This window comes from Musca domestica, unplaced genomic scaffold (assembly GCF_030504385.1).
Source record: "Musca domestica strain aabys unplaced genomic scaffold, Musca_domestica.polishedcontigs.V.1.1 37, whole genome shotgun sequence".
In the NCBI taxonomy this organism is placed as follows: domain Eukaryota; kingdom Metazoa; phylum Arthropoda; class Insecta; order Diptera; family Muscidae; genus Musca; species Musca domestica.
The window spans coordinates 7,970,540-8,042,628 of record NW_026712321.1 but is presented as its reverse complement, the minus strand read 5'-3'; the positions used below and the strand labels follow the sequence as shown (position 1 = coordinate 8,042,628).

At 35.1% G+C, this 72,089-nt stretch overlaps 4 protein-coding genes across 4 annotated transcripts; all 4 read left to right on the top strand.

Moving 5' to 3' along the window:
• Window positions 1-30,642: 30,642 nt before the first annotated feature.
• On the top strand, window positions 30,643-31,227 carry LOC109612915 (uncharacterized). Its single transcript, XM_020037394.2, has 2 exons — window positions 30,643-30,980; window positions 31,069-31,227. Exons 1-2 carry the CDS (start codon window positions 30,675-30,677, stop codon window positions 31,225-31,227), a joined length of 465 nt encoding a protein of 154 aa, XP_019892953.2. The 5' UTR covers window positions 30,643-30,674.
• Window positions 31,228-41,240: 10,013 nt separating this feature from the next.
• LOC109612919 (uncharacterized) lies at window positions 41,241-42,057 on the top strand. The gene is made up of 3 exons (XM_020037398.2): window positions 41,241-41,386; window positions 41,450-41,791; window positions 41,865-42,057. The coding sequence occupies exons 2-3, from the start codon at window positions 41,576-41,578 to the stop codon at window positions 42,015-42,017; spliced, it is 369 nt and encodes a 122-aa protein (XP_019892957.1). The 5' UTR covers window positions 41,241-41,386; window positions 41,450-41,575; the 3' UTR covers window positions 42,018-42,057.
• A 3,319-nt stretch (window positions 42,058-45,376) lies between these two features.
• On the top strand, window positions 45,377-46,103 carry LOC109612918 (uncharacterized). The gene is made up of 3 exons (XM_020037397.2): window positions 45,377-45,499; window positions 45,562-45,903; window positions 45,951-46,103. The coding sequence occupies exons 1-3, from the start codon at window positions 45,443-45,445 to the stop codon at window positions 46,101-46,103; spliced, it is 552 nt and encodes a 183-aa protein (XP_019892956.2). The 5' UTR covers window positions 45,377-45,442.
• A 3,121-nt stretch (window positions 46,104-49,224) lies between these two features.
• Window positions 49,225-54,862, top strand: LOC109612916 (uncharacterized). Its single transcript, XM_020037395.2, has 4 exons — window positions 49,225-49,452; window positions 49,519-49,860; window positions 54,291-54,632; window positions 54,698-54,862. The coding sequence occupies exons 1-4, from the start codon at window positions 49,396-49,398 to the stop codon at window positions 54,854-54,856; spliced, it is 900 nt and encodes a 299-aa protein (XP_019892954.2). The 5' UTR covers window positions 49,225-49,395; the 3' UTR covers window positions 54,857-54,862.
• Window positions 54,863-72,089: the final 17,227 nt, after the last annotated feature.

Genomic DNA, 72,089 nt, shown 5'->3' with positions numbered 1-72,089 from the left:
CTTCGTAAAGCCCCCATATAACGGTACCTTCCGATATTCGGTATTTTGATGATTTTAGGTACATTATTCACAGATTTTTTTAAGTTTCGCATTTGAATATTGTAATGGCTTATGACAAATGTTACCTATGCAGGTCCATGTTTTCGTATAGACCCTAATCTAACAGCTACATCCGATATTTTTAAGATTTTAACAGAATTTTTAACGGATTTTATTGTTTTTGAGAATTGCCAAATTCGTTCCAAATGGTGGAGGGTATTCAAGGTTCGGCCTGGCCAAACATATAGTTTTTTACTTGTTTTTTTTTGTTCTTTAAATAAATGTTGAAAAGATTTTGAAAATTTCCGCATCTTAAATAGGCCTTGTTATTGGAAGGTCAGAAAGTCCATAGGTTTTCTATATGGTAGCCCAATAGACAGACCTTCCTACTATAATGCCTAAAGGTGTACTTCAAAGACCAAAACCCGTTCTTATAAGATCACCAAGCCACCATTTGTACTTCTATGATCCCTTACATAAAATTTAATAGGTCACGTTATTACGATTCATTTTTCCTTTCAGAGCACCAACAGATCTTCTTCTCTGAATTAATTATACCTTTTAAATAGTCAATTTCTATTTTTTTGTATTTCGAATCGATTTCTTATTAAAAAATTTCAATTACTCATCAATTCTTAGAAACCATTAAATTCGCATCGTGGAAATCTGTTATCACCAAGAAAGGAATTTCCAAATGATTCATAAAAAGGTAAAAATATTTTCAATATTTTTATTAAAAATTACGTTGCCTTAGAAACTGACCACGCCAATACAACGTGCCGATATACAGGTAGACGTGGATATAATGAACAATATATAGATAATTTATAGAGAAGAATTTTATTTGATCTAAAATGAAGTTTCACTCCGGACTTTTGCCGCACGGAGGCAGATACCATCATAAGCCTAAAAGAACGGTTCGATTATCTCATCAAAGTCCTCAACTTAAAATTTACAGACCAAATTCTCTTTTGGTGCCCATAGACCATCTAAAAGGGGAGACAAAGATTCTTCCCAAGTGTCGGCAGAACCACACGCTTCTTTTGCAGTATTTTATTTTTAAGACCTATTTTAATACCCCAAGCCATATGCCTAGAGAGGGTATACAGTGTGAGATAAAAAAACTGCAACAAAGTCAAACGCCATAATTTTTTTTTTTTTAATATTTTATTGAATGAAGCAAAAAATGTCGGAAATACCATCAAATTTAAGAATAAGTTTAGATTTGTTCGAATTGGACACCTTTGGCACGAATTCTGGCCTTAAAAAGGCTTCCCGAATGTTGCTCTGCGGTATTTTGGCCCATTCTCGGCGAAGCGCTTGCTTGAGGTTAACGACACTTTGGTATTTTTTAGTGCCAACCTTTGCTTTCCAAAATACTCCAGAAACAAAAGTCCAACGGATTGGTATCCGGAGATTTTGGTGGCCATTGTGCGCTGGAAATGAAGTGCGGAACCTCATTTTGTAACCATTCTTGGGTGGCGCGTGCTGAATGCAATGGTGCTGAGTCCTGTTGGAATGTCCAAGGTCTGCTGCCAAAATGTTTGCGTGCCCAGGGCTTTAATACACCCTTCAGAATATTTTCGCTATAATATTTGGCATTTATTCTGATGCCACACTCGATTAATAAGAGCGGAGAACGATCATCGGCTGTTATGGCGGCCCACACCATGGTCGGCGCTTGAGTTCTGGTGGCCAACGGAAGGTGCACATTTTCAGCTGACCTCTTTGGCAAATAAACACGATCAAACTGCTGGTCAACGAATATTTTCTCATCGGAGAAAACCAAATTCGGCAGTTTACCACTTTCGGCTAAGCGAAGCAACTTTTTAGCTCTTTTGAGTCGTTGTTCTTTCTGTGGCCTCGTTGTAAGTTCTTGCACTTTTTGGAATTTCAATGGCTTTACCCCGAGCTAATTTTTCAATAATTGCCGAATGGGATATTGCGATATGTCCAGCTCACGAGCCATTTTTCAGCCACTGCGACGCGGGTTTCGATCAAGTCGCTTCTTCAGTTTTCGAACCATTTCTGCTGATGTTGCTGTTTTCTTCCGTCAACTTCCTTGACGTCGGGCTACGCTACCAGTATCACGATAACGAGCGTTGGTAAGAGACACAAAAGATTTATTCACATTTAAATGCTGGAGAGCTCTTACGACAGCCACTTGTGGTTTTCCAGCCAAATATAAAGAAATCACACACTATCACGCTTGAATTCCATCACGAATAACTTTTTTTTTTGGAAAATTCTCCCCAAAATGCTTTTGTACGCTTGTAAACAATATAATGAGCTGTGACTGGAATAATTTTAACAGCTGTCGAACTAGTGGCTTAGCAATGACAGCAGTCTGAAGTTGGTTGCAGTTTGTTCATCTCACCCGGTATATCGGTCCACTCCTTCTGGTACAAAAAAAAAAAAAAGGGTAAAGAAGTTGAATATTCGTGAAGCTCATAAAACGCGAAGTTAACATCCGGCACATCTCAATATTTCATCAACAAAAGATCAGTTATAGGGATGTTAAAGATCGGACAATTCCTTCTGGCACCGTCCCCACAAAGGGTCATAATTTTGAATTACCAAAACCATCATAAAATCCGAAATAAGCATCCGGTTCTCTTCAAATTACACACATAACAATATTTTTATTAACCCAAGATCTGTTGTGAAGATGGAATATATCCGTCCACTTTTTCTGGTACCTCCTCCACAACGGGTCAAAATTGTTGAATATTCATGATGCTCATAAAACGCAAAATTAACATCTGATTCTATTTAGACTTAGCTCACCTCAATATTTCCATCAACACAAGATCAGTTACAAAGGTTGTAGAGATCGGACCATTTCTTCTGGTACCACGGTCCACTTTTTGTAATAATCCCCTTGTAAATATAACGTCGAATTCAAGTTTTGCCAAATTTATGCATAAAATATCTATTTAGACCAAGACCTAAAATAGTAAAGACTAGACAAAATGCATTCTGAGTAAATGGTTTGTGTCTAAACTAATTAATTAATATTAATATAAAAAAAAAAACATTTACGGAAAAATGACAAATTAAAAGTTTAGAAAATCCAAAAATTGGGTTTCAAAATTATATTCCATAGACTTCCCCTATTAATTACATATTGGCTAAGTGGTTTAAATCGCTTAGCATTGCTAACTATGCTGTTACGATATCATAACAACAGAGGTACTTTCACAGGGTTACCATATCTTGACTCTGTCTTGTCCCATCCCAGCTAACAATTTTTTCCGAGGGCTCTGATGTCCGATTTTTTGTCGAGATTTTCTGCCGTTCCTTCAGAAAAGTTTCCGAGTAATTTGCACATACTCGTTTCTTTTGTTTCATTTGAAAAAAAAAAACAAGTAAAAAATCTGTAAGTTCGGCCGGGCCGAACTTTGAATACCCTCCACCATTTGGAACGAATTTGGAAATTTTCAAAAAAAAAAAATAAAATCCGTTAAAACTTCTGTTAAAATCGTAAAAATACTGAATGTAGCCGTTATGTTATGGTCTTATATTATGGCCTATAAACATAAGCAACTTTTGTTATGAGCCACTACAATATTCAAATACGAAACTTGAAAAAAATATCGGTGGATAATGTAGCTAAAATCATCAAAATACCGAACATCCACAAGTACTATTATATGGGGCTATACGAAAACATGGACCTGCACAGAGAATTTTCTGCCATAGGCTGTAGTATCAATTACGAACTTCAAATACCAAATTTGAAACATTTCCGGTGGATAATGTCGCTTAAATAACTAATATACCGAAAATAGGGAGGTACCATTTTATGGGGGCTATACCAAAACGTGGCCCTACATGGCCCATTTTCAATATCAAAAGTCCTGCAGCCATAATATACATTTGAGTAAAATTGTATCAATCTACTTCATTTCGTTCGGAAGCTAGAGTGATTTCCGCAGACGGATAGACGGACGGACATTGCTAAATCGACATAGAATTTTATGCTGATCAAGAATAAATATACTTTATGGGGTGTAAAATTTATATTTCGAGATGTTACAAACGGAATGACAGACTACGGTGGAGGGTATAAAAATGATGGCACACGTATAAAACGAATTCCATCTGATAGTACCTTTACGAGGACAGCAGTTTTATAACTATAAAATTAGAGGTATCAAGGTCCGCACTTCGATAACAATCGATTACCTAACAATTAAATGCTAATTTCTTGTCGTAAAAATTCATTTCCTCCACTTATAGTTGGAGATATATTTCACAATATTTGGCAATATTTAGAATAGATAGAGCTTTGAAATTTGATGGAGATATTTGTATTAAATTCACTTTTTGTAATAATCCCCTTGTAAATATAACTTCGAATTCAAATTTTGCCAAATTGATGCATAAAATAGCTATTTAGACTTTAATAGTCAAAGACCTAAAATGGTAAAGACTGGACAAAATGTATTCTGAGCAAATGGTTTGTGCCTATACTATCTAGAATAACAGCCCATAACAGGACCATGTTAATATTAAAAAAAAAACATTTACGGAAAAAATGACAAATTAAAAGTCTGAAAAATCCAAAAATTGGGTTTCAAAATTCTATTCCATAGAGTTTCCCTATTAATTGCATATTGCCTAAGCGGTTTAAATCGGTTAACATTGCTAGCTATTTTGTTACGTTATCATAACAACAGAGGTATTTCACAGGGTTGCCATATCTTGACTCTATCTTGTCCCATCTTTATACTTCCATGTCTTTGAATTAGACTTTAATAGTCAAAGACCTAAAATGGTAAAGACTAGATAAAATGCATTTCGAGCAAATGGTTTGTGTCTCATGACAGAGGCATGTTAATATAAAAACCGCAATTACAGGAACGAATGACGAAAAAAGTTGTTTCAAAATTCTATTCCAGAGACCTTTCCAAAAATTTACATGTTTGCCTAGCGGCTTAAATCAGTTAACATGGGCAACTATGTTGTTATGATATTATAACAACATAGATATTTTCACAGGGTTGCCATATTTTGACTTTGTCTTGTCCCATCTTTATACTTCTATGTCTTTGGTAATAGTTGAATTAGGGATTTATAGATCGGTTTTGAATAACTCTGGTTAATACTATAATACATGGTAGAAGAATAAAGGTAGACGCGTCGACACAGCTGCTGGGACAATGAACTGTCAAACCAATTTTGGAATTGAAAATGTTGAATGAAAAATTATTTAAATTTGTAAAAATTGTTGAAGAACGCGAATTATAGTAGCCTTCGAATGACGTAGTATAAGAAAACATATAAAAATCTACTTATATTTGAAAAAAAAAAACATTTAAATTTATTTGACATATCAATGTTTCCAAGCTTTGATGCGTCTACCTATATTCTTCTACCATGCTATAATAACGAAGTAATACCGTGTTTACTTTAGAGATTTTTCCAGGTTAACCTCCTTTATGAGGATTTATTTGACGTATATGGAATAAATCCGCTAGGTGACTCTAATGGTACAATACGACATGTATTTATTTTATGAAACCATAAGATCTTTTCAAAAAAATCCCATCCTCCCCTAGTCGTTATAACCGTGTCCGACTGTATGTTTTAGCTCATTTTACGAAATATAAAAGTTTGATCTTGAAATTTCCAACGCAGATTATTAACAGAACTAATGGTGACAACAAAGAAACTTTTATATACACATATAAATAAATTTCGTACATACATATATATGAAAACATGCTTTGCCGGACTATAATAAAAGCCCATTGATGCAAATGCCAACGGCAGTGTTGAAAACTAGCATAAATAGCTATATTGTGGCAGCATTTTCCCCCCATCGGCTTTCCCCATAAATATATATGTATGTGTACATACATACGTATTATATTTGTACAAATGAATGAATGCAGACAAAAAGAAGGAAAGAAAAGCAAGAGTGGGTAGCTGGTGAATTTAGTGCTAGAGACCAAAAATAGTTTTTTTTTTTCTTTTTTTTTTGGTTTTTTGATTTGAAATGCCAATTTTGGCACTTGTCGTCGAGGAATATAATAATAATTATTATTATATAGCATATAAATTAATACATACACATGTATATTGACAATAGAGCAAAATTTTGACCAATAGCCAAGAGAGACGTATGTGGACATTTAACAACAACAATAAATCAGTCAGTCATACATCAGTTGAATCATAAATTCATTAAATGTTGTTAAAAACAAGTAAATTATGTAGTATCAGTCGGTTTTGCCGACTGGTGTATATCCTCAGTCAATGTTCGATTATTTAAATATATTTTGACTTATGTTATGATTATTCAAATTGTTCACCTTCTATGAAGTAGATTCCGAAGAAATGGGCCAATATTGTCCAATTCGTATCGGACCTAAATATATATGATATAAACTATTCGAATGTGCCAGGTTTGGATTATACAGAGTGAGATGAAAACCAGTAAAGAAAGTCTTAAAGTCGGGCGGGGCCGACTTTATTTGGTAAATATATTTCTGAGCTGTATTTGATATATTTCCCTGAATATCGTTCTTACGGAGTGCATATTACGGCTGTGCGCAACAAATATAACAAATCGGATGAACAGTATATATGGGAGCTATAGCTATATCTGAACCGATCTTCACCAAATTTGACATACTAGCCTCTAGACTCGGTCATAAGTGCCAAATTTCATCCCATTTGGGCAAATATTAGACGTTTGGTGCACAATCAAATGTAAATCGGACGAAGTTATATATGGGAGCTATATTCAAATCTGAAGCGATCTCGATAAAATTTAGCAAATGTATTTCTGAGCTGTATTTGGTATATTTCCCCAAATATTGTTGTTACAGAGTGCATATTACGGCTGCGGAGGACAAAAATAACAAATCGGATGAACAATATGTATGGGAACTATATCTACATCTGAACCGATTTCGATCAAATGTGGCATACTTATTTTCAGGTCCAATCTGATTATACGTGCAAAATTCAATACTATTCGGACAAAGATATATATGGGAGCTATATCTAAATTTTGACCGATTATCTCCAATTTCAATAGGGTTCGTCCTTGGGCCAAACAAATGATTTGTGCAAAATTTCATCTGGATAGGGCAATAAATGGGAACTGTACTTTGTTTACAAAAAATACATGGACAGACGGACGGAAGGACGGACATGCATAAATTGACTCAGAATGTGATTCTATGCAGATCATCAAAAGGAACTATGGGTCTATCTCGTTTCCTTTTGCCTGTTACAAACAAATGCACAAATACATAATACTCTGACCACTTTGTGGTGTAGGGTATAGAAACTGCAACCAACCTCAGACTGCTGTCATTACTAAGTCATTCGTCCGACAGCTGTTAAAATTTATTTCAGTGACAGCTCATTATATTGTTTACAAGCCTACAAAAGCATTTTGCTGAGAATTTTCCAGAAAAAATGTTGTTCGTGATGGAATTCAAGCGAGATAGTGTGATTTCTTTATATTTGTCCGGACAGACACAAGTGGCTATCGTACAAGCACTCCAGCATTTACCGTGATACTGGTAGCGGTGCCCGACGTTAAAGAAGTGGACGGAAGAAAACATCAGCAGAAAAAAAACATCAGCAGAAATGGTTCGAAAAGTAAAGAAGCGACTTGATCGAAACCCTATGTCGCAGTGACCGAAAAATGGCTCGTGAGCTGAACATATCGCAATATTCCATTCGGCAAATTTTTAAAAAATGAGCTGGGGGTAAAGCCATTGAAATTCCAAAAAGTCCAAGAACTTACACCGAGGCAACAGAAAGAAAATAGACTCAAAAGAGCTAAAGAGTAGCTTCGCTTGACCGAAAGTGGTGAACTGCCGGATTTTGTTTTTCTCCGACGAGAAAACTTTCGTTGTCCAGCAGTTTGTAAAGCACCAAAATAATCACATTTATTTGCCAAAGAGGTCAGCTGAAAATGTGGACCTTCGCTTGGCCACCAGAACTCAAGCGCCGGTCATAGTGATGGTGTGGGCCGCCATAACAGCCGATGGTAGCTCTACGCTCATATTAATCAACCGTGGCATCAGAATAAATGCCGAATATTATCGCGTAAATATTCTGGAGGGTCTATTAAAGCCTTGGGCAGGCAAACATTTTGGCCGCAGTCCTTGGACATTCCAACAGGACTCAGCAACATCGCACTCAGAACGCGCCACCCAAGAATGGTTATAAAATGAGGTTCCTCGCTTCATTTTCAACGCCCAATGGCCACAAAAATCCCCGGATACCAATCCGTTGGACTATTGTGTCCGGAGTATTTTGGAAAGCAAGGTTGGCTCCAAAAAAAAATACCAAAGTGTAGATCACCTCAAGTAAGCGCTTCGCCGGGAATGGGCCAAAATACCACAGAGCAACATTCGGGCAGTGTCTGACGGTTTCATTGGCCATTTGAAGGCCATAATTCGTGTCAAAGGTGACCTATTCGAAAAAATCAAAACTTATTCTAAAATTTGATGCTATTTCCGACTTTTTTTGCTTTTATTCAAAATAATTAAAAAGAAAAAATTAAAAATTATGGCGTTTGATTTTGTTGCAGTTTTTTTTTATCTCACCCTGTATAACGACTACTTCCTATACTTTTTAATGAGATATGTGCTAATTTTTGGAAAAGGTGGAAATATGCCGACTTGCTTCGCAAGTTATGAAAGATATAAGTATTGAAAATTTAGACCCTTTATGGGTGTGGTACCAGAAGGGGTTGGCAGATATATATCAACTTCACAACAGATCTTGCGTTAGCACAAATATTTGAATGTGTGAAATTTGAAGATGGATGCTTATCTGGAATCATTTGAGCTTTTTTTTCAAAATTCTTGAACCCCATGTGGGGGACTTACCAGAACAAATGTTCCGATCTCTACCATATTTATGACAGATCTTGTGTTGATGGAAATATTGAGATGTCCTAAGGCTGAATGGAATCGGATGTTAATTTCGTGTTTTATGAGCTTGATGAATTTTCAAAATTGTTACCCTTTGTGGGAGAGGTACCATAAGGAGTGGACCGATTTATTCACACCAGTCGTTGGGTTAATAAAATTATTCTGATGTGTGTAATTTGAGGAGAACCGGATGCTTATTTCGAATTGTATGATCGTTTTGGTTATTCAAAACTTTGACCCTTTGGGGGAGAGGTACCAGAAGGAATGGTTCGATCTCTACCAAATTTATAACATATCTTGTGTTTGTGGAAATATTGAGATGTGCCAACTCTGAATGGAATCGGATGTTAATTTCGCGTCTTATAAGCATCATAGATATTCAAAATTTTTACCCTTTGTGGGGAAGGTACCAGAAGGAGTAGACCGATATATTCCATCTTCACACCAGATCTTGGGTTGATAAAAAATATTGTCATGAGTGTAATTTGTAGAGAACCGGATGCTTATTTCGGATTTTATGTTCATTTTGGTTATTCAAAACTTTGACTCTTTGTGGAGGAGGTACCAGAAGGAGTGGACCGATTTATTCCATCTTCACACCAGTCTTTGGGTTAATAAAATTATTCTTATGTGTGGAATTTGAAGAGAACCAGATGCTAATTTCGGATTTTATGATCGTTTTGGTTATTCAAAACTTTGACCCTTTGTGGGGGAGGTACCGGAAGGAATGGTCGGATCTAGATAATCTTTATAACAGATCTTGTGTTTATGGAAATATTGAGATGTGCCAGGTCTGAATGGAATCGAATGTAAATTTCGCGTTTTATGAGCTTCATGAATATTCAAAATATGGGTACCATAATTTGGTGGGAGGTACCAGAAGGATGAAACCGATATATTCCATCTTCACACTAGCTCTTGGGTTAATAAAAATATTGTGATGTGTGTAATTTGAAGACAATCGGACACTTATATCATATTTTATAAGAGTTAGAGTTATTCAAAATTTGGACCCTTTGTGGGAGAGGTACTTGATGGAGTGAACCGACATTCCCCATTTTGGCACCTGACCTAGCACTGATGTAAATATTAGGATTCGCAATGTTAGAGCAAAATCGGATTATCCTATATATTTCGGTGAAGTAAATTATTTTTTTTTGAAAATTTCGATGTTTTGTGGGGGAGGTACCAGAAGAAGTGGCCCGATATTGTCAATCTCCGAAATCGATTTAAGTTTGACAATAATATTACGATGTGCCAAGTTTGGATTAAATCAAAATTAAGAGTTATCGTGCACATCAGCCAGACGGACATCGTTAGATCGACTCCAAATGTTCTGAAACGGATTTGGTCCAGAGACCTAGGGCGTAAAATCGCTATTTCGATGAGGCACGTTTTGGCCGTATACATGGCAAAACCCAATACGTTTTCTGGGAATTTTAGTAATGCTCTATTCCAGAACTACAAGAATGTTAAAATTTTATACTACGATGACCGATTCATCCTTTAGGTTCCTTCAGATTCTGGAACAGAGCATAGGAGGGCATTTTTGTTTTCTTATAAGAATATCTATTCATCTTCTCATAAGAAATGCTTTAATTTGAATCAGCAGGACCAGTGGACTTTTTATACCCTCTCTCCAGCTATATGGCTGAGGGTATAAAAAATGTCCACCAGGTCTGCTGATTCAAATATTAGCATTTCTTATGAGAATATGAATAGATATTCTTATAAGAAAACAAAAATGCCCTCCTATGCTCTGTTCCAGAACCTGAAGGAACCATAAGGATAAATAGTAGTATAAAATTATTAACATTCTTGCAGTTCTGGAACAGAGCATTACAAAAATTCTCAGAAAACGTATTGGGTTTTCCCATCGTAAGACTTTTTAAATTTTCTCATTACAAGTTCAACACTTCAATAACCATGACATAGTCCACATTTCCCATTTTCAGACCTTCACCTTATTTCATAAACAAAACAACCAAATTCCATATTGAAACTTTCAGCGGATTTGTCATTTTGTTGAGATCTTGTTTATTTCGCGATTCGAAATGCTACAGAAAATTTAAAGAGTTATTGACAGGTTGTTACTCTTTTTTTTTTTTTTTTTGAATAGACGATGGATTGCATTTTTTGTTTTTATTTTGAAAATTATTTTCAATGTCTGTCTATTTCGTAAACGAGGAGAATTTCTGTAAAACGCAATAGTTCTTGAGATTTGCAAAATTATTCATGCTGTCTGTCAATCGGTAAATTAGTATCAATTCAAATCAATTTTTCTTGAATTGTTTTCTTATTTTATTTTTGGGAAATCTTTGAAATCCATTTAAATTGGATTTGTTCCTAAGATATTTTGTTGTGGCGTGGCGCCACAAGTATTGATATAAAATTAAAAATACATTTTAATGAAAAACAGAATAAGGCAGATGTAGAAGAGATCAAGGAATGTTGCCATTGACATTTGAAAAATACCCTATTTTTCCTCTTTAAATATCTGCAATCAAAACGATGCTAAAAACCCCGAAATGTCAATATTTAAGGAGTTATGAGCATTTTAAGATACCCTATTTTTCCTCTTTAAATATTTGCAATCAAAACGATGCTAAAAACCCCGAAATGTCAATATTTAAGGAGTTATGAGCATTTTAAAATACCCTATTTTTCCTCTTTAAATATCTGCAATCAAAACAATGCTAAAAACCCCGAAATGTCAATATTTAAGGAGTTATGAGCATTTTAAATTACCCTATTTTTCCTCTTTAAATATCTGCAATCAAAACGATGCTAAAAACCCCGAAATGTCAATATTTAAGGAGTTATGAGCATTTTAAAATACCCTATTTTTCCTCTTTAAGAAACTGCAATCAAAACGATGCTAAAAACCCCGAAATGTCAATATTTAAGGAGTTATGAGCATTTTAAAATACCCTATTTTTCCTCTTTAAGAAACTGCAATCAAAACGATGCTAAAAACCCCGAAATGTTAATATTTAAGGAGTTATGAGCATTTTAAAATACCCTATTTTTCCTCTTTAAATATCTGCAATGAAAACGATGTTAAAAACCCCGAAATGTCAATATTTAAGGAGTTATGAGCATTTTAAAATACCCTATTTTTCCTCTTTAAATATCTGCAATCAAAACGATGCTTAAAACCCCGAAATGTCAATATTTAAGGAGTTATGAGCATTTTAAAATACCCTATTTTTCCTCTTTAAATATCTGCAATCAAAACGATGCTAAAAACCCCGAAATGTCAATATTTAAGGAGTTATAAGCATTTTAAAATACCCTATTTTTCCTCTTTAAGAAACTGCAATCAAAACGATGCTAAAAACCCCGAAATGTCAATATTTAAGGAGTTATGAGCATTTTAAAATACCCTATTTTTCCTCTTTAAATATCTGCAATGAAAACGATGTTAAAAACCCCGAAATGTCAATATTTAAGGAGTTATGAGCATTCTAAAATACCCTATTTTTCCTCTTTAAATATCTGCAATCAAAACGATGCTTAAAACCCCGAAATGTCAATATTTAAGGAGTTATGAGCATTTTAAAATACCCTATTTTTCCTCTTTAAGAAACTGCAATCAAAACGATGCTAAAAACCCCGAAATGTCAATATTTAAGGAGTTATGAGCATTTTAAAATACCCTATTTTTCCTCTTCAAATATCTGCAATCAAAACGATGCTAAAAACCCCGAAATGTCAATATTTAAGGAGTTATGAACATTTTAAAATACCCTATTTTTCCTCTTTAAATATCTGCAATCAAAACGATGCTTAAAACCCCGAAATGTCAATATTTAAGGAGTTATGAGCATTTTAAAATACCCTATTTTTCCTTTTTAAATATCTGCAATCAAAACGATGCTAAAAACCCCGAAATGTCAATATTTAAGGAGTTATGAGCATTTTAAAATACCCTATTTTTCCTCTTTAAATATCTGCAATCAAAACGATGCTTAAAACCCCGAAATGTCAATATTTAAGGAGTTATGAGCATTTTAAAATACCCTATTTTTCCTCTTTAAATATCTGCAATCAAAACGATGGTAAAAACCCCGAAATGTCAATATTTAAGGAGTTATGAGCATTTTAAAATACCCTATTTTTCCTCTTTAAGAAACTGCAATCAAAACGATGCTAAAAACCCCGAAATGTCAATATTTAAGGAGTTATGAGCATTTTAAAATACCCTATTTTTCCTCTTTAAATATCTGCAATCAAAACGATGCTAAAAACCCCGAAATGTCAATATTTAAGGAGTTATGAGCATTTTAAAATACCCTATTTTTCCTCTTCATATATCTGCAATCAAAACGATGCTAAAAAGCCCGAAATGTCAATATTTAAGGAGTTATGAGCATTTTAAAATAGCCTATTTTTCCTCTTTAAATATCTGCAATCAAAACGATGCTAAAAACCCCGAAATGTCAATATTTAAGGAGTTATGAGCGTTTTAAAATACCATATTTTTCCTCTTTAAATATCTGCAATCAAAACGATGCTAAAAACCCCGAAATGTCAATATTTAAGGAGTTATGAGCATTTTAAAATACCCTATTTTTCCTCTTTAAGAAACTCCAATCAAAACGATGCTAAAAACCCCGAAATGTCAATATTTAAGGAGTTATGAGCATTTTAAAATACCCTATTTTTCCTCTTTAAATATCTGCAATCAAAACGATGCTAAAAACCCCGAAATGTCAATATTTAAGGAGTTATGAGCATTTTAAAATACCCTATTTTTCCTCTTTAAATGTCTGCAATCAAAACGATTCCAAAAACCCCAAAATGTCAATATTTAAGGAGTTATGAGCATTTTAAAATACCATATTTTTCCTCTTTAAATATCTGCAATCAAAACGATGCTAAAAACCCCGAAATGTCAATATTTAAGGAGTTATGAGCATTTTAAAATACCCTATTTTTCCTCTTTAAGAAACTCCAATCAAATCGATGCTAAAAACCCCGAAATGTCAATATTTAAGGAGTTATGAGCATTTTAAAATACCCTATTTTTCCTCTTTAAGAAACTCCAATCAAAACGATGCTAAAAACCCCGAAATGTCAATATTTAAGGAGTTATGAGCATTTTAAAATACCCTATTTTTCCTCTTTAAATATCTGCAATCAAAACGATGCTAAAAACCCCGAAATGTCAATATTTAAGGAGTTATGAGCATTTTAAAATACCCTATTTTTCCTCTTTAAGAAACTCCAATCAAAACGATGCTAAAAACCCCGAAATGTCAATATTTAAGGAGTTATGAGCATTTTAAAATACCCTATTTTTCCTCTTTAAGAAACTCCAATCAAAACGATGCTAAAAACCCCGAAATGTCAATATTTAAGGAGTTATGAGCATTTTAAAATAGCCTATTTTTCCTCTTTAAATATCTGCAATCAAAACGATGCTAAAAACCCCGAAATGTCAATATTTAAGGAGTTATGAGCATTTTAAAATACCCTATTTTTCCTCTTTAAGAAACTCCAATCAAAACGATGCTAAAAACCCCGAAATGTCAATATTTAAGGAGTTATGAGCATTTTAAAATACCCTATTTTTCCTCTTTAAGAAACTCCAATCAAAACGATGCTAAAAACCCCGAAATGTCAATATTTAAGGAGTTATGAGCATTTTAAAATACCCTATTTTTCCTCTTTAAATATCTGCAATCAAAACGATGCTAAAAACCCCGAAATGTCAATATTTAAGGAGTTATGAGCATTTTAAAATACCCTATTTTTCCTCTTTAAATATCTGCAATCAAAACGATGCTAAAAACCCCGAAATGTCAATATTTAAGGAGTTATGAGCATTTTAAAATACCCTATTTTTCCTCTTTAAATATCTGCAATCAAAACGATGCCAAAACCCCAAAATGTCAATATTTAAGGAGTTATGAGCATTTTAAAATACCATATTTTTCCTCTTTAAATATCTGCAATCAAAACGATGCTAAAACCCCGAAATGTCAATATTTAATGAGTTATGAGCATTTTAAAATACCATATTTTTCCTCTTTAAGAAACTCCAATCAAAACGATGCTAAAAACCCCGAAATGTCAATATTTAAGGAGTTATGAGCATTTTAAAATACCCTATTTTTCCTCTTTAAGAAACTCCAATCAAAACGATGCTAAAAACCCCGAAATGTCAATATTTAAGGAGTTATGAGCGTTTTAAAATAGCCTATTTTTCCTCTTTAAATATCTGCAATCAAAACGATGCTAAAAACCCCGAAATGTCAATATTTAAGGAGTTATGAGCATTTTAAAATACCCTATTTTTCCTCTTTAAATATCTGCAATCAAAACGATGCTAAAAACCCCGAAATGTCAATATTTAAGGAGTTATGAGCATTTTAAAATACCATATTTTTCCTCTTTAAGAAACTCCAATCAAAACGATGCTAAAATCCCCGAAATGTCAATATATAAGGAGTTATGAGCATTTTAAAATACCCTATTTTTCCTCTTTAAGAAACTCCAATCAAAACGATGCTAAAAACCCCGAAATGTCAATATTTAAGGAGTTATGAGCATTTTAAAATACCCTATTTTTCCTCTTTAAGAAACTCCAATCAAAACGATGCTAAAAACCCCGAAATGTCAATATTTAAGGAGTTATGAGCGTTTTAAAATAGCCTATTTTTCCTCTTTAAATATCTGCAATCAAAACGATGCTAAAAACCCCGAAATGTCAATATTTAAGGAGTTATGAGCATTTTAAAATACCCTATTTTTCCTCTTTAAGAAACTCCAATCAAAACGATGCTAAAAACCCCGAAATGTCAATATTTAAGGAGTTATGAGCATTTTAAAATACCCTATTTTTCCTCTTTAAATATCTGCAATCAAAACGATGCTAAAAACCCCGAAATGTCAATATTTAAGGAGTTATGAGCATTTTAAAATACCCTATTTTTCCTCTTTAAATATCTGCAATCAAAACGATGCTAAAAACCCCGAAATGTCAATATTTAAGGAGTTATGAGCATTTTAAAATACCCTATTTTTCCTCTTTAAGAAACTCCAATCAAAACGATGCTAAAAACCCCGAAATGTCAATATTTAAGGAGTTATGAGCATTTTAAAATACCCTATTTTTCCTCTTTAAATATCTGCAATCAAAACGATGCTAAAAACCCCGAAATGTCAATATTTAAGGAGTTATGAGCATTTTAAAATACCCTATTTTTCCTCTTTAAATATCTGCAATCAAAACGATGCCAAAAACCCCAAAATGTCAATATTTAAGGAGTTATGAGCATTTTAAAATACCATATTTTTCCTCTTTAAATATCTGCAATCAAAACGATGCTAAAAACCCCGAAATGTCAATATTTAATGAGTTATGAGCATTTTAAAATACCCTATTTTTCCTCTTTAAATATCTGCAATCAAAACGATGCTAAAAAGCCCGAAATGTCAATATTTAAGGAGTTATGAGCATTTTAAAATACCCTATTTTTCCTCTTTAAATATCTGCAATCAAAACGATGCTAAAAACCCCGAAATGTCAATATTTAAGGAGTTATGAGCATTTTAAAATACCCTATTTTTCCTCTTTAAATATCTGCAATCAAAACGATGCTAAAAACCCCGAAATGTCAATATTTAAGGAGTTATGAGCATTTTAAAATACCATATTTTTCCTCTTTAAATATCTGCAATCAAAACGATGCTAAAAACCCGAAATGTCAATATTTAAGGAGTTATGAGCATTTTAAAATACCCTATTTTTCCTCTTTAAGAAACTCCAATCAAAACGATGCTAAAAACCCCGAAATGTCAATATTTAAGGAGTTATGAGCATTTTAAAATACCCTATTTTTCCTCTTTAAGAAACTCCAATCAAAACGATGCTAAAAACCCCGAAATGTCAATATTTAAGGAGTTATGAGCATTTTAAAATAGCCTATTTTTCCTCTTTAAATATCTGCAATCAAAACGATGCTAAAAACCCCGAAATGTCAATATTTAAGGAGTTATGAGCATTTTAAAATACCCTATTTTTCCTCTTTAAGAAACTCCAATCAAAACGATGCTAAAAACCCCGAAATGTCAATATTTAAGGAGTTATGAGCATTTTAAAATACCCTATTTTTCCTCTTTAAATATCTGCAATCAAAACGATGCTAAAAACCCCGAAATGTCAATATTTAAGGAGTTATGAGCATTTTAAAATACCCTATTTTTCCTCTTTAAATATCTGCAATCAAAACGATGCTAAAAACCCCGAAATGTCAATATTTAAGGAGTTATGAGCATTTTAAAATACCCTATTTTTCCTCTTTAAGAAACTCCAATCAAAACGATGCTAAAAACCCCGAAATGTCAATATTTAAGGAGTTATGAGCATTTTAAAATACCCTATTTTTCCTCTTTAAGAAACTCCAATCAAAACGATGCTAAAAACCCCGAAATGTCAATATATAAGGAGTTATGAGCATTTTAAAATACCCTATTTTTCCTCTTTAAATATCTTCAATCAAAACGATGCTAAAAACCCCGAAATGTCAATATTTAATGAGTTATGAGCATTTTAAAATACCCTATTTTTCCTCTTTAAATATCTGCAATCAAAACGATGCTAAAAACCCCGAAATGTCAATATTTAAGGAGTTATGAGCATTTTAAAATAGCCTATTTTTCCTCTTTAAATATCTGCAATCAAAACGATGCTAAAAACCCCGAAATGTCAATATTTAAGGAGTTATGAGCATTTTAAAATACCCTATTTTTCCTCTTTAAGAAACTCCAATCAAAACGATGCTAAAAACCCCGAAATGTCAATATTTAAGGAGTTATGAGCATTTTAAAATACCCTATTTTTCCTCTTTAAATATCTGCAATCAAAACGATGCTAAAAACCCCGAAATGTCAATATTTAAGGAGTTATGAGCATTTTAAAATACCCTATTTTTCCTCTTTAAATATCTGCAATCAAAACGATGCCAAAAACCCCAAAATGTCAATATTTAAGGAGTTATGAGCATTTTAAAATACCATATTTTTCCTCTTTAAATATCTGCAATCAAAACGATGCTAAAAACCCCGAAATGTCAATATTTAATGAGTTATGAGCATTTTAAAATACCCTATTTTTCCTCTTTAAATATCTGCAATCAAAACGATGCTAAAAAGCCCGAAATGTCAATATTTAAGGAGTTATGAGCATTTTAAAATACCCTATTTTTCCTCTTTAAATATCTGCAATCAAAACGATGCTAAAAACCCCGAAATGTCAATATTTAAGGAGTTATGAGCATTTTAAAATACCCTATTTTTCCTCTTTAAATATCTGCAATCAAAACGATGCTAAAAACCCCGAAATGTCAATATTTAAGGAGTTATGAGCATTTTAAAATACCATATTTTTCCTCTTTAAATATCTGCAATCAAAACGATGCTAAAAACCCGAAATGTCAATATTTAAGGAGTTATGAGCATTTTAAAATACCCTATTTTTCCTCTTTAAGAAACTCCAATCAAAACGATGCTAAAAACCCCGAAATGTCAATATTTAAGGAGTTATGAGCATTTTAAAATACCCTATTTTTCCTCTTTAAGAAACTCCAATCAAAACGATGCTAAAAACCCCGAAATGTCAATATTTAAGGAGTTATGAGCATTTTAAAATAGCCTATTTTTCCTCTTTAAATATCTGCAATCAAAACGATGCTAAAAAGCCCGAAATGTCAATATTTAAGGAGTTATGAGCATTTTAAAATACCCTATTTTTCCTCTTTAAATATCTGCAATCAAAACGATGCTAAAAACCCCGAAATGTCAATATTTAAGGAGTTATGAGCATTTTAAAATACCCTATTTTTCCTCTTTAAGAAACTCCAATCAAAACGATGCTAAAAACCCCGAAATGTCAATATTTAAGGAGTTATGAGCATTTTAAAATACCCTATTTTTCCTCTTTAAATATCTGCAATCAAAACGATGCTAAAAACCCCGAAATGTCAATATTTAATGAGTTATGAGCATTTTAAAATACCCTATTTTTCCTCTTTAAGAAACTCCAATCAAAACGATGCTAAAAACCCCGAAATGTCAATATTTAAGGAGTTATGAGCATTTTAAAATACCCTATTTTTCCTCTTTAAGAAACTGCAATAAAAACGATGACAAAAACCCCGAAATGTCAATATTTAAGGAGTTATGAGCATTTTAAAATACCCTATTTTTCCTCTTTAAGAAACTCCAATCAAAACGATGCCAAAAACCCCAAAATGTCAATATTTAAGGAGTTATGAGCATTTTAAAATACCATATTTTTCCTCTTTAAATATCTGCAATCAAAACGATGCTAAAAACCTCGAAATGTCAATATTTAAGGAGTTATGAGCATTTTAAAATAGCCTATATTTCCTCTTTAAATATCTGCAATGAAAACGATGCTAAAAACCCCGAAATGTCAATATTTAAGGAGTTATGAGCATTTTAAAATACCATATTTTTCCTCTTTAAATATCTGCAATCAAAACGATGCTAAAAACCCCGAAATGTCAATATTTAATGAGTTATGAGCATTTTAAAATACCCTATTTTTCCTCTTTAAGAAACTCCAATCAAAACGATGCTAAAAACCCCGAAATGTCAATATTTAAGGAGTTATGAGCATTTTAAAATACCCTATTTTTCCTCTTTAAGAAACTCCAATCAAAACGATGCTAAAAACCCCGAAATGTCAATATTTAAGGAGTTATGAGCATTTTAAAATACCCTATTTTTCCTCTTTAAATATCTGCAATGAAAACGATGCTAAAAACCCCGAAATGTCAATATTTAAGGAGTTATGAGCATTTTAAAATACCATATTTTTCCTCTTTAAATATCTGCAATCAAAACGATGCTAAAAACCCCGAAATGTCAATATTTAATGAGTTATGAGCATTTTAAAATACCCTATTTTTCCTCTTTAAGAAACTCCAATCAAAACGATGCTAAAAACCCCGAAATGTCAATATTTAAGGAGTTATGAGCATTTTAAAATACCCTATTTTTCCTCTTTAAGAAACTCCAATCAAAACGATGCTAAAAACCCCGAAATGTCAATATTTAAGAAGTTATGAGCATTTTAAAATACCCTATTTTTCCTCTTTAAATATCTGCAATCAAAACGATGCTAAAAACCCCGAAATGTCAATATTTAAGGAGTTATGAGCATTTTAAAATACCCTATTTTTCCTCTTTAAATATCTGCAATCAAAACGATGCCAAAAACCCCAAAATGTCAATAATTAAGGAGTTATGAGCATTTTAAAATACCATATTTTTCCTCTTTAAATATCTGCAATCAAAACGATGCTAAAAACCCCGAAATGTCAATATTTAATGAGTTATGAGCATTTTAAAATACCCTATTTTTCCTCTTTAAAAAACTGCAATCAAAACGATGCTAAAAACCCCGAAATGTCAATATTTAAGGAGTTATGAGCATTTTAAAATACCCTATTTTTCCTCTTTAAATATCTGCAATCAAAACGATGCTAAAAACCCCGAAATGTCAATATTTAAGGAGTTATGAGCATTTTAAAATACCATATTTTTCCTCTTTAAATATCTGCAATCAAAACGATGCTAAAAACCCCGAAATGTCAATATTTAAGGAGTTATGAGCATTTTAAAATACCATATTTTTCCTCTTTAAATATCTGCAATCAAAACGATGCTAAAAACCCCGAAATGTCAATATTTAATGAGTTATGAGCATTTTAAAATACCCTATTTTTCCTCTTTAAGAAACTGCAATCAAAACGATGCTAAAAACCCCGAAATGTCAATATTTAAGGAGTTATGAGCATTTTAAAATACCCTATTTTTCCTCTTTAAGAAACTCCAATCAAAACGATGCTAAAAACCCCGAAATGTCAATATTTAAGAAGTTATGAGCATTTTAAAATACCCTATTTTTCCTCTTTAAATATCTGCAATCAAAACGATGCTAAAAACCCCGAAATGTCAATATTTAAGGAGTTATGAGCATTTTAAAATACCCTATTTTTCCTCTTTAAATATCTGCAATCAAAACGATGCCAAAAACCCCAAAATGTCAATAATTAAGGAGTTATGAGCATTTTAAAATACCATATTTTTCCTCTTTAAATATCTGCAATCAAAACGATGCTAAAAACCCCGAAATGTCAATATTTAATGAGTTATGAGCATTTTAAAATACCCTATTTTTCCTCTTTAAAAAACTGCAATCAAAACGATGCTAAAAACCCCGAAATGTCAATATTTAAGGAGTTATGAGCATTTTAAAATACCCTATTTTTCCTCTTTAAATATCTGCAATCAAAACGATGCTAAAAACCCCGAAATGTCAATATTTAAGGAGTTATGAGCATTTTAAAATACCCTACTTTTCCTCTTTAAATATCTGCAATCAAAACGATGCTAAAAACCCCGAAATGTCAATATTTAAGGAGGTATGAGCATTTTAAAATACCCTATTTTTCCTCTTTAAATATCTGCAATCAAAACGATGCTAAAAACCCCGAAATGTCAATATTTAATGAGTTATGAGCATTTTAAAATACCCTATTTTTCCTCTTTAAATATCTGCAATCAAAACGATGCTAAAAACCCCGAAATGTCAATATTTAAGGAGTTATGAGCATTTTAAAATACCCTATTTTTCCTCTTCATATATCTGCAATCAAAACGATGCTAAAAACCCCAAAATGTCAATATTTAAGGAGTTATGAGCATTTTAAAATACCCTATTTTTCCTCTTTAAATATCTGCAATCAAAACGATGCTAAAAACCCCGAAATGTCAATATTTAATGAGTTATGAGCATTTTAAAATACCCTATTTTTCCTCTTTAAATATCTGCAATCAAAACGATGCTAAAAACCCCGAAATGTCAATATTTAAGGAGTTATGAGCAGTTTAAAATACCCTATATTTCCTCTTCATATATCTGCAATCAAAACGATGCTAAAAATCCCGAAATGTCAATATTTAAGGAGTTATGAGCATTTTAAAATACCCTATTTTTAATCTTTAAATATCTGCAATCAAAACGATGCTAAAAATCCTGAAATGTCATTATTTAAGGAGTTATGAGCAGTTTAAAATACCCTATTTTTCCTCTTCATATATCTGCAATCAAAACGATGCTAAAAACCCCGAAATGTCAACATTTAAGGAGTTATGAGCATTTTAAAATACCCTATTTTTCCTCTTTAAATATCTGCAATCAAAACGATGCTAAATATCCCGAAATGTCAATATTTAAGGAGTTATGAGCAGTTTAAAATACCCTATTTTTCCTCTTTAAGAAACTGCAATCAAAACGAAGTTAAAAACCCCGAAATGTCAATATTCAAAGAGTTATGAGCATTTTAAAAAACCCTATTTTTCCTCTTCAAATATCTGCAATCAAAACGATGCTAAAAACCCCGAAATGTCAATATTTAAGGAGTTATGAGCATTTTAAAATACCCTATTTTTCCTCTTCACATATCTGCAATCAAAACGATGCTAAAAACCCCGAAATGTCAATATTTAAGGAGTTATGAGCATTTTAAAATACCCTATTTTTCCTCTTTAAGAAACTCCAATCAAAACGATGCTAAAAACTCCGAAATGTCAATATTTAAGGAGTTATGAGCATTTTAAAATACCCTATTTTTCCTCTTTAAATATCTGCAATCAAAACGATGCTAAAAACCCCGAAATGTCAATATTTAAGGAGTTATGAGCAGTTAAAATACCCTATTTTTCCTCTTCATATATCTGCAATCAAAACGATGCTAAAAACCCCGAAATGTCAACATTTAAGGAGTTATGAGCATTTTAAAATACCCTATTTTTCCTCTTTAAATATCTGCAATCAAAACGATGCTAAATATCCCGAAATGTCAATATTTAAGGAGTTATGAGCAGTTTAAAATACCCTATTTTTCCTCTTTAAGAAACTGCAATCAAAACGAAGTTAAAAACCCCGAAATGTCAATATTCAAAGAGTTATGAGCATTTTAAAAAACCCTATTTTTCCTCTTCAAATATCTGCAATCAAAACGATGCTAAAAACCCCGAAATGTCAATATTTAAGGAGTTATGAGCATTTTAAAATACCCTATTTTTCCTCTTCACATATCTGCAATCAAAACGATGCTAAAAACCCCGAAATGTCAATATTTAAGGAGTTATGAGCATTTTAAAATACCCTATTTTTCCTCTTTAAGAAACTCCAATCAAAACGATGCTAAAAACCCCGAAATGTCAATATTTAAGGAGTTATGAGCATTTTAAAATACCCTATTTTTCCTCTTTAAATATCTGCAATCAAAACGATGCTAAAAACCCCGAAATGTCAATATTTAAGGAGTTATGAGCATTTTAAAATACCCTATTTTTCCTCTTTAAGAAACTGCAATCAAACCGATGCTAAAAACCCCGAAATGTCAATATTTAAGGAGTTATGAACATTTTAAAATACCCTATTTTTCCTCTTTAAATATCTGCAATCAAAACGATGCTAAAAACCCCGAAATGTCAATATTTAAGGAGTTATGAGCATTTTAAAAAACCCTATTTTTCCTCTTTAAGAAACTGCAATCAAAACGATGCTAAAAACCCTGAAATGTCAATATTTAAGGAGTTATGAGCATTTTAAAATAGTCTATTTTTCCTCTTTAAATATCTGCAATCAAAACCATGCTAAAAACCCCGAAATGTCAATATTTAAGGATTTATGAGTATTTTAAAATACCCTATTTTTCCTCTTTAAATATCTGCAATCGAAACGATGCTAAAAACCCCGAAATGTCAATATTTAAGGAGTTAAGAGCATTTTAAAATACCCTATTTTTCCTCTTTAAATATCTGCAATCAAAACGATGCTAAAAACCCCGAAATGTCAATATTTAAGGAGTTATGAGCATTTTAAAATACCCTATTTTTCCTCTTTAAATATCTGGAATCAAAACGACGCTAAAAACCCCGAAATGTCAATATTTAAGGAGTTAAGAGCATTTTAAAATACCCTATTTTTCCTCTTTAAATATCTGCAATCAAAACGATGCTAAAAACCCCGAAATGTCAATATTTAAGGAGTTATGAGCAGTTTAAAATACCCTATTATTTATCTGCAATCAAAACCCTGAAATGTCAATATTTAAGGAGTTATGAGCATTATAAAATACCCTATTTTTCCTCTTTAAGAAACTGCAATCAAAACGATGCTAAAAACCCCGAAATGTCAATATTTAAGGAGTTATGAGCATTTTAAAATACCCTATTTTTCCTCTTTAAATATCTGCAATCAAAACGATGCTAAAAACCCCGAAATGTCAATATTTAAGGAGTTATGAGTATTTTAAAATACCCTATTTTTCCTCTTTAAATATCTGCAATCAAAACGATGCTAAAAACCCCGAAATGTCAATATTTAAGAAGTTATTAGCATTTTAGTAAAGTCTCTTTTATTAGCTTGACATTGTCCCAGTTTCTATATTAAATTCAGTTACCTTAAAAAACATTTTGAATATCAAATAATTATCTAGCCTATAATCTCTGCCAAATACAATGACTGACAACATCCCGTCGACATTTACAAGACCAAAATGTAAACAGCCGCCTCTAGTCAATCACTTATGGTATTTATTTGAATTGACAAATACAAAACATAGAGACCAGATTTCAACAAGTGTTTCTACCTATCCGCACATATACAAAAGGCAAACATAAGTCCGAATATTTGCAAATACAAATAGTTGACATCAACCGCGCCGCTACCTTTATTCGTTAGGAGGCACACGCTTTTGTATAATATCGAAAAGGCGGGTATGGTTTGCCATGTAAATAAATCCCCTAATATTGAATAAACAGATGCTTTTCGAACTCGAGCAGCAAAGCAAATAAAATGATATAGCAAAAATACAAAAATACTATTTTTATTTGCTTTCTTTTTTTTCAAGATTTTTATTATTATTTGTTTAATGAAATCGAAAAAAAAAAAAATCGCAAACAAAACACGTGTCCAGTTGTTCTCGTTAGGCTTTAATTAAACAAAAGTGTCGGAATAAATTTCCTACTCATTGAAAACAGTTTCCGGTGGAATGGGGGAAAATAATTTAAAAAAAAATATACTTTCCTGAAAAAACGTGATTCCCTATCTAATATTCTTTCTTAGAAATTTACAATCAAACAAAAATATTTATTTGTATTTACATTTGTCTTTAATTGAAAAGAAAAATGTAGGTAAAGGGTCTTTCATAAATGTAAATCGTCTAAGCACACAAACTTGTGGAGCTCTTCTATAGTTTGAAAGTTTGCTTAATTTCATAAAAATTCATGCGGGATTTCAAAAGTTATGACCTTCATAAAGTCTATGCACAAAAAATTACATCTTTTGAAAATTTCTTGCGTGTGAACATATTTGGCAAAAACTTTTGCATTTAGCCAAGAATTCTTAAAAGATTTTACATAATTTGAAAATATAGATCTTCATCGATCAGATTTGCTTTATTTCATAAAAATATATTGATTGATTCAAAAATTATGGCTTCGAGAAAGTCCACACGCAAAAATATCAACTTTTGATAATTTTCCGCATGTGAACACATTTGGCGATATCTTTCATATTTGGTCGAATATATTCAACAAAAACCTTATAATTTAAAAACATAGAGCTATAGCTCCCAGAAATGTTTTAATTCATCAAAATATATTGATTAATTCAAAAGTTATGGGCTCCAGAAAGCCGCTGTCCAAAAAATTACAATCTTTGAAAATTGTCCGCAAGCAAACATTTTTGGCAATATCTTTAGTATTTGATGAGTTATCATAACCAAATTAAATCGGCTCAAAATTTAGACCTTATTCTTTCATAATTACCGCCATTCATAAATATTGATTGATTTGTTCACAAGTTATGGCCCCTAGAAGGTTAATGCGCAAAAAATTCCAGCCTTTGAAAAATTAAACAATGTGTAAATATCATTCAATAACTCTGGAACTTGGTCAGTTATCCATACAAAATTTTTGTTCTGTTAAAAGATTACAGTTTCTTTTATATGAATTATCTTTTTTCAAAATAATATATTGAGTAGTGCATAAGATATGGCCTGCAGAACACCAAAGCGCAAAAAATGCAAACCATGGAAAAATTGAGGCATGTGAACATATTGGGCTATAACTCTGGTGTTTGGCAAGTTATTTCTGTAAAATAAGTTTGCAATTCAAATGTAAGAAGGTTCCCTTTCAGAAATTTTTTTATTTTATAAGAATTTATTAAAAAGTTAGGAAGCCATAGCTTTCATATAACATATACGAACGAAATTTTACAATTGAAAATATTTTGGTACTTGTATGATTTTGAGGATATCTCTAGTATTTAACCGAGTATTCCAATAAAACTTCCTCGATTTGAAACATAACAAAATACTGATCGAAAGCAAGTTATTTTATAAAGATACACTGATTATTCCTGAAGTTATGACCCTCCGACAAGTAAAGCGCAAAAAGACGGTCGACTTTGAAATATTGCGTCGTGTGAACATATTTCCAGATATCTCCACAATTTTATAAGTTATAACAGGTTAAAAGATTTTTATTGGAAGTTTGGACACTTCTCTTTAAGAATTGCCTTATTAATTAAAAATATGTTGATGAGTGCAAAAATTAGAGTCTCCAGAAAGCCAATACGGAAATAATCTTAAAACGAACATGTTTTGCCAATTGAGTATTTTTGGGCTATATCTTTGGTAATTGAATAGAGAGAATAGAGAATTGAATAGAGATACAACTATATAACCTTGTGACAAAATAAATTTAATATATTTCAAAAAAAAATGCAATTCAATTAATAATATATTTCGGTTACTGAAGCAGTTATGGCCTCTGGAGATTTAATTTGGAAGAAAATTCCAATTTTGAGGAATTTAGGCAAGTAAATATGTTTCCAAAATCTCTGTCTTTTGATGAGATATATGAATGTAAGTTACAATGATTAAGCTACGGCATATTGTTTTTACAAATTAAGCGATTTTATTAATATTGAATGCCAATTTTAAAAATTATGCCCTCCAGAAAATCAACGCAAAACAAAACCTTAAAACCGTAAACGTAACTCCAAACACCTGTAGCTTTTTAGAGATCTCTAGGTGCGTGTAGCGATAATTTTCGATAACATCACAATATGCATTTGAAGTTATCGTTTCAATGTTCTTATTACTTTTTGAGATAGGTACGACCTTGCATCAACAAATAGGCAAATTTCTTGTAGACATTAAGAAAAGCCAAGGTAAAATTGAATTGAGCAATTATGGTGTAGGCGGGGAAAATCTCATCCGTTAGAATGAAATTGGTGACATTATAGTCAATATCCTATAAAAAATTAGAAAAAGATACCAATTGCGAATCATGTTTCGTTGTAACTAATTACCAAACCCCTTACCTTGGCAATGGGACACGAAAAGGGTACATTACTCTTCCTCATAACTTCATTGAATATCGCCTTAAACAAGGGCACCGGAATATTTTGTAATGCCAGCGTGTCACAAAGGTTAAATTTCACATCCAGAAATTTGACAACTTTTGTCGTCCGCTCAAGTTTATAGTGAATGGTCATAGCTATTTCAGCATTGCGGGCAATCGGGTGACTAAGTGACAAATGGACACTTATACTATAACGATTCGTGGAGATTTTCCTAAAATCACACTCAAACCCTTTAAATACTGAATTCAATCGTTTGGCTGTGAAATCGAGAACCTCAAAATTGGACATATAAATGATTCTATATTTGTTGGGATCCTTACCGCCACTGAGACCACAGAAGCCGTGACGAGAATTAAAATCATAGACCAACGAGCCACCATTATATGACAGAGATACCCAATGGATTGGTGATAGAAACAACATTTGTTTCATTTTCTATTTTCAAATTTTCTATTGCATTTTTTATTAATAGAATTTTAATTAATTCTCTTTTTTTGTGATATATAAAAGCCACACGCCTCCGATTTTAATCAGAAACCTATTAAAAAAATATTAACCAATGTCATTTCTGTGGAATGGCAATATAATAGCTTCAAAAATTTTGCGCTGTCGTCCCCCCGGGCCGGCAGCTGGCCAGTTGCCTGTCGTCTATAGAATAGACCCTCTGGCCAGCCTCCCGTCTATAGCATAGGCTCCCTGGCCAGCTGTCGTCTATAGCGTAGGCTCCCTGGTCAGCTGGCCAGCCTATCGTCTAAAGCATAGACTCACAGCTCGTCTATAAAGTCCAGCTGGCCTTCAGCGCGTCTATAAAGTCCAGCTGGCCTTCAGCTAGTCTACAAAGTAAAGCTGGCCTTCAGCTAGTCTATAAAGTCCAGCTGGTCTAAAGCTAGTCCATAAAGACCCCCTGGCCCTCCAGCTCGTCTATAAAGTCCAGCTGGCCTTCAGCGCGTCTATAAAGACCCCCTGGCCCTCCAGCTCGTCTATAAAGACTCCCTGGGACTCCAGCGCGTCTATAAAGACCCCCTGGCCCTCCAGCTCGTCTATAAAGACTCCCTGGCACTCCAGCTCGTCTATAAAGACTCCCTGGCACTCCAGCTCGTCTATAAAGACTCCCTGGCCCACCAGCCCGTTTATAGAGACTCCCTGGCCCACCAGCTCGTCTATAGAGACTCCCTGGCCCACCAGCTCGTCTATAGAGACTCCCTGGCCTCGTCAGCTCGCCTATAGAGACTCCCTGGCCTCGTCAGGTCGCCTATAGAGACTCCCTGGCCTCGTCAGCTCGCCTATAGAGACTCCCTGGCCTCGTCAGCTCGCCTATAGAGACTCCCTGGCCTCGTCAGCTCGCCTATAGAGACTCCCTGGCCTCGTCAGCTCGCCTATAGAGACTCCCTGGCCTCGTCAGCTCGTCTATAAAGACTCCCTGGCCTCGTCAGCTCGTCTATAGAGACTCCCTGGCCCACCAGCTCGTCTATAGAGACTCCTTGGCCCACCAGCTCGTCTATAGAGACTCCCTGGCCCACCAGCTCGTCTATAGAGACTCCCTGGCCCACCAGCTCGTCTATAGAGACTCCCTGGCCCACCAGCTCGTCTATAGAGACTCCCTGGCCCACCAGCTCGTCTATAGAGACTCCCTGGCCCACCAGCTCGTCTATAAAGACTCCCTGCCCCTCCAGCTCGTCTATAAAGACTCCCTGCCCCTCCAGCTCGTCTATAAAGACTCCCTGGCCCTCCAGCTCTCTCTGGCCTCGTCAGCTCGTCTATAGAGACTCCCTGGCCTCGTCAGCTCGTCTATAGAGACTCCCTGGCCTCGTCAGCTCGTCTATAAAGACTGCCTGGCCCTCCAGCTCGTCTATAAAGATTGCCTGGCCCTCCAGCTCGTCTATGAAGACTCCCTGGCCCTCCAGCTCGTCTATAGAGACTCCCTGGCCCGCCAGCTCGTCTATGAAGACTCCCTGGCCCTTCAGCTCGTCTTTAAAGAACTCCCTCTCCCTTCAGCTCCTCCATGAAGACTGCCTGGCCTTTCAGCTTGTCTTTAAAGAACTCCCTCTCCCTTCAGCTCCTCCATGAAGACTCCCTGCCTTCAGCTCTCTTCCATAGAATCCCTGTCCCCTTTAGCTCTTTCATATGAGAACCCTGCTCTATTCAGTCGCTCTTGATCAAAGCCCTTACCATTTACTTTCCCCACATTGATGCTCGAATAATTTTTGTATAAATTCTTGGAACAAGACCTCGAGATTTCTATGAACTAGAACGGTTTCATCATGGATTTTCGTAAACAATAAACAAATCCATTAATAAAATCGACATTAATGTTCTAAACGCTTCATATGCTTCTAATAGGCGTGAAATTCTATAAAAATATAAAAATATTCATTAGTTCAATTGCCTGCAAAAGAGTGCAGTGAAATGGTTAATATTTAATTATTATCAGTGGTACTGATGGAGCACGAAAACACTGGGGAACAATAATTTTTTTCAGGTATTCAAAATTCTTTTATAATTGGGTAATGATATAGTTCTCCAAAACCAATAATCCTAAAAATTATTGTCAATAATTTAAAAATTGTATTTCAACTATGGATGCTCTACACATTTGTTCCCCAGTGTAATGAGCTCATAAAAATTTCCATAATTAATTAAATCCTCATTAATTTAGTTTTTCAATTGTGCAAAGTTTTCAAACCAACCTTTTTATGGGTTCTCTTGATATTTCATTAACAACTGTCATCGGAAATTATGTATCGTTTTATCGTCGCTTGTGCAATTGCTTTAAGTTTATTTGTCCTTATTCAGGTAAGTTGTAGAAATTTTAATTCCATTGGGAATTCAGAATATAGCAAATAAGAATTTTCCAAAATTTAAAATTGCAAGAAATACTATAGACCCTCGCTGATGCTTCAGCTCTCCTATAGAGACCGGGTGATGCTTCAGCTCGTCTATAGGGACCGGGTAATGCTTCAGCTCGCCTATAGCGGCTCACTGATGTTTCAACTCGCCTATAGAGACTCACTGATGTTTCAACTCGCCTATAGAGACTCACTGATGCTTCAGCTCGCCTATAGCGACTCACTGATGCTTCAGCTCGCCTATAGCGACTCACTGATGCTTCAGCTAGCATATAAAGAGCTACTGATGCTTCAGCTAGCCTATAGAGACTGAATTTAATAGAAATGTTCTTTACAAATATAAATCTTTTCAATTTGCAGGCCTCCGGCAGAAGCTACAATTTCGAAATCCTCGCCATGAATTGTACCAAAATCGGTCCGGTATTCAAGAGAATGGAGTGTTTCTATCGCCAAGTCGACACAAATCGTTACGGTATAAGTGTCCATTTATCGGGTAATCGGCAGCTATCAAAAAATGCTGAAATCGGTATGGCTGTACATTTGAAATTCCAAAAAACCAACAAAGTTGTGAAGTTCCTAGAATTTAAATTCAATATTTGTGATACACTGGAAAAACAGAATTTACCGGTGCCAATGTTCAAGTCCATCTTCAACGAAGTTATGATGAAGAGCAATGTACCGTTTTCGTGTCCGGTGATAAAGGTAATAAGTTGAAAGATTCCGATTTTTCTTTACTTTCAGATAAAAAATGTTAATGTGCCTCTCCCTTCTCTCTCACTCTCTTTTGCAGGATTTTATTTATAATGTCACCGATTTCATGCTCACCGATAACATTTTCCCCGCCTACACCGTGCTAGCCAATTTCAATTTTACCATGACATTTTACAATGATTACAAGAAGTTTGGAACGTTGGTATTAACTGGACGAACATATCCGAAGAAATCATAAATTTTCGAATCAATTAAATTATAAAAAAAATAAAAAAATATTAAATTTTTACAAAAAAACGAGTATTTGGAAATTCATAACACCTTCAGCGGCTTGGAGATTGTTCAAACATTTAGTGAGTAAAACTCAGCTAGGCCATTATAGCTCGTCTTTATAGCTTGACTTATCGGACAGCTCAACTCAGACAACTCACAGCGGTCACTGGTAAATTTAGACTCGCTGAATTTACGGATTCCCAATGTAGGGTTGTCGAACCCTCAGTGCTTCAGCTCGATTATAGATATTGGCTGATGCTTCAGCTCGCCTATAGAGACTCGGCTGATGCTTCAGCTCGCCTATAGAGACTCGGGTTATGCTTCAGCTCGCCTATAGAGACACGGCTGATGCTTCAGCTCGCCTATAGAGACTCGGCTGATGCTTCAGCTCGCCTATAGAGACTCGGCTGATGCTTCAGCTCGCCTATAGAGACTCGGCTGATGCTTCAGCTCGCCTATAGAGATCGGCTGATGCTTCAGCTCGCCCATAGAGATCGGCTGATGCTTCAGCTCGCCTATAGAGATCGGCTGATGCTTCAGCTCGCCTATAGAGATCGGCTGATGCTTTAGCTCGCCCATAGAGATCGGCTATAGAGGAGACTCGGCTGATGCTTCAGCTCGCCTATAGAGGAGACTCGGCTGATGCTTCAGCTTGCCTATGGAGGAGACTCGGCTGATGCTTCTGCTCGCCTATGGAGGAGACTCGACTGATGCTTCAGCTCGCCTATGGAGGAGACTCGGCTGATGCTTCAGCTCGCCTATAGAGGATACTCGGCTGATGCATCAGCTCGCCTATAGAGGAGACTCGGCTGATGCATCAGCTCGCCTATAGAGGAGACTCGGCTGATGCATCAGCTCGCCTATAGAGGAGACTCGGCTGATGCATCAGCTCGCCTATAGAGGAGACTCGGCTGATGCATCAGCTCGCCTATAGAGGAGACTCGGCTGATGCATCAGCTCGCCTATAGAGGAGACTCGGCTGATGCATCAGCTCGCCTATATAGGAGACTCGGCTGATGCATCAGCTCGCCTATAGAGGAGACTCGGCTGATGCTTCAGCTCGCCTATGGAGGAGAATCGGCTGATGCTTCAGTTCGCCTATGGAGGAGACTCGCTGATGCTTCAGTTCGCCTATGGAGGAGACTCGCTGATGCTTCAGCTCGCCTATAGAGGAGGAGACTCGCTGATGTTTCAGCTCGCCTATGGAGGAGACTCGGCTGATGTTTCAGCTCGCCTATAGAGGAGACTCGGCTGATGCTTCAGCTCGCCTATGGAGGAGGCTCGGCTGATGCTTCAGCTCGCCTATGGAGGAGGCTCGGCTGATGCTTCAGCTCGCCTATGGAGGAGGCTCGGCTGATGCTTCAGCTCGCCTATGGAGGAGACTCGGCTGATGCTTCAGCTCCCCTATGGTGGAGACTCGGCTGATGCTTCAGCTCCCCTATGGAGGAGACTCGGCTGATGCTTCATCTCCCCTATGGAGGAGACTCGGCTGATGCTTCAGCTCCCCTATGGAGGAGACTCGGCTGATGCTTCAGCTCCCCTATGGAGGAGACTCGGCTGATGCTTCAGCTCCCCTATGGAGGAGACTCGGCTGATGCTTCAGCTCCCCTATGGAGGAGACTCGGCTGATGCTTCAGCTCCCCTATGGAGGAGACTCGGCTGATACTTCAGCTCCCCTATGGAGGAGACTCGGCTGATGCTTCAGCTCCCCTATGGAGGAGACTCGGCTGATGCTTCAGCTCCCCTATGGAGGAGACTCGGCTGATGCTTCAGCTCCCCTATGGAGGAGACTCGGCAGATGCTTCATCTCCCCTATGGAGGAGACTCGGCTGATGCTTCAGCTCCCCTATGGAGGAGACTCGGCTGATGCTTCAGCTCCCCTATGGAGGAGACTCGGCTGATGCTTCAGCTCCCCTATGGAGGAGACTCGGCTGATGCTTCATCTCCCCTATGGAGGAGACTCGGCTGATGCTTCAGCTCCCCTATGGAGGAGACTCGGCTGATGCTTCAGCTCCCCTATGGAGGAGACTCGGCTGATGCTTCAGCTCCCCTATGGAGGAGACTCGGCTGATGCTTCAGCTCTCCTATGGAGGAGACTCGCTGATCCTACAGATCGCCTATAGAGACTCGCTGACCCTATAGGCCGCCTACAGAGACTCTATGACCCTATAGGCCGCCTACAGAGACTCTCTGATCCTATAGCCCACCAACAAAAACTCTCTGACCCTATAGGTCACCTACAAAGGCTTTCTGACCCTATAGCCCACCTACAGAGACTCTATGACCCTATAGCCCATCTACGCTGCCCCTGCAGCTTGCCTACGGGGACTCACTGGACCTACAGCTCGCCTACAGTGATTTTGTTGACCCTTGAACTCGCCTACAGAAACTCGCTGACCCTGAAGCCCACCTACAGAGGCTCGTTGACCTTGCAGGTCGAGTATACTCCTCCGAACGTCAATAAAAACTCATTCGGCTAGCCAATATAGCTTCTTTGACGCCTCAGCCCACCTATATAAACCGGATTTCCCACTCCATATAGATTTGCTGACCTGTTCAGTTGCCGAAAAAGTATTTCATCTCGTCAAAATAACATGGTCTACCCCTTAACTTGCCGATATTGACCGACTGTCTCTATTTGCTTGGAAACATAGAATCGCTTGGCCTTCAAATCCTCAGCAATTTGGAGTCGTTGGCACCTCATTTTTCCAATATTGACATGCTGGGCCCCAGCTTGGCTAGTGTGAAAATTAACACTCTCTGACCCCTTGGAAAGACTAAAGACTCACTGAACCCTAAACAAGTCAATGTTTGACTCGTAAACGTGGACTCGCCTTTTAGATAGGGATACGTAGATCGACTTTTGATCATTTTCGAAATTTAATTTATTTGACATAATTGGAACAGCGAAAAACGGAATTTTTGCTTAGACCAAAGATTTTAAATGTGATTTATGGTTTCAACTTCTAATTCGAACCCAAAATTTCAAATTCCTACCTAAAATTCGTACGAAAAATCTAAAATTTGTTTTATTTCAACTTCCTAGCCATTCGAACTCTTCTTTGGAGATTCTCATTGAATGTGTTTATGTTTTATATTAAGAATATCCTTTAATATCCTTTTGAAAAAAAAAAACATATATTCCACACATGACATCAATTTCAAATACAAAAAAAAAACAAATTTTCCACCACTATTTTCCAACGGTACGTCCTTGCAACAACAACACAGCAAATGGCTTATTGTCATTGATAAAATTCACTATAAAATTAAAATTTACATACAATGTATAAATCGGAAAAATCGAATCCGTTAACCTGAAGTCAGTCATATTAAAATAGAGATCCTGAAAAATAAAGAAAAATCTTTTATTTAATCAGCAAACTTTTTCTCCTTATTTACCTTGCCAATGGGACAGGAATAGGGCAAATTGCTCTTTTGCAGAATTTCATAAAATATCGATCTAACCATGGGCACCTGGACGTTCTGCCGTTTCAGCGTATCGCATATATTAAATTTCGAATCCATGAATTTAACAACTTTCGTTGATTTCGGAGATTGAATGTGAATTTTCATGGCTAGTTCAGCATTCGCCGACAACGGTCGTACAAATAAAAATTCTACATTTAGGCTGTAAATGTTTTTCTCAACTTTGCCGAAACTGCACTTCAACTTGGTTATCTCAGAACCTTTTTCGATGCAAGATATATTTTGTATTTCGAAAAAATAATGCCGATTTGCTGCCTAGGATGAAAATGGAAATAGGACATAAAGCCTAGTGAGGAAAAAGCGATTGGAACAATTCCTTACCTGTGTTAAAACCAAAAAATCGGCAAGGGTCAAGAAAACTAGATAAATCCACAACATTGTGCCTCGAACGAAAGGAACGATATGATAGACGAAAAACCCAAAAGCTTTTAAAATCAATTTGTTAGCTCTGGCTTTTAATAATAAATAATTAACATTTAATAAATAATTAAAAACGCATTTTCAATAATAATTTGCAAAAATTTCAAAATAAATTGATTTTAATGCTTTGCGATTTATGCCATGTTTTAATTTATTTACAGATAGACGAGTTGGAATATCTGAAGGTCCAACGGTTAAATGTAAAGAAATGACCAACTTGTCTATAACGACGAGCTGCAGTTCCTTATAGTCGATGTATGACCTGGCGAACCAGTGAGTTTAAATTAAAAAAAAATAGAACAGTGTTGGCTTCGGGATACCATAGTATTTTGTTGTTGCAAAATGGTCAGGCTTAATCCCTTTATTGTTGTTTTTATAAAAACATAGTTTTTTTATTAGTGGAGAACGATGGTAATGTTTACCAGAGGGTAAGGCAGGGAATACCTAGGTTTCGGAAAGTACAACCAATCCTCATCAGTTCCCTTGTTTTTTGTCTGAGATAATCTACCCAGAAGTTAATATTGTCTAAAAAATTAAAAGAAAATAAGATCCCCGTTTACCACAACGGAATTTTCAGATTGTCTTAAACAAAGTAATATAGGTCCGATGGTCGGTTCAAGAGCAATGTAACACTCACCGTCTGCCTAGATCGCCCACGTAGTCTACTCCTCAGTCAATATGAATTCACAATTCACGAACCTTGAATACCCACCACCATTTGGAACGAATTTGGAAATTTTCAAAAAATAAAATCCTTAAAAAATTCTGTTAAAATTTTAAAAACACCGAATATAGCCATTATCTTGGGTTGGCTACATAGGCATTGTTTGTCATAAGCCATTACCATATTCAAATTCGAAACTTGAAATAAACGGTGAATAATGTAGCTAAAATCATAAAAATATCGTATATAGGGAGGTACCGTTATATCGGAGCTGGGCGAAGACCTGGACCAGCATAAACAATTTTCTGTCACAGGCTATAGTATCATCCATTACGAACGTCAAATACGACATCTCAAAGAATTTCGGTGGGTATTGTAGCTAAACTCGTCAAAATACCGAATATAGGGAGGTACTGATATATGGGGCCCATACGAAGACCTGGACCTGCATAGAAAATTTTCTGTCACAGACTGTAGTTCCCATTACGAACTCTAAATATGTAATTTGAAACAATTCCGGTGAATAATGACGCTAAAATCATCAAAATACCAAATTTTGGGAGGTACAGTTATATGGGGGCTATACGAAGACGTGGGCCTGCACAGATAATTTTCTGTCATAGGCTGTAGTATCCATTTACCAAATACCAAATACCAAAGTTGAAACAATTCCGGTGAATAATGTTTCTAAAATCATCAAAATACCGAATATCGGGAGGTACCGTTATATGGGGGCTATATGAAAACGTGGACCTACATGGCCCATTTATGAACTTAACCTGCCTTCTCAAAAAATAAACATGTGTGCAAAATTTTAGCCTTCTCTTTCAATTCGTTCGACAGATAGCGTGAATACAACAGACAGACAGACGGACATGGCTAAATCGACTTAGAATTTTACGCTGATCTAAAAAATATATACTTTGATGGGTCTGACATGAGTATTTCGAGGAGTTACAAACGGAATGACAAATTTAATATACCCTCCATAGTATGGTAGAGGGTATAAAAAACCTTATGACCGATTTAATTACCAAATATAGACCCACTGACACCTTAGCTCGCCAAAGAAGAGTTGACAAAATAGAGACGCTGATCTCTCTGGCAGCCAACATATAATCGCTAAGTCCTCAGACCTCTGGAATTGCCTTTCAGCTTGACAAAATAGACTCGCTGAACCCTATACATGTCAAGATAGATCCTTTAATTCGTTCAACTGTAAAAATAGTTTCGCTGACTTCTCATTCCGACACTGACCCCGTTGCTCACAGACCCTTCAGTGTTGAATATAGACTCGCCAATCCCTCAGTATTCAGAGGTAGAATTGCTGAAATTTTGACCTATAACTTGACAAAATAGACTAGGTGATTCCTCTACATGCCCAGAAAGATCCTACGCGCTTATTCCTCTGCTAGCTAATATGCCTTGAACTGTCTTTCAGCTTCCCAATGAAGACTCGCTGTCTTCTCTGCCAATTCGAGAAAATTCGCTGACTTTTCGACAGCCGAACCCGAAGTTCAATATAAAATAGCTGAACCTTTGTCATATTAAAAGGGATCCTATTGTCCATTCCAAACATAGACCATCTACATTTTAGACGCCAAGCTATAAGCTTGCCACAATAGACTCACTAACCCCTTTCGACATCAATTGAGGCCCGTTGGTACGTAGAGCTACCAGATTTATACCGTTACCTGAAAGGGTATCCATGCCGGGGAAACCCCTGCAACACACACCTCGTTTTAGTTACTAAAACAGCAAATCTCCGACGGCTTTTGGCGACTCACCGGGCTCGAAGACCCGTTGAGCGTCATTGCTCAACTCACTCCCATTTCTGAGGGCTTGTACCAACTCACCGGTCCAGCTTACTTTTTGACATAGTTCTTCGATTCTCAGTGACTTCGTATAACTCACTACCCCCGGATCATTTCTCGTCGACGTTGCGTCCCCTGCTCCATTGTTCAGAGTACTTTACATACTCTACTCACCTGATAATTCAAATTTACCAGAATTGTTTAGTCTCGCGAATTCCTTGGGCCTTGGCCAGGTTCCTGCTGACCTTCTGAATTTTCACAGACTGTCCCTTCTACTACATCTGACTTTCATTTTATAAACCGATGTCAAAAACTATGTGAAGTCCTTCATTAAGAATAGTCCTTAAACCCCTCGTTGTCCCGCAGATGCCTAGACATTTTTTGGCGGTTTTGCTAGATTTTTATATTACACAGGTCAAATTAGGCTTCTGTACAGGCAGTTAGTCATTTTTCAATACAGTTCCAACTTGAACCTATTGTCCTTCTTCAGATCCGTACCAGTATCTCTGTGCTTTGGTTGTTCTTTCGTTAATGAAGTCCTTCCGGTTAAGTTTTTTTTTCATGCAGGATTATTTCTAGGTATTTGACTTCAATGGAGATACTAATTGCCTTATTCGGGAAGACTGGTTCATCTCTTTGCCCGATTTTAGTCTTCATGGTGATAGACATAGCTCAAATTTTTTGTGTTTTACCTTTAGTCCTATTTACCTGGCCCAGTTGTTGGATATCTTCCGAACCGTTTCGGTTTTTTTTGCACAGTAAATTTGGATTATTTCCCCTCAGAAATATACTCACTCATCTCGCAAACTTAGCCACGCTGAAGCCTCATCTCGCCACTACAGGCTTTCAGCAAGACAGTATAGACTCGGTGATCCCCACACATGCCAATAAAAACTCGCTGCCCATTTCGGGTAGCATATATAGATTCGCTAGCCACAACATAGGCTCTCTGACTTCTGATCAGGTCGAAAAATTCTAACTGATCCCCAGAAATAGCAAAAAAGACCTTCTGTTTTTCAATATAGAATCACTGGCCACTTCGCCAACCAAATTGGACTCAATGGATCTTCAATGAGCCAATAAACATCTGGTAAAAGGTTCACATTTTTTTCTATTTTTGGAATGCTCTTTAATGTCCTTTTTGTGAAAGAGAGGTATTTCCAGCACACATTTTATCACAACTACTTTCCAATGGTACGTCCTTGCAACAACAGCACAGCCATTGGCTTATTATCGTTAATAAAATACAATGTATAATTAAAATTAACATATAATGTATAAATCGGAAAAATGGCATCCGTCAACATAAAGTTGGTCATGTTGTAATAGAAATCCTGCAAATTAAAATTCAACAATTATTTCCTCCAACAACCAACCACTTTTCACAAATACACACCTTAACCAGTGGACAAGAGTAGGGCAAATTGCTCTTCCTTGTGATTTCATTAAAAATAGTTCGAACCATGGGTATCTGAACATTTTGTCTCTTCAACGTATCACATATATTCAATTTAGAATCCAGGAATTTAACGATTTTCGTCGATTTCGATGATTGAATGTGAATTTTCATAGCGATTTCAGCATTCTCTGACCACTGGCGCCCAAGTAAAAATTCTACATTTAGACTGTAACTATTTTTGACAACTTTTCTGATGCTACATTTCATATTCGCTATTTCCGGACCTTTTTGGGTGCACGTAACATTGTGAATTTCAAAGTTATAATGTCGAGTTGCTGCCTTCGGGGAGGAAAGGGCAATGAAATAGTTTTAAAGGACAAGATTGGCAAAAATGTTACCTGACTTAGAGGCAGCCAATTAAAAACGGCCAACACAATTAGTAAGTGCCACAACATTATGCTTTAAATATTTTCAACCAAATGATGGGCGGTGGAAAGTTACGAAAACTTTGAAAATCACTTTGGCTTTTAATTATAAAACAATAAAAACTATTAAAACAAAATAATTAAATACTCATTTGTAAAATGTAACAGAAGATTAATGGAAAATGTTGGCACATGTGCCAGAAATTGTACATAAATAAAATTGTACATTGTACAAGGGGCAGAGAGCCGTGTAGACTGGATGACAGGGCTACTGAGTTTCCCTGTTAACGTGGAAAAATAATATATAACCACTCATGAAATAAATTTTGCATTAAATCTATCATTACGTTCACTCAATAAAAAAGTTAGAATGTCAGTGAGTCCATATGCATGTGGTCAAGCTGATGGACCAATTGCAATCCCTATCATCTGGGGATTCTTAAATTAGGGCCCCCTTTCACTATATATCGGACATACAGTGACACACATAAATTTTGGCACCCCACTCATAATAATGTTTGCATAAAAATATATTTATATAAATGAATGAATTTGAAACTATATGATGCATTTTTGGCCTATCATTTCTATTATTTCATACCAAAAAAATAAAAAAGGCACATTTTCATAGCACAAAAGTATTGGAACACATAAAATAAAATTTATGAATATAGAAAATATTTGCGAATTAATATTTTGTTGGCAATCCCTTCTGTTAAATAACTGCATACATTCGTTTTAGATTGGACCAATCTTTAGGTCGTTTCTTCGCCTATATTCTGCCATTCTTCCAATAAGGCTAATTGCAGCTCAGTTTTATTTGAAATTGCACGTTTTTTAACCCGTCTGTCCAGTTCTTCCCATAAATGCTCAATTTATTTATTTACCTTGATTGTGTAAATGAATAATAATTTTACGCTGGGATTCTGTGCTTTCTTTATTTTCAACCAATCATTTTTACAACTGCTCGAATTTCTGGAAAAAAACAGCTTGGTGGTTTATGACGGTAAATAGCCGTTCATATTTTCAGCAATGACGTTGCCAGAATATAAATTTTTTACATAGTTGCCACATAGTAATACAGGTGTGCCAATACTTTTGTGCACAAAAAAATTGACTTTTATTAGTTTATGCATTAAAGAAAGTTATACTAACTAATTTGATATAAAAACAAAATTGTATGTGGTGCTAGATACTTTCATTTATGTAAAAATATAATTTTCAGCCACTACACATTGCATGCCGAGCATAAAATCAAATGTTTAATTTGAAAACTATCGGTGTGCCAATATTTATGTGCTTCACTGTAGAATCCCCACATCATCGTTTGTGAGATTAAATGATTGTGCGCAAAGTTTTCAATCAATATTCGAAGTGTTGACACAAAAATTAATTTTTAGAACCTCAATAATAATGTATTTTTAATTTCTTCTCAATCTATACAAAATAATGACTGGACAACTGTAAACATAACCCACTTCATTCATCACATTAAATGGTGCTCAGTTTGAAAATTTAAAACTATTTCGTTTTTCATCAAGTCGAAAATATCCAAATCCATTTGGGAAATTTTGAAAATTCTATTGATACAGTCGCTTTACATGGAAGGCCTTCAATGGATCTTCCAAGTTTTGTATACATTCAGAATATTAATGCATTTTTATTTCTTTCTTCCCTTTGCCGCTTGAGGCTCAGTATCGATTTCAATTTATCTAAATGTCAACATTTTCTATTATAAATTAATTTGCATTATTATTTTCCCTTTTTTTGCAAATGCAAATTTATTTAATTTTTCCATTAAAAGCCCGTGTTTCAAGTGCTATTTTCTGCACAATACTGGAAGCAGTCAAGTTATAATGTTACTATTTTCTTTAGTTTGGTTAATCCTTTTGGATCGTTCCGCTTTCAATCAGGTGAGTCTTTTCTTCATCCCGTCCATTTAGGATTTGACACTTGAATTCTTTCCCACACCATAGGCAGCAAATCGCGGTTACAATTTCGAAGTTCTAAATCTAACATGCAGCCGTAGGGGTGACCTACTCAAGGATATGAAATGTAGTTTTGTCTAAATTGCCACTAATCGTTATAGTTTCGACATTTATATGTCGGTGACACGCCAGCTGGCCCAGAATGCTGAAGTTGCCATTAAAATTTACGTTCAACCACCAAAGGGTAATAAAGTTATCCAATTTCTGAATATCAAATTGAATATTTGCGAGACCCTGAAAAGACAAAATATAGCGGTGCCCCTGATTCGATATTTTTTCAATGAGATTATGCGAAAAAGTAATATGCCATTTTCTTGTCCCATTGTGAAGGTACGTTGGAAGGGGGGGGGGGGGGTTACCTTTTGGAAACTTATTTATTTTCTATGTTTTTTTTTTTTTCTAGGACTTTGCCTACAACTTGACCAACTTCATCTTGACCGATTCCATTTTTCCCGTCTATACGTTTTATGTGAATTTCAATTTTTCCCTGAATTTTATGAATGATTACAAATCCTTTGGTGAAATGCTGCTAGAGGGACGCACTGTACCGAAATGATTTGTCTTTTATGTACCCAATATAGAATTGATGTTGTATTTCGGAAAAATATATAAATGAAAAATATATAAATAAATAATGACAGAAAAGTTGTGGGGCTTTTGGCAAAATCGCCTTTTAAAAGAGAACGAATAGAAAGTCTATGTGTAAGGAAGTTCCCTGAAAGAGTTTCTACCTAGGGATACGAAGCCAAACATTAAAGTCGATTTTCGGATTTTTACCTCAACAGTAAAGTCAATTTTCGACGTTTTAATTTCTCAAACCAAAGTCAAAGTTGAAACGGATCGCCTCATTTTGTTAATGGGCATACATTGCGTTTGCCGACGCCATTGTGTTTGATGTCGAAGACACAAGCCTGAGTCAATCACAAAGTTAGACGTAGTGGCAGCACTGCAATTGTCATCACTTACTCTAGAATTACCTTTTCCAATACACTTACCCAGCTAGCATTTGGAAGATTGTTTTTGAAAAAAAAAAAACACTTTGGTGAGTCTTCTTAGAGTCCTCTTGGTGACCAAAAAACTGACTTGTATGATCGAAAAGCGACTCGAAAATGACTCTCTCTAATGAGTGAAAAGAGATCAATTTAATATACAACAACAAAATGTAGGGGAATCGCAAATCAGTCATTGAGATGTGCAAAATGTGACCATTTTTCCGTTATTTATTACCGTATTGTGATCATCTAGAGATTGAAAAATGATTAGTCTTAAAAAAATCTTGCAGCTTTTTGAAAAGTGATCATAATTATGTATTTTTTGATCATATTTTGCACAGATACGTGAATAAATGCTGCTTGTTTTGTTATGCAAGGGTCATTTTGTTTCTGGACTGACTATCAAAAGGTTAAATTGCGGTTCATTTATAAAAAGTGTGTGGAGGCGTCAACAGCAAAAATGTATAATATTGAAAAGTGAAAAAATATGAAAAAGTGTTTGTTTATTTATTCATTTTTATAAAGAAAATGTCAGCAAGTTAAATTACAAAATAGAAAAGGCTAAAATAAAAACGATGGCAAATAAAGAGACAGAAAATTTAATTTTGCAAAAAAGAAGTAAAACTGAATATGAGAAAAAATGAAGAAAATGTCCAGTAACATGAATTGGTAAAGCAAAATGAGACAGCACTTGATTTGTAAGTATAGAAAATTGGGTATTTAATTGATTAATTCACCACTTTATAAACTATTAATACTTATATATTTTTTGATAATCTATTTCCAGAAAGTGTTTATTGCATAAACCGAAAGGTTTTTTTCAGACAAATTAGCCTGCCAAACAGCTGGAAGGGGACAGGGTAGATCTGAGTGCAGAAAATTGTTATTTAGTTACAGTAATCAAAAGTAAGTTTGTCTTTTTAACACGTATATAAAGAATTAGTAAAATGGACAGATATGTATCATCTCAAATAATCAAGCAACGACAAGGATATGAACACAAGCCTACAAAAACATTATATTCTCGTTAAAGACCGCGTTACAAATAGAAAACGGCCCAATTTTTTATTTTTTGATTTTTCATTTTTAATTTAATTTTTTTAATTTTTTTTTTTTCATTTTCTTATTTAATTTTTTACTTTATTTTTTACAATCGCATATATTGGTATTACAGTACAAATTATAATCATAAAAGCTGAATTATTTTTATTTTAAAAAAAATCTTATATGAACATATATAATTAAATTCTTTTTTTACGGTACATCCGAATATTTAGAAATCACGTACGTAATTCGTATAATCGTAAACACTCATATTAGACTCATAAATGACTCGAATTTAAGACAAAGGGGACTCATAAAAGACTCCTAAATGAATATACATATGAGTGATATATGACACTTAAAAGACTGATAAATTACTCACTTAAGACTCATAAATGATCAAAAAATGACTTAAAAAAACTCGAAAAAGATTAAGCGATTAAGCGCAATAAATGATTAGAAAACGACTCGAAAAAGACTCGCAGAACGATCAGAAAATGGTCGAAAAAGACTCTTATCTAGCGGAAGACTCATAGGTGATTTATTTAGAAGAGTCGCGGGAGGTCACGTTTTTCTCCCGAAAAATGAGTCTTTTATGACCAGAAAATGCGCTCATATTTCAGCTTTTGAATCGCGCAGCTGGATCAAAAAAGACTCGAATATGATTAAAAATTTCAAAAAATGCTGACTGGGAATAAGATCATACTTTCACATCGCAGAGATTTGGTAATGATCTCTGTGATGTGAAAGTATGACTGGCAACCGAAGTGGTCATAAGAAGTATTGCTTAACACAGAATCTTAAAGAATTCGCCCATCCTTGCTTAAAAAGGAACAACTACAATATCTAAAATAATTCCGAAGTCCGTAAAAGAGGTAAGATGTGACATTTTATAGGATTCGATGTGTGACCATCCCATTATACAAAAAAAAGTATTTGCAGATGTCATCTGTAGATAGAATTAGAGATGTGTTGGTCGACTTTTAATTGATCCATAAATCGACTTTTGATATTGAAAAGTACAAAAATCAAAGTCGATGATAAAAATAACGAAATTGAAAATCGAAATTTTATAATCATGGTGTTTTGGCCGGCTCTTCACTTATGTACATACAAGTCAAAATGTGAAATGATTCGAAAGTCAAGTAGTTGGTAGGACCACTTTTAATAGTCCGCTACCATTACGTTCATTCTATAAAAAAATGGAACGTTAGTGAATCCATATATGGACGAGCTGACGGACCAATTGCAATCACGGCCATCTGATTATCTTCTAAATAGAGTAGACATTTTTAAGGAGTTTTCTCTGTCGAAGATCCTTTGTGGATCTTCGAGGGCCCCTCTCACTACACAGCATGTTGTATTGGACATAGAATGCCTTCCGCATCGTTTATGAGATTGAATTATTAATGCACAAAGTTTTCAATCAATATTCGAAGTGTTGACACAAAAATTATTTTTTGAAACTTCAATAATAATGTATTTTTAATTTCTTCACAATCCATACAAAATATTTACTTGACAACTGTAAAAATAACCTACTTCATTCATTATAAATGGTGCTCAGTTTAAAAATTAAAACTATTTTGATTTTCATGAAGTCGAAAATATTCAAATTCATTTGGGAAATTATGAATATTCTATTTTTACATTTTTATATGCTTTCAAGCCTGATGTAAAGTGGGTGGGACGTTTAACATGGGAGGTCTCCCAGTTATGTAGACCTTCATAATTATTTGAATATATTTTATTTTTCTCTCCCCCCTTGCTGCTTGAAACTCAGTATCAAATTCAATTTATCTAAATATAACCTTTTTCTATTAAAAATTAATTTGCGTCATTAGTTTCTCATTTTCTTGTAAATGCAAATTTAATTAATTTTTCCATTAAAAGCCTGTGTTTAAAATGCTATTTTCTGCACAACGCTGAAAGCATTCAAGTTATAATGTTGGTATTTTCTTTAGTTTGGTTAATTCTTTTGGATCGTTTCGATTTCAATGAGGTGAGTTTTTATTCATACCGGCCATTTGGGATTTGACAATTGAATTCTTCCCCACCCCATAGGCCGCAAATCGCCGTTACAATTTTGAAGTTCTAAATCTAACTTGCAGCCGCAGGGGTGCCGTTTTGAAGGATATGAAATGTAGTTTTGCTGAAATTGCCACCAATCGTTATAGCATCGACGTTTATATGTCCCTAACACGCCAGCTGGCTCAGAATGCTGAAGTTGCTATGAAAATTTACATTCAACCACCTAATGGCGATAAAATACTCCAATTTCTCAATGTCAAATTGAATATTTGCGAGACATTGAAAAGACAAAATATAGCCGTGCCCATGATTCGATCTATTGTCAATGAGATTATGCGAAAAAGTAATGTGCCGTTTTCGTGTCCCATTGTGAAGGTACGTTTCCCCCATTTTGGAAACTTATTTATTTTCATTTCTTCTAGGACTTTGTCTACAATTTGACCAACTTCATCTTGACCGATTCCATTTTTCCCGTCTACACATTTTTTGTGAATTTCAATTTTACCCTGAATTTTATGAATGATTACAAATCCTTTGCTGAATTGCTGTTGGAGGGACGCACTGTACCGAAATGATTTGTCTTTTTATGAAACCAATATAAAATTGATGTCGTATTTCTCAAAAAAAATATATAAATCAATAAAGTGATATAACAGCACTGGGGCTTTGGCAAGATCCCCTTTTAAAAGAGGACCGATTGAAAGTCTTATAAGTAAGGAAGTTCCCACAAAGAGTTTCTAGTTGGGGATATGAAGTCAAAAATTTCAATAGATTTTCCGATTTCTGCTCTCAACAATAAAGTGGATTTCTAGACCTTTTTTATCATTATTTTTTTTTTTTCAAATCAAAGCCAATTTTAATTTTAATCTTCTAGGAAATGTTTCATCTAGAGTGAAACGAATCGCCTTATTTTCTTTGTGGGCGTACATTATGTTTGGCGCCATCATTGTGTTAAACGTCATACATTAAGACACAAGCTTGCGTCAATCACAAAGGTAGACGTAGTGGCAACACTGTAATTGTCATCACTGACTCGCCAATCACATTTTCCAATGTACTCAGGTATTGTAAATGTTAATTAAGATCACACATTCTCATCACAGAGATCATTATAAAAAAAAAAAAAAAATAGGCGAAGTGATTATTAATTAATACACAATCTAAAAGAATTGACCTATCCTTGCCAAAAAGGACAACTATATTACCTAACGTACTTTCAAAAGAAAAGAGATGAGTTGTGACATTTTATAACATTCGATATTTGACCATCACATTATACAAAAACAGGTAAAAAAAACATTAAGTTCGGCCGAACTTTTAATACCCTCCACCTTAGGGTAATGGAAACATTAGACCCAATTATGACCCACAAATGCCAATTTTTAGACACATTCGTTGGAAAAATGTGGCAAAAATCATCAAAATACCGAATATCGGGAGGGGGCTATACCCAAACGTGGACTTATAGATGCAATGTCTCGCCACCGGAGCTAGAACCCATTATGACCTACAAATACCAATTTTCAGAGAAATTCTTGAAAAAATGTGTCAAAAATCATCAAAATACCGAATATAGTGAGGTACCGTTATATGGGGACTATATCAAAACGTGGACCCATACATACAATGTTTCGCCACACGAACTAGGACCCATTATGACCCACAAATACCAATTTTTAGACAAATCCGTAAAAAATGTGGCAAAAATCATCAAAATACCAAAAATCGGGAGGTACCATTATAGGGGGGCTTTAACAAAGCGTGGACCCATACATACAATATTTCGCCACACGAATTAGGACCCATTATGACCTACAAATACCAATTTTCAAATTTTAATACCCTCCACCATTTGGTACAAATTTGGCAATTTCCAAAACAAAAAAAAAAAATAATAAAATCCGTTAAAAATTCTGTTAAAATATTAAAAATACCGAATACCTATACGACGACGTGGACCTGCATAGGCAACTTTTGTCATAAGTTATCACAATATTTAAATATGTTTATAATGTAGCTAAAATCATCAAAATACCGAATATAAGGGGTACCTTTATATGGGAGCTATACGAAGACGTGGACCTGCACAGACAATTTTCTGTCATGGGCTGAAGTATCCATTGCGAACTTCACATGCGAAATTTGAAACAATCCCGGTAAATAATGTCGCTAAAATCATCAAAATACCGAATATCGGGGGGTACGGCATATGGGGGCTATACGAAGACGTGGGCCTACATGGCTCATTTTTTGACTTAGGATATAGCATCCCTTACGAACTTCAAATACCAAATTTGAAACGATTCCGGTAAATAATGTCGCTAAAATGATAAAAATACCGAATATCGGGGGGTACCGTTATATGGGGGCTATACGAAGACGTGGACCTACATGGCCCATTTCCTGTTTTATGCTGCAGTATCTATTACAAACTTCAAATACCAAATTTGGAATGATTCCGTTAAATAATGTCGCTAAAATCATCAAAATACCGAATATCGGGGGGACCGTTATATGGGGGCTATATGATAACTTGGACCTACATCTCCCATTTACGAACTTATTCTGCCTACTGGCAAAATGCACGCAAAATTAATATACCCTCCATAGTATGGTGGAGGGTATAAAAAAGTATGAAAGTATTTAAAGATGTCATCTATAAAGAGAAATAGGGATGCGTAGCTTTATCTTAGTTTTTTGCCGATTTCTTTTGCAATTGCCCATATTAACGATCACTAATAGAAATTTTTGTAATAATTATTCTTGTACATATATGTTGCATCAATTTTTGATTCAACCGGGAAGCGATTTTAAGCATCAAAAATATTTGCGGTTGAATGCAAACATAAAGAACAATATGTAATAAAAAATTATAATAATTATGATCTACTCATCTGTGTAGTTATAAATGGTGTATTTATACATCAGCTACAACATCTAACGTTTTACAAGAACTACGTTGTTGTTATAGAAACTTAAAATTCATTTTGACAAATAATTTCAAATTGAAAAATAAACAAGTAAGCAAAGGCTACAGTCGTGCGGCGGCGACCATGTGATACCCTACAACACTACAATATGTTCGAAGTCTCCTTATATCCAAATGCATTTCGGAAGATTTTGTTTTTAAAATAATGTCAAAGAGCACCGCCCAGAGGTTACCCTTAGTTTTTTGACCCGGCAAATTTGGCCAATATTTACGCACGCCATAGTGCTGTTAAGTATTCAAAACAATTTCACACGAAAGTTGTGGTATATTTTACAGCTAAATATAATCCAATGGTCATCCAAAATGCTAAACTTCTTCAATAAATCAATAAATCTCATAGCTCATCTCTATTTCTATTAGGTGCATATACAGCATAGTCTAGATGATGTAGTCCCCATTGCACCGCTGATGCCTAGGCAGCACATTCTTTGAATCTTTTGCAAGATTTTGATACAACACCTTTTATACAAGTTTTGATTGTTTGTGGTGTCAATATTCCGTCCGATAGTGCCCTAAGGTCTTCTCGATTGAAGACTTGCGAAGGACCAATTTTTACTACTATTTTCTTGACGCTTTTTCAACAAAGTTTTTCAGACATCACTGAACTACAATGTATATTATTTAGTAGAGGTTTCGGTAAGTGTTGATTACATTTTATATATACTTATATTAAAACGATACAATTTTAAAAACCACTATTCAAATGCTATTAACGCTATTATCAATTTTTAATCTGGTTTTGGGTAAATTTTGAAAAACTAATTTTTTTGATTTATTTGAATGACAGTTTTTTAAATTTCACTTCAGTACAACTTTATTTGGCATTGGACATTTTTCAACATTTAAAACAATATCACACTGGGAAGCCTTATTTAAATATGTCTCGTCGTATTCTTCTGCTATTGATGGTCATAAAGTTTTTGGGCCCTGGCGAGGTGTAATAAAATATTTCTTAAACGTAATTTTAAAAATAATAACAAACAATAATTTTTCCCACTCAGACAGCAAAAAGACGTTTCAATTTCCTAATTCACAATGTGACCTGTTTGAAATTTGGTGATCTGGTTCGGAAATTGGAATGTAATTTTCAAAAACTGGAAACAAATCGTTACAGTCTCAATATGTCGGGGTTTTTGCAACGCCAGCTCTCCAAAGATGCCGAATTCCTGGGTATGATCCACATAAAGCCAGCAAAACGTATGACGCCCATTAAATTTGCCGAGGTTCGTTTAAAGATCTGTGAAACGTTGACAATGCCAGCCCTGCCCATACCAATTGCCAAAACAATTTTCAATGAAATAATGACAAAGAGCAATGCACCATTTTCATGTCCGATCAAGGGGGTGAGCTAAAATATATATTTCACTATTAATAATTCCAATATTTTGTTGTATTTTTCTAGAATATCACCTATAAAATGACAGATTTTAAATTGACCTCTGATATGTTCCCGTCCTACACCATAATTGTGGATTTCAATTTTACTTTGAATTTTTATGACCATCAAAAGAAATTTTTTAACATTGCAGTGCAAGGCGCCACTGTTCCGATTAAAGCTTGAATTGAATTTCATGAAGGAAAAATTTCCATAGGTCTTTTGTGAGGCAATAAAAAGATCAGAGGATGATGAAAAATTTTAACAACCGAATTTAGCATTCTTTTCGAGTCATTAAGTAATGGGATAGCGGAAAATGCTTACAGAAGAACTTTGTCTATGGATAGGAAAATACCTTAGTCGATCAATCAAAAGTCGACCTACGTATCCCTAATTCTATCTACAGCAAAGACCTAAAATGGTAAAGACTGGACAAAATGCATTTTGAGCAAATGGTTTGTGTCTACAATACATAGAGTAACAGCTCATGGCAGAGACATGTTAATATAAAAACCACTATTACGGAAACGGATATCATCAAAAAATTTGAAAAATCCAAAATTTTGGTTTCAAAATTCTATTCTATGGACCTTTCCCAAAATTTGCACATTGCTTTGGCGGTTTAAATCAGTTAACATTTGTAATTATGTTGTTATGATATCGTAACAACAGAGGTATTTTCACAGGGTTACCATATCTTGACTCTTTCTTGTCCTATCTTTACACTTCAATGTCTTTGTCTACAGATGGCATCTTGAGATTATTTTTTTTCGCATTTTGGGAAACTGAGCTATAATTTACAATACTACAGATATATATCGACGAATGATAAGATCAATGTGTCTGTGTGCATTAAAACACGTCAATTGTTGTGAAACTCAAAAAGTGAAAAGTAGTTAAAAATGCATGAAATCGAAATCGATTTCCTCATTCTTATCACAGACAAGAGTCTACTTTGATTTAAAGACTTTTTATACCATAAATCGACCAACCAAAAGTCGATCTACGTATCCCTAATACTATCTACAGATGAAATCTTGAATTATTTTTTTCGTAGTTTTGTGAACTGAAATATCGTTGTGTCGCAATTAAATTTAAAATCAGGCTAATTGTTGCAAATTTGTTGTTGTAGAAAGTTGGCTTCGTCAAAAATATGTTGGTACGATATCCAAAATATTCCTGTTCAAGTAACTTAAGTTATCGGTTATCGTTTGATATTTTCTTTTAAAGTCGTTTTTCTTAGTAAATTGGCATAGATCAATTAAATTTTCGCTGGAGAAGGTCTTGAGAATTGCAGGTAAGTTATTGAAATTTGTAAAAATATTGAAATTTATCCTCTTTACATTACATTTTTTAATTTTCCTTCCATTCTCTAACTTAAACGTGAAGACGTGTTTATACCAAAAGTCGACCTACATATCCCTAATGCAACAGGTTGAGTTGAAAAAACTGCTACCAACTTCAGACTACTGTCATTTCTAATCCACTCATCCGACAGCTGTTAAAATTATTCCAGTGACAGCTCATTATATTGTTTACAAGAATACGAAAGCATTTTGGTGAGCATTTTCCAGAAAAAAAGTTATTCGTGATGGAATTCAAGCGTGATAGTGTGCAATTTCTTTATATTTGGCTGGAAAACCACAAGTGGCTATCGTTAGAGCACTCCAGCATTTGAATATGAATAAATCTTTTGTGTCTCGTACCATCGCTTTTTACTGTAATACTGGTAGCGTAGCCCGACGTCAAGGAAGTGGATGGGAGAAAACAGCAAATATCAGCAGAAATGGTTCGAAAAGTAAAGAAGCGACTTGATAGAAACCCGCGTCGCATTAGCCGAAAAATGGCTCGTGAGCTAAACATATCGCAATATTCCATTCGCGAATATTGCAAAATGAGCTCGTGATAAAGCCATTGAAATTCCAAAAAGTGCAAGAACTTACACCGCAACAAAAAGAAAATAGACTCAGAGCTAGAGCTAAAGAGTTGCTTGGCTTGGCCGAAAGTGGTGAACTGCCGAATTTGGTTTTCTCCGATGAGAAAACATTCGTTGTCCAGCAGTTTGTAAATAAACGAAATGATCGTATTTACTTGCCAAAGAGGTCAGCTGAAAATGTACACCTTCGGTTGGCCACCAGAACTCAAGCGCCGGTCATGGTGATGGTGTGGGCCGCCATAACAGCTGATGATTACTCTCCGCTCGTATTAATCGACCGTGGCATTAGAATAAATGCCGAATGTTATTATGGCGAAAATATTTTGGAGGGTGTATTAAAGCCTTGGGCACGCAAATCTTTTGGCCGCAGACCTTTGACATTCCAATAGGACTCAGCACCATCGCACTCAGCAAGCGGCAAAATGATGGTTACAAAATGATGTTCCTCGCTCCATTTCCAGTGCACAATGGCCAACAAAATCTCCGGATACCAATCCGTTGGACTATTGTGTCTGGAGTATTTTGGAAAGCAATGTTGGCACTAAAAAATACCAAAATGTCGATCACCTCAAGCAAGCGCTTCGCCGGGAATGGGCCAAAATACCGCAGAGCAACATTCGGGCAGAGTGTGATGGTTTCATTGGCCGTAATTCGTGCCAAAGGTAACCAAGTCGAACAAATCTAAACTTATTCTAAAATTTGATGCTATTTTCGACATTTTTTGCTTTCATTCAATAAAATTGAAAAAAATGTAAAAAATATAGCGTTCGACTTTGTTGCCGGTTTTTTATCTCACCCTGTATCTACAGAAGAAATCTTAAAATATTTTGGGAACTGAATTAGAGTTTATATTATATAGCTATGATTTTGGTCATATAATAGGTCATAGGTCATATTATATAATCGATTATGACTTTTTTATTTGACTCTAAGCACTATCGGAAATATAAATCGGGTAAATCGTTACATACTAGAAAATCGATAACAAAAAGTGAATTTTTTAATTACCAAATATCACTCTTCGGGTCAATCAAAAGTCGACCTACGTATCCCTAGTTCTGTACAAAGCAAAGACATAAAAGTATAAAGATAGGACAAGACAGAATAAAATATGGCAACCCTGTGAAAAAGACCTCTGTTGTTATGATATCGTAAAAACATAGTTACAAATGTTAAGCAATTTCAACCGCTAAGGCCATATGCAATTATTTGGGATGGTATATGGAATAGAATTTTGAAACCAATATTTTGGATTATCCAAACTTTTATTTGTCATTCTTTCCTATAATTGTGTTTTTTTATATTAACATGCCTATGCCATGAGCTGTTATTCAAGGTAGTATAGCCACAAACCATTTGCTCAGAATGCATTTTGTCTAGTCTTTACCATTTTAGGTCTTTGTACAAAGAACCTATTTATAAGGTCATCCCGTGATAGAAGAATACAGGTAGATGCATGAACGCTTGAAAACATTGATATATCAATTTTATAAAAATATTTCTTCAAAAATAAGTAGATTTTTATATGTTTTCTCATAAGACGTCAATAGGAGGTTGTTATGAAATGCATTTTACAACAGTTTTAACGAATTTAAATAAATTTCCATTCAAAATTGGTTTGACAGTTCATTGTCCCAGCAGCGGTGTCGATGCGACTACCTGAATTCTTCTACCATGGGTCATCCGATAAGATCCGCTCAAAGGTCTATAATCAGGTTGTGTAAGTACAACGAAAAACTGCGTTTGTGTTTTAAAAACTATCAAATGGTTTGTTTACGAGTTTATAAGCTTAATTCACTATGAATTGACAACACGGATAAAGTCAGCTGGTCTTATCACCAGCTGATCGGGACCGTATTATCAAAATCCGTGCAATTGCTAATTTAGCATGTATGAAAAAGTTAGTGGAAGTGTTTCGTTATGCTTACTTGACCTGTCAAATGGATCTTGGAAGACACCTAGAAGGTTTTCTCGATAGAAGGTCTCTGAAGACCAAATCGTTTTATTTTCTTTTTGGGATTTTTTAACGCTTTTTACACAAAATTATTCTGTCATTACTGAACTACAATCTATATTATATATCGGAGATTTCGGCAGGTGTTAATTATATATTTCATACATATTTAAACGAAAATAAATATCCAAATGCTTTTAACGCCATTATCAAATTTTTAATCTCTTATTTTTGGTAAATTCAAACAAAATGACTTTATTTGATTAATTCGATTTATTTGAATAGCAGTTTTTAAAAATTTGGCTTCAGTACAGCTTTACATCGCATTGGAAAAATTTGGAAAAAAAATTTTAAAAACGAAAACATTTTCACGCCTTGAAGCATTATTTTAGTTGAAATGAGGCGTATTCTTCTGCTATTGATGGTCGTTAGTTTTTTGGGCCCTGGCGAGGTGTGATAAAATATTTCTTACAAATTTTAAAAAATTAACAATTATTTTTCCTCTCAGACAGCAAAACGGCATTTCAATTTTCTAATTCACAATGTGACCTGCCTGAAATTTGGTTCTCTAGTTCGGACATTCGAATGTAATTTTCGAAAATTGCAAACAAATCGTTATAATGTCAATATTTCAGTGGTTCTGGAACGACAACTCTCCAAGGATGCCGAGTTCCTGGGAGTGATCCACATAAAGCCAGCAAAACGTATTACGCCACTTAAATTTGCCGAGGTTCGTTTGAAGATCTGCGAAACGCTGACAATGCAAGCCCTACCCATACCAATTGCCAAGACAATTTTCAATGAAATAATGACGAAGAGCAACTTTCCATTTACGTGTCCCATAAAGGGGGTGAGCTAACATATTTTCCTGTCAATATTTTAACTTTAATTTATTTTTTATGTTTTTTTTTTCAGAATGTCTCCTATAAAATAACAGATCTTGAATTATCCTCCGAAATGTTCCCGTCCTACACCATAATTGTGGATTTCAATTTTACTTTGAATTTTTATGACCTTCAAAAGAAATTTATTAGCGTTGCGGTGCAGGGAGCCACTGTTCCGATTAAAGTTTGAATTCCATGAAGGCTAAATTTTCATGGGTCTTTTGTGGCACAATAAAATGAACAAAGGATCATTCTTTTCGTGTTTATAAAGGATTCGATATCAGAAGATTGGTTACAAGTCATCTACAAATTTTCTATGGACAGTAGACGTTTTACAGGAGACCGGACAGATGATTTTCTGCAGGTCTTTTATGAAAAGGAGAACTATTACAGGTCATCTATAGACAGAAAAAAGTTCTACAGTAATGCTATGGACAGAGAGGATATACACAAAATTGGTCTTAGACGGCCATTAGGCCTTTACAAGCCCTCCATCGACAGAAAACCTTATACAGGTCTTCTATGAACTCAAGACAATCCATAGGTCTTCCATGGACGGAAAACTTTTTACAGGTCTTCTACAGAAAGAAGACCTATTAGAGATCTTCTTTAAATATGGACAGAAGACCTACAGGTCTATTACGGACAGATGATAGACCCAGCCACCAATCCGCCAAATAAATGAAATATATGAGGGCCCTATAAAAGTATCAGAGAAGAATGTTGATGAAATTCTGTCAGCTGTTCGTATACAAAACCAACCTAGATTTCCAATTATCTGCTAGAGCTGTCGCGCCAGAGGACTCTTTGAATCTTAAGAATTAGAACTCAAAAGAGTCCAAATTGTAATAAAAAACAAGGATAGTTAAGGAAAATACGCAAAATTTTTCCGCAGCCCAAAGGCATTACATTCCATTAAAAGAACGCCAGCGAAATTACGCAAAAGTTCTTCACATTTTCTATAGACCCGCAAAACCTCTACAGACATTCTAGGGACAAAGGACTTCTACAGGTCTCTATAGAGAAAAGACCTTATACAGGCCTTTAAAGGCAGGGAATCTACTACCGGTCGTTTACAGACAAAACAAATTGACCGGAAATTTTTTTCTGAATCAAAAATTCAAATCTCAATTCTTATTGACATTTTGCTCGAACGAATTGATGAATTCAAACACACAAAAACTGCGCAGTATTTTTATGTTCGATTTCGAGACCATGTCTGGGAGCCACACCCATTTTTTGTTGTTGGAACACAAGAAGAAGAAAAAAGTAAACAAACAAGCACTATGCAAAAAAAGAAACAACAACTTATCTTCCAAATTTGAACATATTTGTTTCGAAAGTCGTGCTATTTATGCGTCTGATAAGCACTAATTTAACAATTCGCAACAAAAACACAAGCGTTTTGAATTTATTTTTATTGGAATTTTTTTTTCTTTCAACATAAACAATGAGGCGTCTGCGAAGACCGGGCCAGACCAAACCAGACCAGTCGTCATTGTTGTCTGCCAAACAGTCTTAATTTATGTGGTCTTATTTTGGTTTGGTTTATTGTTTGTTTATAAATATTGGCGTGAGATTTTCGAACATTGGGTGGAGTGGTTTGTGTTATAATTTGAGGGATATTTGGAAAACGATATCCTACATTAGGTGGAGTTGTGTGTATTATATTTTTGGGGTATTTGAAAAATTGTTCCTCTGGAAAAAAAACAACATAAAGTAGGTAGAGAACTAGGCCTGGGACAAGGCTCTATAATACAATCATTGACTCTGAAATCACTTGCTCAGTTGCAGCCTGATTTCTAATAGACTCTAAAAAAGATCTGGGAGAGTGCTCCCAAGTTTTATCTAAAAACAAAAGTCGACCTACACAACCCTACCCAGCAAATTACTAACCTTTTATTTTAGCTAAGAATTATGTCAAGGAATTGAGTCAAGTCCGAGTGAAATTTCTCTATTTTTCTTTTTTACAGACATAAACGAAAATTCCTCTCGGAAAAAATCCGACGAAAAAAGGTAGGCATTGCGAATTCTCTCAATATTGTATTTATCTCAAGAAAAATATAATTTGTAGGATGTTTTCCAAAAATATGGTTTGAAAAAAAATGTAAAAAAAAGAAATGGTAGAAAAAGTATTCAAAGAGGTGTAAGACAATATCCAGCACAAATATTCAAATCCTAAGATTTTAAATTTGTTTATTTAACTTATTTTCATGAAAAAACCAACACACTTCAAATTTGCACAATAAATAGGCTACACTAGCTACGAAAAAGACCCACCACCACCCCATCATATTCACAAATTATTTCACTTCAAATATTCGTGATTAAAAAAGTGAACAAGGTACATTGAAGACATTGGCCGTTTAAGATCATATTTTCAAACTTTAAATTGGAAGAAAAAGAAGAAAAGAATATGGAAAAAGAATCCGATGATTTGATATCTTCAAATAAATGAGCAATTGTTTGTTTTTCCTTAACCATATTATATTCCTTAACCATCATATTTTTAAACTTCCAAGCTACTCCTAAGACTCACTAACATCCAACACGTATTTTAGAATCCTAATATTATTTTTTTAATTAATAAATTTGTTTATTTCGGTTGTTAAATTTTTGTAAAAAAAACCTTCACATTTGCACTAACAAATAGGATACACAAGGTACGGAAAAGTTTATTAGCGTTGCCATATTCACAAATATATTCTCTTCAAATATTCATGGTGTATAAAGTGACCAAGAGACATAGAACTATTTGCCATTTAGGATCATATTTTTAAACTTTAAATAGGAACCGGTGCTGGTGCTACTGCCCCCGTTGCTGGAGCCAAGAAAGAAGATGGGAAAAGAGCCAGAAAATTCCAATGACGATATTCGTTTTGCTCTCTTCGAATAAATGTATAATAGTTTTTCTTTACCCACATCATATTCTGAAACCTCCATGTTACTCCTCGAATCCTAATATTATTTTTAATTATTAAATTGGTTTATTTAAGTTGTTTAATTTTTGTAAAAAAGCCCTTCACATTTGCACAAGCTAATAGGATACACAAGATACGAAAAAGACCCATTAGCTTTGCCATATTCATAAATGATTTCTTTCCAAATATTCATAACTTTAAAAGTGACCAAGAGACATAGAGAAAATTTACCATTTAATATAGTTACCGGAGGTGGTGCTTCTGTCCCGCTGCTGGAGCCAAGAAAGGAGATGGAAAAAGAACCCGAAGAGTCCGATGACGATATGGGATTGGTCTCTACGAATAAATTGACAATTGTTTGTTTTTCCTGGACCAACATCATATTTTCCAACTTCCATGATACTCCTGAAACTTATCAACATCCAACACGTATTTTAGAATTCTGATTTTTTTTAATTATTAAATTTGTTTACTTAAATTATTCAATTTCTATAGAAAATGCACATGAAATTTGTACAATAAATAGGTTGCACAAGGTACTTTTCGTACCTATTAGCATTGCCATATTCGCAAATGAATTCTCTTCATATATATATATGATTTAGACAAGTGACCAAGTGACATTGAAGAAATTGGCCTTATAGGAGCGATTTTTCAAACTTCTTTGTTGCTTCTCCGACTTGTCAACATCACACACACCTATTTTCGAATCCTAATATTGTAAATTTCTTTATTTAATTTGTATAATTCCTTTGAAAAAAACAAAGGCATTTTAAATTTTGCACAATAAATAGGATACACAAGATACGAAAAAGGCCCATTAGCGTTGCCATATTTACAAATAATTTCTCTCCAAATATTAATGCTTTTAAACATTTCTCGAGAATAATGATTTCCATGTGAATAGAATTCCACGCGTATATTCATGGTTAAGATTTATATAAACCCCCCTGTAGTAAGTATGAATTAAATAAAAAGACCTCATACCAAATTTTCTATTTATTGTTATCGGCAACGTCATTTTTGCACAATATTAATACTACCTAAACCCTAGGACTAGTGTCCATATATACCCATAACAAACAAGCAAACAGGCTTTTATTTTGACAAAAAAAAAAAAAAAACACCGAAGACTTTGCAGTTGCTGTTATTAATACCTATCGGATTTTTTTTTAAAGCCGCTAATATCCTGTCTTTATTTTCTGACGTATGATTTTTCTATAGACGGTCTGTCTGTTTTGTAAAATTGTTTGTGGTGACTATAATGGCAGATAAGAGGCAAAATAAATTAGACATTAACTTCTTTATAAATTTTTTAAGGCCGATTTTTATAGTCGACAGGCAGTTCCAGAGCGAAGGATCTGAATAGACATCGTTAATTGCAGTGAGAAACTTATGTACATTTAAAATGAGAATTTGAGTCATATGTAATGTGACTTTTTCACACTTATTTTTAGCATTTGATATTATTTTTTAGACTAAAACCTGTACGTTTATATTCGGAATTTGTTTGATTGGTGTTGAATACGAATTGCAAGTTTTCAGCAGTTTGCAAGCAATTTGGATATATTCTAAAACTGAATCAATTTCCAAAAAAAACGAAACTATTTTCATACTGTACGTGACCTCTCGCATCATTGCTATAGAGTTCATATTATTGTGTTTGAGAAATCTTAAATAAAAAATCGGATAAAACATATTGCTACGAATGTAACTGGATAGTTAATTTCAGACCTCCAGAAAAATCGCTCGAATTCGAGTAAAGAGTGAAATTCGATCGAAGTTTGATTTGGTTGATATTTCGTAGATGGGGACCTATATATACGAATGTATAAATGAATGTTTAGTTATAGAATAGTTAAGTTTAAGCCATTTAAGCTATGTTAGTAATAAAATTTGAATTAATAAAACGGTTACAGGGCCACAGAAAATGTCCAGTTACCAGTATTGAATACCGACTTGTTAACGTCAATTTGCAAAGAGGTAAAGTAAAGATTTGAGCTAAGTAATGAAAAGGGTTATGTGTCAAGTAGAGTGTGAACTGTGTATATTCGTTTGTACAAAACGATCCCAATCATATATCAATTGTCGGAACACCTGTTTTCAATTAAATTAAATTTGAAAAGGTAAAACTAGCTTTTACTGCCTTGATGATGGTCCGTTTTGGTTTCAAGGAAAAAGTGTTCCACGATATCAGAGTGTCAGAATGCGTTCCGCTAATATACGTTCGTTTTTTTCGCAAAGCCTTACGTGACTACGTGTTGTAAATATACCTTCGAAAAATTAAACGCGAAATTAAACAAAAAAACCGCCAAAATTTCAGATTTAAACTCGAAAAAGCTGTAAAAAATTCAACCATACGTCAGCTGTCTCTGTCTGAACTGACAGTTCCAGTTGCAAACAAAAATATTGAATATAAACAAATGAAATAGCATTCCGAGTTTTATGAATGATATGGAAGAGCTTCAAAATGTATCAGGAGGCATTTAAGAGATGCTTCGAATTTGTTTAAAGTCGACTGGCTTCTTCGTAGAGGAAAAAAGGTGTTTTAGGTTGACTTAGTTCGATTTTGACCCTACGCTGACTTGAGCCAGTCAAAAAGGCGTTTTATATATTCTCACCTTTAGAGACTCATTCATAGACCCAAGATTATGTATATATATGAAAAATTTAGTCGAGATCTTTTGGTTTTAAATTTTATCCATAAGGCCGAATAATGCCAAAGGGTCTTCTATAAACGAAAGAAGTCATATGGTCTTTCATGGATAATTTTTTTTTGCTTTTTGATCCTTTCAGAAGCTCATGAATGAAATTTCTTTTCACAAAATATGAAATTGTCCCACTTGTTTTTTATTTCAAAATTTGTTTGCCCCTCCACCGGCTATAATGACGCGAATACGAATGGCTCATTTACCACTCTTAAAATAACTTGGTGGCTAGTTTATTTTTATCTGAAATTCAAAATTAATTGTTTACAAATCCCATGAAATAAAATAAACCAAAGTAACGGCAACAAGGATTTGAGTTATTAAAAACAAAAAAAAAAATACAATGGAATTTAAAAAAGAAACAGCAACAATAGCATTTTATAAAAATAGCAATAGGGAGGCGGCTCTGATTTTAGACTTAGAATTTAATGTTGAAAAATTAATACACAGGGGGAGATAAAAAACTACAACAAAGTCAAACGCCATAATTTTTACATTTTTTTTTAAATTTTATTGAATAAAAGCAAAAAATGTCGGAAATAGCATCAAATTTTAGAATAAGTTTAAATTTGTTCGAATTGGTCACCTTTGGCACGAACTATGTCCTTCAAAAGGCCAATGAAACCGTCACACGCTGCCCGAATGTTGCTCTGCGGTATTTTGGCCCAATCCCGGCGAAGCGCTTGCTTGAGTTGATCGATACTTTGGCGCCAACCTTTTTTCCAAAAAACTCCAGTCACAATAGTCCAACGGATTGGTATCCGGAGATTTTGGTGACCATTGGGTGCTGGAAATGAAGCGACGAACCTCATTTTGAAATCATTCTTTGTTGGCTCGTGCTGAGTGCGATGGTGCTGAGTCCTGTTGGAATGGACTTCAAAAGGGCAATGAAACCGTCACACGCTGCTCGAATGTTGCTCTGCCTTATTTTGGTCCATTCCCGGCGAAGCGCTTGCTTGAGGTGATCGACACTTTGGTATTTTTTAGTGCCAACCTTGCTTTCCAGCATACTCCAGACACAATAGTCCAACGGATTGGTATCCGAAAATTTTGGTGGCCATTGTGCGCTGGAAATGAAGCGAGGAACCTCATTTTGTAACCATTCTTGGGTGGCGCGTGCTGAGTGCAATGGTGCTGAGTCCTGTTCGAATGTCCAAGGTCTGCGGCCAAAATGTTTGCGTGCCCAAGTCTTTATTAAACCCTCCAGAATATTTTCGCGATAATATTCGGTACTCATTCTGATGCCACGGTCGATTAATACGAGCGGAGAGCGACCATCGGCTATTATGGCGGCCCACACCATCACCATGGCCGGCGCTTGAGTTCTGGTGGCCAACCGAAGGTGTATAATTTCAGCTGATCTCTTTGGCAAGTAAATACGATCATTTGGTTATTTACAAACTGCTGGACAACGAATGTTTGCTCATCGGAGAAAACCAAATTCGGCAGTTCACCACTTTCGCCTAAGCGAAGCAACTCTTTAACTCTTTTGAGTCTATTTTCTTTCTGTAGCCTCGGTGTAAGTTCTTGCACTATTTGGAATTTCAATGGCTGTACCCCGAGCTCATCTATATTTGCCGAATGGAATATTGCTATATGGCCGTTTTTCGGCCACTGCGACGCGGGTTTCGATCAAGTCGTTTCTTTACTTTTCGAACCATTTCTGCTGATGTTGCTGTTTTCCTCTGTCCACTTTCTTGACGTCGGACTACGAGCGATGGTACGAGACACAAAAGATTTATTCAAATTTAAATGCTGGAGTGCTCTAACGATAGCCACTTGTAGTTTTCCAGCCAAATATTAAGAAATCATACTATCACGCTTGAATTCCATCACCAATAATCTTTTTTCTGGGAAATTCTTACCAACATGCTTTTGTACGCTTGTAAACAATGTAATGAGCTGACACTGGAATAATTTTAACAGTTGGTTGCAGTTTTTCATCTCACCCTTTATATACCTTATGGGGTCTACGACGAATATTTAGGGATGTGACATAGGGAATGACAAAATTAAAATTAATATACCCTCCTTTTCAAGGTGGAGGTTATAAAAACACTTTAATCGTGGTATATTATTTCGCTCGTATGAAAGTCGATCAATGATCTGAAATGTCCAGTTCGCTATTTTGAACATAGACAAAGTTCGCCTTCGACAGTTTGGCTTTTCAACACCAAAAAGTCGATTAAACAAAAGTCGACCTATGTGTCCCTAACCTACAGGGTGTCAAAGACACAGAAGTATAAAGATGGGACAAGACAGAGTCAAGATGTGGCAACCCTGTGAAAATACCTCTGTTGTTATGATATCGTAATGCAATAAATTGGGAAAATCTATGGAATAGAATTTTAAAAACAAATTTTTAGATTTTTCGAACTTTTGTTTGTCATTTTTTTCTTTAAAAGTGTTTTTTATATTAACATGGTCCTGTCATGAGCTGTTATCTAGATAGTATAGACACAAGCCCCTTTGCTCAGAATGCATTTTGTCTAGTATTTACCATTTTAGATCTTTGAGGGTGTATATGTATGTGATCTGTTGTCTCAGAGATCAGTGAAAACTATGCATTACGCGGCAGTGCCAATTGTAAAAAATTATTACAATTTATTTTCTTTTTTTTTAATTTTTTTTGTAGGTTATGGCAATGATCCAATAAATATTTCCAACTGATAACCCAACTAGCCAATTGACTTGTCCAGTGATAAGAAAAATTCACATTACAAAGAAATTTGAAATGAATAATTAAATCATTAGACAATGCAAAAAATATTACTCTTATCATCTACTTCAATCGAATTGCGAAATAGAAGAGAAGATTTGCTGGCACTGATAGGTTTGAATTTCCGCATTGAATGCGGTCAGGATTTCTAATCGAGAAAGTTGTAAATTTGTGAGGCAAAGATAAGGCTGTTACTTTTACAAATGGTCTGACAAATGTCAATTTAAGAAGGTCAAGAGGCGAGAATTCAGGCCTCATGGTGGAAATACATAAAGCTCATATTTGGCTGGCTTAAAGGTGGAAATACATAAAGCGCTTATCTGGCTGGCTTAAGTCATCGGCTGGCTTCTTCGGAAATGAACAAAGGAGCCTAGGGCCAAAATCGAACTAAGTTAACCTAAACCTCTTCGGAAATGAACAAAGGAGCCTAGGGCCAAAATCGATCTAGGTCGACCTAAAACTCTTTTGTTCATCTTCGAAGAAGCCAGCCGATGACTTAAGCCAGCCTAATAAGCGCTTTATGTATTCCCAGCCTTAGTCTTCTTTTTCTGCCAAAAATTTTTCTGCGTGGATATCATCAAAGGCTGTTCAAAGAAATATTTTTTGAATATTTTTTTAATAAAAAAATGTAGAGTTTTGCAGCAAAAGAGAGAGAGAGAAAGAGAGAAGCTATCTTTAACGTGCCCCTGCTCTAACCTCATTTTGAGGTTATCTCTCAAATATCATTTTGCGATTATTATTCTTGAATTTTTCTTACAATTTTTAATTTTTTAACTTTCAAAAAGGAATTCTACCCGCATTCAATGAAAAAAAAAAATTCAAAATTTAAATTCCTTAATTAATTCCTGCATCATCCAAAACAAAAGAAAAATGTAAATTTACAGCCAGTTCCACGATATCGAAAGAACACGTTCGCACAACTTTTACACGACAAACAGCTGATTTCCGTTCCACTAAAATCTATCAGAACGAAAATTTGCACGAAAATCAAAGCGAACGAAAACGTAAGCATTTCAGTGTAATTTTGCGTTCCACTATCTTTTTTCTTTCGTACGCATGCGAACACAAATGTCAAAATCAGTCACTTGTGTGTTTGCTATCGTATAATAACAATTAAGGAAAATTGTTTTAACATAAACATTGCTTGGTTGAAAATGGAAACAAAAATGTAAGTAAAAATAATAAATGCAATTTAATATGTGAACAACAAATATATATTTTTTTTTTATTTTCTCAATTCCAGCACGAAAAAATCATCAACTACACAGCTGCGGGCACTAGTTGAGTAAATAGAGGAGAATCCTGTGTTCGCCAGAGGAATGCCAATTTTTGGAAGCAGCAGAAGAAGTTTTAAATCGGGGCGGATTTGGGTAGTTCTGCAACCGGGCACCCACTTCTCTTCCATCATATCCAAAAGAGCCCGAAAACTTCCTTCGACACACGAAAGTTGGCCACAAACCTAGAAAAAATCATTTTTTATTATTTCAAAAATGTAAAAATACAATCATACTTACTGGTTGTTAGGTACTTCAAATAAATTCGAAGCATCTCTTAAATGCCTCCGTGGCACATTTCGAACCTCCTCCATAAAAAATAGGGCTACGGAAATATTCTTTTTTTTATTTTCTAAGAGCACAAATAGTTTGAACACAATCACTAGAAATTTTATTTTGTTTGTTTATTTACAATTTGTTTGTTTACAACTGAAATGTCAGTTGAGACAGAGCCACTGCTGCTTTTTCGCGTTTAAATTAGACATTTGACGCTTTTTTGCTTTATTTCGCGATTAATTTTTCCAAAAAAATATTTAGCAACACTGAATCACGTAAGGCTATGCGAAAGAAAGAACGAAAGTTAGTGGAACGCATTCTTATACGAAAGTGAGTGAGTAGCCTTCGTTCGCACAAATTTTCTTTCGAGATCGTGGAACAGGCTGTTAAATTCTTAATTGCTCTTCCCATCTTCTTGCTGGCATTTTTAAAATTCCATTGTAAAATTTTTAAGATTTCGAATACCACAGCTCTTTGTCGGGGTATTTTTGCTTAAATTTATTTCAACCGATTTGTAAACAATTAATTTTCAATTTCAGTTAAAAATAACCAAGTCTCAAGTTATTTAAAGACTTTATAAGAATCCATTCTCGTTGTAGGCGGAGTAAAGACAAACAAATTTGTGAAAAGAAAACAGATGGATGGGAAGGAACAACAACCGATATTTACGCAAATATTTTTTTGCAAATGAAACAGCAACAAATTTGGGGATAATTAATAACGATTTTATAAACAATTACATATTTTGTGGGAAGGGAAGATTTTTACTCATTCGTTGGGTAAATAGGGTCAATAAACTGGTATTTTATCTATGGAAGATCACAAGACCTCTTCCGTTTATAGAATACCATTTGATTGTCTGCTACTTTGAATGAAGTTTTTTGGCCAAAAACTGACCTCTATTGGATTTTTTATATATAGATAGGCTTAGGTGTATATAGAGCCCCTATGAACACAATAAACACTTGCATATAAACACTTACATTTTTCGAAGAGATCATAGAAAGTATTTTATTTATCCAAGAAACCTATAGAGGTTTTCTATGGTTAAAAGAGATTTTTAGAACTCCTCTACCCAAAGAAGAATTTTAAAAAAAGGTCTTATATTTATAAACATATCTTTAGAACCCTCTATCCATAGAAGTGACACCGAAGGATTTCCATCTAGACAAGAGACCTCCAGAAATCCATTTTCCATTTACAGAGCAGACCTTAAGCACTCCGGGGTTCCTGTACCTTTGTTGCGCTCTGCACTATTATAACTCTTATCTCTTATGAAATTAACCCATGAGGAACTCAATTAAAGTTCACTTTCCCTCGACTGTCTTGTGCTATACTAAGCCTCCTTTCTGACGAAGACCAGTATATCACGAAACCCCGTAAATCATGGGTTTTTGTCTGATGTGAAAAATGGCTGTATGGTTCACAACTATTTGGCCCTACTTCAAACCCTTGAAGTGTCATAATCCCGTTGGGAACCCAAATGCTATGTCCGTAACTCTGCTGTTCCCTGTACCATTTAAGACAACTTGAAATGTCCCCTTATAAATGGCGTAGATCCGACTTCTTCTTAGAGACCCCCTTAAGAAACGCGTAACTCTTGAACATGTGGAACTTTATCAATCTTTGATCTTTGTCAGTGACTCTTAGGTCCTCTGTCCTATATGCGGCAAATCGAAGTATTCATAACTCCGGAGACTCGGCGCATTGGGAAAACCTTGAAGTATCCGTTATTCTGGGGCCGGGACCCTCTTGAAGTGTCCGTATCATGAAACCTACTTAAAGTGTCGACAACTCTTAAATCTCTCGTGGCCTTGTCAAACCCTGGATCTTCCGCTTTTTATTGTGGCTATTGATATAGGTTTCATAACCCCACAGACTCGGTGCATTGTGAAAATCTTGAAGACCTACAGGTCTTCTGTGAGAAGACCTACAGGTCTTCTGTGAGAAGACCTACAGGTCTTCTGTGAGAATACCTTCAGGTCTTCTGTGAGAAGGCCTACAGGTCTTCTGTGAGAAGGCCTACATGTCTTCTGTGAGAAGACCTACAGGTATTCTATGAGAAGACCTACAGGTCTTCTATGAGAACACCTACAGATCTTCTATGAGAACACCTACAGGTCTTCTATGAGAACACCAACAGGTCTTCTATGAAAACACCTACAGGTCTTCTGTGAGAAGACCTACAGGTCTTCCGTGAGAAGACCTACAGGTCTTCTGTGAGAAGACCTACAGGTCTTCTGTGAGAAGACCTACAGGTCTTCTTTGAGAAGACCTACAGGTCTTCTGTGAGAAGACCTACAGGTCTTCTGTGAGAAAACCTACAGGTCTTCTGTGAGAAGACCTACAGGTCTTCTATGAGAAGAGATCACCGGGTCTTTGAAGTGAAAACCGTGTTTCATTCATTTCAGAAGATGATTCGGTCTTCTATGAGAAGACCTACAGGACTTCTATGAGAATACCTACAGGTCTTCTATGAGAACACCAACAGGTCTTCTATGAAAACACCTACAGGTCTTCTGTGAGAAGACCTACAGGTCTTCTGTGAGAAGACCTACAGGTCTTCTGTGAGAAGACCTACAGGTCTTCTGTGAGAAGACCTACAGGTCTTCTTTGAGAAGACCTACAGGTCTTCTATGAGAAGACCTACAGGTCTTCTGTGAGAAAACCTACAGGTCTTCTGTGAGAAGACCTACAGGTCTTCTGTGAGAAGACCTACAGGTCTTCTATGAGAAGAGATCACCGGGTCTTTGAAGTGAAAACCGTGTTTCATTCATTTCAGAAGATTATTCGGTCTTCTATGAGAAGACCTACAGGTCTTCCATGAGATGTCCTACAGATCTTCTATGAGAACACCTACAGGTCTTCTATGAGAACACCAACAGGTCTTCTATGAAAACACCTACAGGTCTTCTGTGAGAAGACCTACAGGTCTTCTGTGAGAAGATCTACAGGTCTTCTGTGAGAAGACCTACAGGTCTTCTGTGAGAAGACCTACAGGTCTTCTGTGAGAAGACCTACAGGTCTTCTGTGAGAAAACCTACAGGTCTTCTGTGAGAAGACCTACAGGTCTTCTGTGAGAAGACCTACAAGTCTTCTATGAGAAGAGATCACCGGGTCTTTGAAGTGAAAACCGTGTTTCATTCATTTCAGAAGATGATTCGGTCTTCTATGAGAAGACCTACAGGTCTTCCATGAGATGTCCTACAGGTCTTCTATGAGAACACCTACAGGTCTTCTATGAGAACACCCACAGGTCTTCTGTGAGAACACCTACAAGTCTTCTATGAGAAGAACACCAGGTCTTCTATGAGAAGACCTACAGATCTTCTATGAGAAGACCTACAGATCTTCTATGAGAAGACCACCTGTTCTTTTTTGAACTCTGATCTCTCCAGTCTTTCATATCAAACTCCAATCAATTAAAAATTCCATTAATTTCACTTCAATTTCAAAATTTCCATATCAGTCATAGACACACAACAACGATATGCAAAAGAAAAAAAAAATAATCTGAAATTAATTTCATTTGCCAATCTTGTGATAAGAATATGACGTCAAAATTTTCCAAAAATAGCGATTCGTGAATATTTACCTGGCCAACAACACACAGAGAAATCATAATGAATGAGGTGTTTGGTTATTTGTTTTTATTTTCTTTTAATTATTGAAAACAAAAAAATATTGATCGAAGTGCGTATCCAAAATAAAGAGTGTTCTTTTTTCTAGAAAAGCCAACAAAAGCCATTCGGCGAATCAGTGATAAGAAATGATTTATGACCATCTGAGAATGGGACATACATTAAGTGTCTTTAATTCGGCTATTTCTTTGCGTTCAGGAATTTTCCAAGTTTCGCGAATTGATTGATGGGTAAATAGGTGACAGGTAGTGTTCAAAATTATAATTAATTAGTTGCTGTTTTTTTTTGGCTACTCAATTTTGGCGATACAAGTCATGGGGAATTTGGAATAATTTTTTGGATAATTACCTTGATTGTTTGAAATTTTTTAATATTGAATAATAAAAGTTTTAAATATTGAATAAATTAATTAAAATTGATTGATGCAATTTTAAAATAAATATAAACATCCTTGATAAATTTTCCGGATTCCGGTCGATATTAAATTACACTTCCTCAAAGTCACATGCATCACATAAGTACATATTGTTATGTTGCCCCTAAGCCCCTATTTCTTTCATAACCAAAGCATTATCCCCTAAAAGTATGCAAAACATGTTCGCATTTCCTCATTTAAGCCTAAAAGTATACCTTTAATTTCTATTTTTTTTTTTTTGTAATAGTTTTCTGAAAATTCTAAATTCTTTTGTTTACAATTTTGCTGACTTGTTGTTATTCAATCAGTCACTCATTTTTTTTTACCGTCTACTGCTTATCATTAAAGCAAAATAATAAACAAAACTAAAACACGGAGGTGGCAAAGATAAAATTGAAAAACAAGAGCTCGTGCCTTTCTCGATGACAAAAAACAAAGAAATTTCAAAGAAAATGCTGTAAAAAAAAACAAACAACAAACGTGCTCACAAATTCCGCTGATATCAGTAGACGGCACATGTAACAAGACAATATTTTCTCTTTTGGTATCAGGCGAGAAAACAACAACACCGCCACGAACACATCTAATCCAATTAAGGTTAAAACATTGTAAAGATGTACGTTGCGAAAGGAGGAGGCGGGGCTGTGGGGGAAGGCACAGTTAAAATTTAAAAAACAAAATCATGGGAAATTCCAATTAAAATCCATTAATTTTTGTCATAGGAAAAAACACATTTAATGATCTAATACCCTTTTCAAGCGTAGCGCCTGGGAGTTAGGCACCAGAAAATTGTTGCCAGCTTTTTGACATTTTTTCCCGGAAAAATAAAATTAATTATCAACAATTTGTTGTGCGTGCCTAACCAGGCCAGCTGATAAAAAATTAATTTCAAGGAATTTTTGCCAACATCAACCACAACCCAAACAATGGAGGCGCCACAAGCCCCACCACCACCAAACAACCAACCGACCAACCCCAACCCCACAACGCCAGTGTAACCTTCCAATGCTGCAAAAAATGAAAAACACCACTTTAAGCAAAGAATTTTCCAGAAAATGTGCCTTAGATATTCTTTGTTTAAACGAAACCTCATGTTTGTAAACAAACATTTTGAGGTAAGCCTAAAAGTAGGCCATATTAAAGTGTTGAACAGAACAAATGCGAAGCAAGTGGTACAAGAAAAGAGAATTAAGTAACAATTAAAGAGGAATAATATTAAAAGAAATCCAGACTTTTAAGGAATATTTTTTTCGGGATCTCAACAGGACCAAAGAAGCAAAAAACGTGTATTTTTTGAAAAAATATTTTTTAACACCCTGGATGTTTTAAAGAATATTTTCACAACACCCCACAGACCCTCAAACGTGGATGTTTAAAGGAATATTTTCAAAACACCCCACAGACCCTCAAACGGGGATTTTTTAAATAATATCTTTCAACCTCCCAGCAGACCCCCAGACGTGGATTTTAAAAAATTTTTGTGCAACACCCAACCGACCCTCAAATGGGATTTTTTAAAATAATATCTTTCAATCCCCCCCTCAAACGTGGATTTTTAAAGAATATTTTTCAACGCCCTACCGACCTTCAATTGCGGATTTTTTACAGAATATTTTTTCTATACCCAACAGACCCTCAAACGTGGATTTTTTAATTTTCAACGGCCAACCGACCTTCGATCCGAATGCGGATTTTTTAAAGAATATTTTTTTCAATACCAAACAGGCAAATAATTTTGAATTTTTTAAATTATATCTTTCACCCCCCAGCAGACCCTCAAACGTGGATTTTAAAAGACCCAACAGAAACTCAGACGTGGATTTTTTAAAGAATGCTTTTCAACTGTCCACAGACAAATAATTTTTGATTCTTTAAGAATATTTTTCAACACCCAACAGACAAATAAGTTTGAATACTTTTCAACACCCAACAGATCCTCAGACGTGGATTTTTTAAATATTGTTCAACACCCGCAAGCCCTCAAACGTAAAAGATTTAAAAAATAATGTTCAACCCCCAGCAGATCAATAAACATGGTTTCTTTTAAATATTTTTTTCTTCAATTTTTTTTTTTTTTTTTTTGAAAAACTTTTTCAACTGCCAACATACAATTTCAGGATCTCCTTCAACTCCATTACAGGAGTTGGAATCCTCACTGAAGTCACCATTCTGCATGGGGACTCCGAGAAAGACACGGCAGCGACCTTAGTGCCTTCCTAAAGGCAGGTCATTAACTGCGGAAATTAGGAAATCTACCGATTCCTTATTTTTTCAGGTAATAACACATTGAAAAGGCTTTCGCCTTTCCAATGGAATGTTTTCGAGGCAAAAAATTACAGGGACCAAGTAGAACTTCCAAATTTCGTTTTTAGGTGCTGATTAGGATGAGAACAACATCTGCCAAATTTCTCTCGAATCGGAAAGAATATAGATATAGCTCCCGCATATGACTTTCATCCGATTTCAGATTTAGATCCCTCAGAGTCGAAATATGAGCTCTATAACAATGATATTCTGTACGTGTTATCAGATGATGCTTAGAAATACTTTTGCAAATTTGGACAAAAAACCTCTGCTTCGCCTTCTCTTGTTTTAGAGGTTGGTATCTCCGCCTCTGGCACATCAGAGGCTTCTTTGTTACAGTTTCTTTGGATACCACCTTTCCAGACAAGAAGAGGTTTCCCGTAGCTGTCACCCTTTTTGAAGGCTTTACTACTCTTCTGTACGTAGGGAGTTCCCTTAATGTTACGTTGGGATATGTCCTCCCGAACTTCCTAACGAATTTCAGGTTCGTCCATTATTAGTGAGAAATGCCTTTCTTATTCCTCATGTCCTTGGAGTTCCGCTCTGTCCTTTTTCAAGCTTGTTAGCCTGCTGCCTTGAGAGTGTGTGCTTGCCGGTATTTAACCATGGATTGGTATAGGGACGCTAGGACTGTTCAAGTCGGTTTTCTTGGGAGTCAACCCCTGACTAGAGTTCGAGGCCTATGAGAAACTATGGTGGTATAATCAGACCGGTGTCTTTCCCTAAAGTCCACAAGGATACTGTCCTGGCACAGCCTGACGTCCTGACGCTCCCATATTCGCAATGATCTAGTAGATTGCTTTCTGCCGTCTTTTAACGCTGTGGTTAATAAGGTCAAAAGTGAGATCATCCTGCTAGCAGTAGCAAACGATCCTGAATCGCTGTCCGAGTCCGATCTTAAGGCAATTTTTGTTGAAATGGAGTTAAACTGACCACTTGTAGCTTTGTTGACTGTGGGTGCCAAGTCGTCCACACCAGCATTAGCAAAGGAGGCTTAGGGGAAAGGATTTAAAATGTTGTATTCCATACCTCATTGTCTTTTGACGAGACTAAGTTCGACCATGACGTCATCGTACAATGGTCCTTACAATGGTAAGGACTCGGTATCAATTCGCAGCTACCCGGTATATCCACTGGGCATTTATATGGAAACTATGGAAAAACA

Excerpts from the sequence above, each read along its gene's own strand:
- LOC109612918 (XM_020037397.2), top strand. The coding sequence starts at position 45,443 with ATGTTGGTATTTTCTTTAGTTTGGTTAATTCTTTTGGATCGTTTCGAT. Across the intron at positions 45,500-45,561 it reads ATCGTTTCGATTTCAATGAG|GCCGCAAATCGCCGTTACAA; the intron begins GTGAGTTTTTAT and ends CCCACCCCATAG. Across the intron at positions 45,904-45,950 it reads TTTCGTGTCCCATTGTGAAG|GACTTTGTCTACAATTTGAC; the intron begins GTACGTTTCCCC and ends CATTTCTTCTAG.
- LOC109612916 (XM_020037395.2), top strand. The coding sequence starts at position 49,396 with ATGTCTCGTCGTATTCTTCTGCTATTGATGGTCATAAAGTTTTTGGGC. Across the intron at positions 49,453-49,518 it reads AGTTTTTGGGCCCTGGCGAG|ACAGCAAAAAGACGTTTCAA; the intron begins GTGTAATAAAAT and ends TTTCCCACTCAG. Across the intron at positions 54,633-54,697 it reads TTACGTGTCCCATAAAGGGG|AATGTCTCCTATAAAATAAC; the intron begins GTGAGCTAACAT and ends TTTTTTTTTCAG.
- LOC109612915 (XM_020037394.2), top strand. The coding sequence starts at position 30,675 with ATGAATTGTACCAAAATCGGTCCGGTATTCAAGAGAATGGAGTGTTTC. Across the intron at positions 30,981-31,068 it reads TTTCGTGTCCGGTGATAAAG|GATTTTATTTATAATGTCAC; the intron begins GTAATAAGTTGA and ends TCTCTTTTGCAG.
- LOC109612919 (XM_020037398.2), top strand. The coding sequence starts at position 41,576 with ATGTCGGTGACACGCCAGCTGGCCCAGAATGCTGAAGTTGCCATTAAA. Across the intron at positions 41,792-41,864 it reads TTTCTTGTCCCATTGTGAAG|GACTTTGCCTACAACTTGAC; the intron begins GTACGTTGGAAG and ends TTTTTTTTCTAG.